General features: G+C 57.1%; 4 protein-coding genes across 13 annotated transcripts; 1 reads left to right on the forward strand and 3 right to left on the reverse strand.

Annotated features, from left to right (window-relative positions):
• The first annotated feature begins 887 nt into the window (after positions 1 to 887).
• Tcfl5 (transcription factor like 5) lies at positions 888 to 18,362 on the forward strand. Of its 5 annotated transcripts, none has more exons than XM_047539203.1 (7): positions 888 to 1,545; positions 2,410 to 2,593; positions 2,870 to 3,032; positions 3,570 to 3,761; positions 4,674 to 4,920; positions 7,229 to 7,370; positions 17,585 to 18,362. In XM_047539203.1, exons 1-7 carry the CDS (start codon positions 929 to 931, stop codon positions 17,705 to 17,707), a joined length of 1,668 nt encoding a protein of 555 aa, XP_047395159.1. In that variant the 5' UTR covers positions 888 to 928; the 3' UTR covers positions 17,708 to 18,362. The 5 variants fall into 5 exon arrangements, with proteins under 5 accessions (XP_047395159.1, XP_047395160.1, XP_047395161.1 ...); XM_047539204.1 differs by having other exon boundaries at positions 4,677 to 4,920; XM_047539205.1 differs by lacking the exon at positions 17,585 to 18,362 and adding an exon at positions 8,112 to 8,589 and having other exon boundaries at positions 889 to 1,545.
• Positions 17,810 to 39,199, reverse strand: Col9a3 (collagen type IX alpha 3 chain). Of its 2 annotated transcripts, none has more exons than XM_047539202.1 (32): positions 39,054 to 39,198; positions 38,495 to 38,563; positions 37,262 to 37,297; positions 36,623 to 36,694; positions 35,947 to 36,000; positions 34,789 to 34,824; positions 34,540 to 34,563; positions 34,256 to 34,309; positions 34,033 to 34,086; positions 33,787 to 33,828; positions 32,615 to 32,671; positions 32,156 to 32,209; positions 31,481 to 31,534; positions 31,169 to 31,222; positions 30,924 to 30,977; positions 30,435 to 30,488; positions 29,253 to 29,306; positions 28,581 to 28,634; positions 28,424 to 28,477; positions 28,070 to 28,114; positions 27,929 to 27,982; positions 27,777 to 27,830; positions 27,210 to 27,263; positions 27,013 to 27,084; positions 26,363 to 26,398; positions 25,658 to 25,702; positions 23,936 to 23,968; positions 23,594 to 23,740; positions 23,397 to 23,451; positions 22,833 to 23,015; positions 20,473 to 20,550; positions 17,810 to 19,125 (listed from the first exon to the last, which is right to left on the reverse strand). In XM_047539202.1, the coding sequence occupies exons 1-32, from the start codon at positions 39,117 to 39,119 to the stop codon at positions 18,935 to 18,937; spliced, it is 2,043 nt and encodes a 680-aa protein (XP_047395158.1). In that variant the 5' UTR covers positions 39,120 to 39,198; the 3' UTR covers positions 17,810 to 18,934. The 2 variants fall into 2 exon arrangements, 1 of the variants encoding a protein (XP_047395158.1); XR_007107028.1 differs by having other exon boundaries at positions 18,988 to 19,125; positions 22,833 to 23,043; positions 39,054 to 39,199.
• A 2,330-nt stretch (positions 39,200 to 41,529) lies between these two features.
• Positions 41,530 to 48,447, reverse strand: Ogfr (opioid growth factor receptor). The gene is made up of 7 exons (XM_047542159.1): positions 48,263 to 48,447; positions 46,158 to 46,226; positions 45,546 to 45,624; positions 44,568 to 44,646; positions 43,661 to 43,727; positions 43,152 to 43,300; positions 41,530 to 42,800 (listed from the first exon to the last, which is right to left on the reverse strand). Exons 1-7 carry the CDS (start codon positions 48,395 to 48,397, stop codon positions 41,861 to 41,863), a joined length of 1,518 nt encoding a protein of 505 aa, XP_047398115.1. The 5' UTR covers positions 48,398 to 48,447; the 3' UTR covers positions 41,530 to 41,860.
• Positions 48,448 to 49,735: 1,288 nt separating this feature from the next.
• On the reverse strand, positions 49,736 to 56,682 carry Mrgbp (MRG domain binding protein). 5 transcript variants are annotated; one of them, XR_007107346.1, is made up of 7 exons: positions 56,471 to 56,682; positions 55,274 to 55,395; positions 53,584 to 53,763; positions 53,361 to 53,442; positions 52,993 to 53,067; positions 52,707 to 52,828; positions 52,428 to 52,570 (listed from the first exon to the last, which is right to left on the reverse strand). XR_007107346.1 is itself a non-coding variant. In XM_047542429.1 (6 exons), the coding sequence occupies exons 1-6, from the start codon at positions 56,616 to 56,618 to the stop codon at positions 50,618 to 50,620; spliced, it is 702 nt and encodes a 233-aa protein (XP_047398385.1). In that variant the 5' UTR covers positions 56,619 to 56,682; the 3' UTR covers positions 49,736 to 50,617. The 5 variants fall into 5 exon arrangements, 3 of the variants coding, with proteins under 3 accessions (XP_047398385.1, XP_047398384.1, XP_047398386.1); XM_047542429.1 differs by lacking the exons at positions 52,428 to 52,570; positions 52,707 to 52,828 and adding an exon at positions 49,736 to 50,712; XM_047542428.1 differs by lacking the exon at positions 52,707 to 52,828 and having other exon boundaries at positions 51,560 to 52,570.
• Positions 56,683 to 66,873: the final 10,191 nt, after the last annotated feature.

The following is a 66,873-nucleotide window of genomic DNA, read 5'->3' on the forward strand; positions in this document are numbered from 1 at the left end:
TTGCCCGAGCATGAGTGAGGCACTGGGTTTAATTCTCAGCACCACATATAAATAAGTAAGTAAACAAAGGTCCATCAACAACAAATAAAAATATTTTATAAAAATCTAAAAACTTTCAAAATGAGTGACCAGCAGTCCTGAGAGCCTTTATTGGGAGTAGATCATTTCTTCACTGGGGATATGTTAGGTGGAAAAAAAGAAAAGAAAATTATAAAACTGCAAGTGTAGCATAATGTTACTTTTATTAAAAGAAAGGAGACTGTAGAATAAATAAACAAGCACTTCAAACTGTGATAGCATGAGTGCAAGATTCAGAGCCTGCGTGGTCCCAGGCCTTTAAGTGTCCTAATTCCTATACGACTGAGATGGGGATGTGATGCAGTCATTATTTTGAGCCTGCACCTGAGTCTGTCAAAAATGAGTACAAATTGGATGATGCCGTGTCCGTGAAGAACCCAGGCTCGGTGACCCTTTAAAGACGTGATAAGGCACCGGACTGGGAATAGCTGGGAAGGCGTAGGGCAGCCTGGGACTTCGGACCGCTGGTAGTGAGGCATAGTTGGCTTCATCGACCGTGGCCGGGACGTGGCCGCCGGAGAGCGGGGCGTGGCCGCCGGGAGCGGGGCGTGGCCGGACAGGGGGCGTGGCCGCGCCCCTGTGCGCACGCGGCGGTCGTCCCGCCGTGGGGGGCGGTTGGGCCGGGGCGGGGCGGGCGGCGGGTAACGGAGGGGCGTGGCCCGAAGGGGGTGGGGTTACCGTTGCGGGGCGGGGCGGCGCAGGCGCACTGCGCGGCGCCTAGCGGTTTCCCTCCCCCAACGGCGCGCCCGCGGTGGCCGGCGCGGCGTCCTGCTCGGGCCGCGTCCCCGCCTCGCCGCCCGCGTCGCCGCCCCCGCGCCCGCGCCCCGCCGTTGGGCCGCGCCGCGCCGGCATGTCGGGCCCCGGGCCGCGGGAGCCGCCGCCTGAGGCGGGCGCGGCGGGCGGCGAGGCGGGCCCCGAGGGCGCGGGCGGCGGGGACGCGGCGCTGGGCGAGTCGGGGCTGAGCTTCACGACCACGGACCTGAGCCTGGTGGAGATGACGGAGGTGGAGTACACGCAGCTGCAGCACATCCTCTACTCGCACATGGAGGCGGCCGACGGCGAGCTCGAGGCGCGCCTCGGCTCGGCGCTGCTGGCCGGCCCGGGCGCGGGCGCGGGCGCGGCGGGCGCGCTGGCCCCGGCGCCGCCCGTGTACCCGGTGCTCTGCCCGCCGCTGGCGGCCGACGCGCCCTGCCTGGGCCACGTCGACTTCCAGGAGCTGCGCATGATGCTGCTGGGCGAGGCGGGCGCGGCCGAGAAGACGCCGGGCGGTGCGGACGGGGCGCGGGCGCGGGCCGACGGCGCGGCCAAGGAGGGCGCGGGCGCCGCGGGGCCCGAGGGCGCGCCCGAGGCCCGGGCCAAGCCTGCGGTGCGCGTCCGCCTGGAGGACCGCTTCAACAGCATCCCGGCCGAGCCGCCGCCGGCGCCGCGCGGCCCCGAGCCCCCCGAGCCCGGCGTGGCGCTCAACAAGTGCGTGCGGGGCGTCGGGCCCCCTGTGGGGACTGGGTGGAGACGGGGAGGGCGTCGGCCGCGCCACCTGCGGGGGTCTGGGTGGAGCGGCGGGGGCCGCAGCCCAGCCACCTGCAGGGTGCGGGAAGGGACCGCCAGCCCGCCTTCTGCCTGGGTGAAAGAGAGGGCTCAACTCCACCACACACGCATCAGGGGTCAGCCTGGCCACTGCAGGGTTTGGGGAGTGTGTGTCAGCGGGGCTGCAGCTGGGCGTGGGTGAAGGGGAGCGGGTAGCTAGCCACACACCGCGTCTTGGTGTCCCCTACTCCGACCCTAAGTCTGGGGTGATCTGAAAGGCATGCTCTGTCACAGCCCCAGGTGGTACCTGTGGGAGGGAATGTGAACTTGAGAAAGAGTTGGAACTTGGGCATAGGTGGCCTTCCTAGAAAAGCCTTTCTGCCTTCCAGAGGGCTGACTCAGATAGGGCATGTGCAGGACCATTTAGGGATTTTGGAGTTCCAAGATAGTCCCAACAGCATGCTGCCCACTTGGTGACCAACCTCCAGGGGTGGCTGTGGAGGAGAATGAGGAGTCTGTTTTTCTTTGTTCCTGGGCGGTGGTTGGGCCCGTCTAGCCCATCTTTAGCAGAGTTTGGTGGATGACCATTGTTTGATGTCAGGCACAGTCACTCCTTCCAGGAGGAGCTGGAGGGGACCTTTCCCAGCAGCACTGCTTGGTGGTTGTGTGAGGGCCTGCAGAGCAGGGCCCCTGCTCCCATCCAGAATAAACGTGTGACCCATTAGTGGGGTAGTAGGTGAATTTCATATTTCCGGAGTTTGTCTGCCACTTATTCTCAGGTTTCTGGGTTTTCTTTTGTCTTGGCAGTTTGGTAACTCTTATTCGACATCCTTCTGAATTAATGAATGTTCCTCTTCATCAGCAACAAAACAAATGTACGACCTTAGTGAAAAATAAAACCGCTGCAGCGACCACTGCTTTGCAGTTCACCTATCCACTGTTCACAAGTGCCTGCTCCACTGGTGGAAATCCCAGCCTTTCACAGACACAGGTGGGAAAATGACCCACCCTTTTGTATTAAACTGGCAGGTTTTAACTTATTTTAGTTACATTCCAAGAATTGTTTTTCCTTTCATAGAATTTAATAACTTTTTATAATGAAGAATGTTTATATGATTGGGGGCTGTGTGAAAATCCTCAGTGAAACAAGTTCTTTGAGTTGCTTACCCATGGCTTGGAGGGTGCTCTGCTACATGCGTTTTGCTTGTGCATTGATGGCCAGGTTAAGCTACACGTTCCTAAGATTCCTCTTGCTTCATTTTTTCAGAGTTCTAGCAACTCGTGTTCTATATTGGAAGCTGCCAAGCACCAGGACATTGGACTGCCCCGAGCATTTTCCTTCTGTTATCAACAGGAAATTGAGTCCACAAAACAGACTTTAGGTAGCAGAAATAAAGCTTTGCCGGAGCAGGTTTGGATTAAAGTGGGAGGTAAGTGATAAAGCAGCAGGCTCTTTCAGCTGTGGGAGGGAGGTGATTTGCACCCCGCGGGGAACAATCCTGTGGGATTCCCCCCTCATCTTCTCACTTTGAATGTTGTTCTGAGTTTTGAACATTGTGTGGAGGACTCTTTGTTGAGGACTTTTTCTTAACAGTAAAATGATAGACTAAGTATTCATTATCTTCATTACTGAAAGTACTTTATAACTTATTTTTATTTCATATACTATGAAGTGGGAGTCTGGAAACTACTGAAATCTTTGAGATGCATAATAGGAGGACACTCTAGGGGGACAGGGATTGACTGGGAGCCAGAGGCCATAAGGATCAGAAAGATTAGGAAAGGAATACGCTGCAGAAAGCATACTTGGTATCCTTGAATGCTCTCAACTCCTTTCTCTGAGAAAAGAATCATTTCTTATGTGTCTCAGGAAGCTAACACTGCTCTGTTACCTTTTCATGACTAAGTAGGCAGGATGGAAAAGGAATGCTACTGCTTTCTCCCCTGTCCTTTCTTTTCCTTGTTAGGACGTTTTATGCAAAAGTACATGCTGACATTTGTAAGGAGTAAAGATGAGCTTTGGAACGGTCCTGTGCTGACACCTGGGTTAAGGAAGGAGATGCCACCAAAGCTTTGGAATGTCCTCCTTAAAATGTTCCACCCTCAGGAAATGTGTGACAGATCCCTCTCTTGGCTTTGTGTAGCGCATGGGACTGCAGGTCACCACCCCTGCTAACTGGATTCCTGCTCTTGGTTTGATGTGACCCTGACATCTTTGTGTAGCATGAAGGCTGTGTTGCCATTTACTGTGCCTTTTGTGGGGAGAGTCACTTCAGGGTGAGGATGTGTTTAATCTTAACCCACCTAAGTTTTGTCCTCTACTCTGAGTATTGCAGTTAAAATATCAGTTGTCATTTTAGAATAATTATATGTAGGGCTGGGGAGATAGCTCAGTCGGTAGAGTGCTTGCCTCGCAAACACAAAGCCCTGGGTTCGATCCCCAGCACCGCAAAAAAAAAAAGATAAGAAAATAGAATAATTATATGTTAAAAAAAAAAAAACCTTTGTTGTAGAAAATATTTCCAGCTTTCTTTTCCATTCTGATTTCAGAAAAAGGGAACAACTTCTTGATTTTGCTATTCATAGATAGCAACACTTGATTTAAAAAGGGAACTTGTGCTGTGCTTGGTGGTACATGCACGTCATCCTGTGACTCAGGAGGCTGAAGCAGGTGGATTGCAAGTTTGAGGCCAGCCTCAGCAACTTAGTGAGACTGTGCCTCAAAATAAAAAGGGCTGGGGATGTGACTCAGGAGTAGAGTGTCCCTGGGTTCAGTCCCCAGTTACTGCAGAAAAAGAAAAAGTGCGTGGGGGTGCTGACGAGGTTGCATTGGTTGCGTAACACTTGGCAGCAGTATTTCATTTCATGGTGGACTTGTGCTCAGTTTGCTTGGAGCTCAGTGCCAGTGCATGTGGAGTCTCTATGCCTCAGCTCCTTATGGTTTCATTTTCTGTGTATGCAATAATGTTTATATCTTGGTTTGAAAATGCCAAAAAATATATTCAGCATTAATAGGTGTAAGTTAAGAAGAATGAAAAATTAAAATACCACTTTTTCCTTCTTTTGCAAAGAAGAAGCGCTTTGTAAACAAGCCATAAATAAGAGGAATCGGAGTAGAATTCGTCAGTTGGACACCAGTGTAGAGCGACGAGCCCTTGGAGAGATTCAGAATGTGGGTGAAGGCTCCACTGCTGCACAGGGTGCCTGGCAGTCCTCAGAGTCCTCGCAGCCAACCCTGGGGGAGCAGACCCAGAGCGGGCCCCAGGGAGGAAGGTCTCAGCGTCGAGAGAGGCATAACCGAATGGAGCGCGACAGGAGGTATGCGCGTTCTCTAGGACTGTCCCGAGGGAGGGCAGGAGCAGCAGTTAGACTGATTTTGCTCTGATCAGGGTCCCCAAGACCAGCCCAGGGTCAGTGATTCACTGACAGACTCAGGGCTGTGACTCACTCTAAGGAAGGGATTCACATGCCTGGGAGAAGACTGGGGACACCAGGTGCAAGCTCCCCAAGTCTCCCAGTGCACACAGGGTGTGTCGTGGCCTCACATGGTGAGGTTGCCAAGCAGGAGAGCTCATCAGATGCAGTGGTTTTGTTGGGGACCCTGCCCGCCCTGCCCAGCACATGGAGGAATTCTGGTCTCCCTAGGCAGGCAGGTGCTCAGGGTAAACCATCTCATGGGTAGAGAGTAGGTGCTGCTGGCCACATCTTAACTTGTTTGCCTGTCTGTTTCTGGGCACCAGCCAAGGGCCAGCCTCATCAGCAGGCCTTGCTGAGTAGAGCAGCCAGGCAGGCCCACTCTTGGCACAGTAGGCAGCTTAGTTTTGCATTTTCTTTGGTTCTTTTAAGAATGTTGAGGAAGGAGGAGGTTTGAATTGCTATTTAAATGGTCTTACTGAGGGTTTTGTGTTCTATGTAGAATTGAGGTGGTTAATTTTTCTATTATAGTGGGTTTCTACAGTGTTTCTCTAATCATAATTAATTAGCTTAGTCTGTATACCAGTTCTGTTTTAGGCTCCGGAAATAGATAACATGGAGTGAGACAGATAATCATCTTTGAAGCTAAATTCTCAAATATCAAGCCAGGGTAGTGCATTGCTTCTTTTTTTTTGGGTGGGGGGTGGGTACCAGGGATTGAATTCAGGGGCACTTGGCCACAGAGCCACATCCCCAGCCCTATTTTGTATTTTAGAGACAGGGTCTCAAGGAGTTGCTTAGCACCTTGCTTTTGCTGAGACTGTCTTTGAACTCATGATCCTCCTGTCTCAGCCTCCTGAGCCACTGGGATTACGGGTGTGTGCCAGTGTGCCTGGTTCAGTCCGTTGCTGCTTTTTTTTTTTTAACATATATATATATATATATATGTGTGTGTGTATATATATATATATATGTATATATACACACACGTGTGTATGTGTACGTTATATATATGGATGTGTAGATGAACAGAATGCCTTTATTTTTAAATTTTTTTTATTTGTAGATGGATACAATATATTTATATTTCTATGTGGTGCTGAGGGTCGAACCCAGGGCCTCACGTGTGCTAGGCAAGTGTCTGTCACAGAGCTACAACCCGAGTCCCACCTTTGCTTCCTGAAGGGCTGTGCTGAAGCTGAGGACATCCCTCCCTTGCACATGTGCGAGCACATTGTGGGACTTCCCTGAACTCGATGTGGGTTCGAAGGGCCTTCTGCACTCTGCCTGCACTGATGTTTAAGAACATTTATCTAATGCCTGCTGATGGTTCGGAAGTGTGGATTCTCACTGTACCACTTAGGAGGGTACTTACAAGTTACCTGCTACAAGTTCTTTTTCTCTTCTCTGGAGTTTCTCACTTATAAAAGGGATGTTATCTACTGCACAGACTTGATCAGATATTAAATGAGCAGATAGCTGAAGGGTCTGGCCCTGTGCCTGGAGGAGCTGGTACATGCCAGCGCTTTTCCCCTTGTGAGGTCTTTAATAAGTTCTGGTGCACAGGTGTAATGATGCCTGATGAAAGCCAGTTGCTAAGTGCCCAGTGTCAACTTATTTAGGACTTCGCATATTGCTGGATGTCATAAATAAAGGTTAAAAACAGTGTAGCAGTAAGACTCAAGTTATGATTTAGATTCTCTCTAAAAAGACTGAGGTCTCAGGATATCAGCAGTGGAGGCCTGCTTCATTTTGTATCCGGGCTCTCGGGATATCTGGTGCTCCAAGTTTCCATTATGGCATTTGGCCCATAGAGAGCGGGCATCACAGCCCTGACAAAAGGAGAGGCTGCCCGGTGAAAGTGCATGCAGTTTTGCTTCCAGGGTCAGGAAGTTTGGTACCATCCCTGGTCTAGAGACTTGGACCTGGCCCATGAGAAGTAAAGGTGGAAAACTGCGCTGGGACTGGGCTCCACCAGGGTGCCATGGGTGCTCTGGCCCCCTGGGGCAGCAGTGGCCTTCAGATGGGAGTGTGGCAGCACAGTGCCGCTGGCTCACGGGTGGTGGGGTGGGGGGCTTCCGGGGGTGCAGGGCGCCTCTGCAGTGCTCAGAGGCTGCTTTGCGAGCTCCAGCTCCAACTCCTTTTAGTGAGATGATGAACTTCCCGTTGCTTGCTTGCTTTGCCAGCTGACTCCTCTGGGTTTTGACTACAGGCGCAGAATCCGCATTTGCTGTGATGAGCTGAATCTTTTAGTTCCCTTCTGCAACGCGGAGACGGATAAGGCAACAACCCTTCAGTGGACCACGGCATTCCTGAAGTACATTCAGGAAAGACATGGGGACTCTCTTAAAAAGGTGAGTGTTTAAATAGGCCAGGTAGATCTTTAGAATTTTGTAAGTCTTACTTATCATTGTTCCAATTTATCCTGTTTTTCCAAGGACAACTCAAACTGCCCTTTGTTTCCTGGAATCTAATGTCACATACCAAGCCCCGTATGAAAGAAGCTCTGCTCATTAGCAATGTAACTTGTCATTTACAAAGTAATGATCCAGCTCAGATTTGTCTGTGTGATGAATGTGTAAATGACGGCCGTGCCAGTTATCAGATAGGGTGAGCACCGCTGCACACAGCACCTCGTGCTGTGGTCTGAGGGGCTCACCGCTGCACACGGCACCTCATGCTGTGGTCTGAGGGGCTCGCAGGTTGTGGTTTTGCCCTTAGAAAACCTGGTGAAAGGCTGAAAGCCAGAGTAGCACACAGCAGAGCAGAAAGGCAGAAGAACATCCCGTGAGTGGCCTGGCCCCAGGTGCTTCCAGAAGGCAGGGCAGACCAGGGAGCCAGGGCTTGCCTGCACTCCTTGCTCTCAGCGGCTGCCGGCTGCCCTGGCCCCACCTGTGCAGCTGTAGGCTGTGATAGCTGGTGAGCCTGCTGGGTTCTGCTGGAACCCAGTGCCTGGTTGGAGTGAGTTCATTTGGTCCCTGGGGCTGCAGAGGAAGTAGGGTCACTCACAGGTGGGTTTGAGCTGTGCCTTGGGGGACCTCTGTGTGCAGTGGTGGCCTCAGAGTTCTGTTGGTCAGTGCTGGCTGTCTTCCCAGGATGAAGAGGCAGTGCAGCACATAAACCCTCTGCATTTTATCTTCCCAAGCTGTTGGCAGTTGCTGCTGTCGACCCAGCAGGAGTTTGCCTGGGGATGGGGCTAAGATGGGTGTGGCAAACCTGGAACCTTCTCAGAAAAGGCGCCTATAGGGGAGAGACCCTCCTATAGCCCTGTGCACTGAGTGGGCCACCTCTTCAGGGCCTTGCAGGGCCTGCTCTTGTCCTTTTCCTGGTCTGTGACCACATGGCATTTACATCTTCAAGTTAGCTAATTTTGTAAGTCCTTTACTTTGAACAATACATTTAATTGCATTTTAAAGCAATATTATGTCAAATTTATTCTAATTGGATCATTTATGGTTATTGATGATGTAGTTGCCTTTTTACATTACTTGTTAGTGGTAGACTGTTGGTTTGTTTCAATAAAATAAAGCTTTAATGTTTTTTAAAATGACTTAGTGTTTGCCTCTGTGTACCTATTTGTAGTCAATTAATATAATTCAAATACAATGAAGATGTTTGTAATTTTTGGAATAAAACAATTTTTAACTATATACTCAAAGACTAGATTACAAACTTACGGTTATTGTGTTTTGTATAATGTTTTCTGGATACTTCTGTAGTGGAGTCTTATTGAACGTGTAGATTGCTTCTGGGTCACATATCCCACCACCAGAACAGGTGGGAGGCGGCCAGTCTGGGTTGCTGGTCCCAGCCTAGCTCATGCACTGGCTTACTTCCATAGTAGCTTCCCCTCTTACCCACATGCATATTTTTTGTTCTTACAGATGCAGTAACGAGAGTGTTAAGTGGGTTTTCTAAGTTATCTTGGTACGCACTTCATTCAACAAGTCTTTCCCACTATAACCAGGTACCTGCTCCAGATTCTGGGGTACCTCGCATAAGACAGCTTCCTGCCGGCAAGGAAGGGGACATCGACACATTAACCCTTGGACAGTGTTGGGTCCTGCCATGGGGTGGGAACCCTGTTGTGGGCCACCCCTACTGTGGGCCAGCGTGGTGGCAGAGGGCTTCTTTGGATTGGGTCGTCACTGAAGGCATCTGGGATGAGCGCAGATGCAAAGAAGGAGCCAGAAGCCCTGAGCCGGGGAGCTGTGGATCTATGGGTCTTTGGGCAGGGGCACCACACACCGTGTTTAAGAGTGCTGCCTGCAGCCACACTGGGGGCCTGAGCACGTGGCAGACAGGCATGGTGGGCCTGGGTGTTCCGAGGTCTCAGGAGCCCCTGAGAGATCTGGGAGGGACATGACATTTTATAGCCATCACTTACTACTGCAGAAGGGGTGGGGTGGGGTGGGCGGGACGGAGAGTGTGGACTGCTAGGAAGCCACAGAGGTGCTGGGCGGGGGAGCTGGGCTCAGCCTGGGCTCATGCTGCACTGGAAGGGCTCAGGGATGCTTGGTCTGGCTTCATCCAGTGACTGGGGAACTGTGAGATGGGGTGGGTGGGCTCAGTGTTCTGGCCTGGGCGTGCTGAGTGTTCAGGGTCTGGAAAGCCTCAGGAGTGTCCAGGAGGTACTGCTAAATGAGTTTGGAGCACATAGGGGATTCCCTAGTGTGCGAGGAGCTTCAGTAGCACGGTGATTGATGCCTGTGTGCCCACCTCCTGGACGTAGCCATCGACACTGAGCATCTTTACCACACACACACTTTAGAGAGACTCAGACATGAACCTTCATCTTGAAATATTTCTACGTGCAACTCAAAGATAGCCACCCTGATGTGACCCAAGCCCTTGTCTGCGCATGGGGCTGATGGCAGCTCTCTCATTTGCTCTGATGTGCAATCCCTATTCATATTTTCCCAAAATGGTTTTCTTTTTTGGTACCAGGGATTGAACCCAGGTGTGCTCTACCACTGAGTAACATCCTTAGCCCTTTTTATTTTGAGACAGGGTCTCACTAAGTTACTGAGGCTGACCTGGAACTTGTGATCCTCCTCCCCAACCTCCCAAGTCACCGGGACCACAGGTGTGCGCCATAACGCCCAGCTCCAAACTATTCTTGAAACTGCTTCTGTAGCTGTTCTTTTTCCCGCAGTCCAGCATCCAGCCGTGGATCATGTGTTGCATTTGATTCTGTTTTTCAGTCCATAAGCTACAGCAGTTGCACTGCACCCTCAGCTGTCTATCACAGCATTGAGGTTTTGAAAACATCAGGCCAGTTCTCTGTAGCGCCCCACCTTCGGGATTTGTACCACTTATGGTAATCTTGAGCTATGGTGTAATTTCAACTGCACAGGAAAATCCCAAGAAGAGTGCACAGAGCCCCTAGTGTACCTGCCCAGGGTCACCGAGCCCCCAGTCGCCCTGTGCCCTCCATTGTCTCTCCAATCTTTGTGACTTTCTGAATGGTTTGAGGGCGAGTTGAGACACCACGCCTCCCATACCTCTCTCCACTGTGTGCCTTTCCAGAAGAAGGGTGTCATCTTAGGTAGCCTGAGCACAGTGGTCACAGGCAAAGCCTCTCACACCAGCACGCTGCTGGACCCTGTCCCACTATCCTCTGTGGCTTTTGCCCAGTCGGAATCCGAGGCAGGATTGCTGGTGATGGTTGTGAGAGGCGGTTCCAGGTTCCTGGCAGAGGGGCCCCTCTTTCTTCCTGTCCACAGCTCTGCTTCCTCTCTCCTACCTGCCTTTGTCACTGAGGCCCCACCCCATGCTGTCTGAAGTCGGCCTGGCTGCTTTCTCCCTCTGGCCACCTGGGACTGGCTCTTGCCTTCCTCTCACTTCCCCTACTGATGGCTGCTGTTTCTCCAATTGTCCTCCCACGGGGGCTCCATGTCCCCTGTCAGCACCTGCCTGTTTCTTTGCTTTCTTTTGTTGCCAGCTTAAAGGCGCAGTCTGTCCCCTTCTCCCCTGTCCTCAGATCTACTCCCAGCAGCCTTTGACGGCTGTTCCCTGTGCTGTTCAGCCAGAGATGGGCCCACGGCTGGCTCCACAGACACCCCTTTGCTTCAGCACCTGCTTCTAAGACATTGCCCTCCTGGTGTTAGCTTCCTCTCTGGGCCTGCGGTCTCTTCTCCCTGGCTTCTCAATGATGGGGTGCCTCGACTTGGCCGTGTCCTGGGACTGGAGCAGCCAAGGGAACTGGAAAGTCTCCCCATCTGTGCAGCACCCCCCCATCCCTGTAGTCAGGGGCGCCTCCCCTGCTACATGGCCCGTGTCTCTGCAGGCCCAGAGCCCCTGCTCCAGACTCCAGTCAGGACCCTGGCCTTCCACTCCCAGGCCACAGGATAGGTTGCTGTCTTGGGTGGGCAACCTGTGGAGACCTGTGCCTGGTCCTGCTGAACACCATCTCACCTTGCAGAGCCTCCTGTGGGTCTGTGTGCTGCTAACGCACCCACCTGCCAGCACTGCTTGTCGGGCCCTGGGAACAGCTGAGACTCCTGTCACTGCACCTTCTAAGGTGCCATCCTCATGGACAGACCTTTAATTATGTGACCAGTGGAGTGTGTGGATCATTTAAGTGCATCCTTTATGATCTTGCCCGCATAAAGCCCCTTCTGCAAGAGACCCAAACCAGATAAGTAATACTCAACCAGCACGTGCCACCCCACAGATGTTAGGGTTGCTGCAAACTGCCCCTATGTGTGCGGGCAGCTCTGGATGTCAGGGGAAGATGGCACCCACAACTGCTGCTGCCTTCAAGGGAGTCCAGGGGCCGATCCAGAGCCCACAGAAGTCCAGAGCCACAACTCCCCCAAATGGAGGAGCAGGCCAGCAGCACACATCTGTGCTCAGAAAGGTGGATGAAATGGTCGGCAGCTCGCACTTCAGCTGAGGCTGTCAGGCTGTTCCATGGCTGTTGGCTGCAGGCCACAGCCTGAGTTTAGTGACTTGGACACTGTGTGACTTAATTACTGCAAGTTTTGAACTGTCTTTGTAGGAGCAGGGTTGGCACATACAGCAACACGGAAGCTGGAAGATGGGGTCACACTTGGCTGGCTCCTCTGGGAGCTCGCTGCTTGAAGGCCTGTTTCATGTGGATTTGAACATGCCACAAGAAGCATCCTCAGCTGCCACACACAGCCCCAGCTTCTAGATGGCAGAGTGAGCCAAGACTGTGTTGTGACCTGTTGTGAAAGTAAAGCGCTTTGGAAAAGTGCCCCTGGCTCTGCGTGCTGCTGAGTGGGCCTGCTGTGCCTGTGGCCTCTCCAGCCCCGCTCTGCGCCTGTTCTGCACACTTGCTGCACAGCCAGTTCTGGTCTTGTTCCTTCACTCTGTTGACTTGTGTGTGGAGTCATTAGTGGTTTTTTTCTGTGATAATTTGCTTTTAATTATTTAAAAGCCTAATGTCTTTTTTCCTTTTTTTTTTTTTTGACGTCTCAAGTTGAAAGTTTGCTTCATTTGTTTTCAATCTTGCTTTCTAATTAATGCATTTAAAGCAAATTTCTGTCTCAGTTCTCTTTGAAAATATCCTATAGGTTGGAGTTGGAGTATTTTACACACACAACCACAAACACACACACACACACACAATTTCTCAGACTGTGCACGTATATACACACAGTCTCTTGAGTAATTTTTGTTTACCTCTTCAGTGTATGATTTCTCTGGAAGTAGATTTCTGATTTTCCATGTTTGTAGGATCTTTTTTTTTCTTCCCAGTACCAAGGATTGATCCCAGGTCTTACTACATGCTAGGCAGTTGCTCTCCCACTGAGCTACATCCCAAGCCGCCTTTTTTAAATTTTGAGGTGGGATCTCCCTAAGTTTTATGTGCTTCTAGACAGAGCCTTACCATGTTGCCCAGGCTGACCTCGAGCTCCTGGGCGCAAGCAGTCTTCCTGCCTCAGCCTCCTCCATAGCTGAAACTGCAGGGGCGCCACCATGCCAGCTCAGGCTGAGATGAGTGAGATTCACACCTCTCCTGTCATTCTCCTCCGTCTGTCTGTTTCAGAGACCAGTGTGGACATCTCCCCTGATTGGATTTGTCAAAGACCCTTAGTCCTCTGGTATTTACTGAATTTGTACTCAACTGTTGTTAGATATGCACAAATGCCCATCTGTCCTTCCTCTGAGTGGCTTCTTTGATCACCTTGGGATATCCTTTGTTTCTTTTAAACCTTCACCTTTAACTCTGTCTGGACACAGACTACACAGTTTTCTTTCTTTTAACAACTTCCTGATATATTTTCCAAGATATACTTAGACCCATCTTTTTTTTTTCCCTCTAACAAATAGTTTTTATCATCGGAATTATAGTTAAAAATCTAATGTGAATATTTCCTTTGGTCAGATGTCATTTCAAAATGTTTTGATAAATTGTAAAAAGCCTTTAAAACTCAGCTGTTTGTGTTTTATTGAGAATAGATGCTGATTAAGTGTGATGATATTCCACAGCTTACATACTGGAGCACGCTGCTCATTTCACTCTTTCACACCTGGCTCCCAGCATGCTGGTCCCAGGGGCCTGCCAGAGCCCAGCTGGAAGTATAGTATAACCACCCTGCCCCACTTCACAGTGGAACAGAGGCTGCACTCGCCTCGTCACTGGGAGAAAATGGCTAAGAAAATCTCTCAAAAGTACTTTCTTATGTGAGAAATCAGTTCTTCCTTCTTTTTTGACTGTCATGTAGTTATTCTAAAAGGTAAATTCTACCTTGCCAAATATAGGCAGACATCTTGTATTTATGCTTCAGATGCAGGCTAATAGGACAGTTCATCAGAGGCATCCCAATGCCTGGTTTCAAAACTAGCTGCAGAGGCACAGTGAGCAAAACATTGTACTGGCTTAAAAACAAGCACATGGATCAATGGAGCAGAGAACCAGAAGGAACCCACACATCTGCAGCCGCTGAATCTCAACAAAGGTGCCAAAATTATGCATTGGAGCAAGGACAGCCTCCTCAACAAATGGTGCTAGGAAACTGGACCCCACATGTAGGAGATCAAAACTTGGCCCCCATCTCTTGTCGTGTACAAAAACCAACTCAAAATGGATCAAACATCTAAAATAGTAAGACTCAAAACTCTGAAATTATTAGAAGAAAACAAAACACTTTAAGTCAACTGTATAGGCAGTGAAATTCTGGATAGGACCCCAAAAGCACAGGAACCAAAGCAAAAATTGACATCAAACTAAAAAACTTCTGCTCAGCCAAGGAAACAGTCAACAGGTGAAGAGACAGTCCACAGGATGGAATATGTCCAGCTATTCATCTGACAGAGTTAATAGCAAAATATGTGAGGAACTCAAGGAACTTAACAAAGTGATCCAGCTGAAAAATGGGCAAATTTCTTTTTTTCAAAAGAAGAAATACAAATGGCCAAAAAATATGTGAAAAAATATTCCATGTCATTAGCTCTCAGGGAAATGCAAATTAAAACTGCAATAAGATGTCATCCCACCCCAGAGTGGTTATTAAAAAATAACAAATACTATAAAGATATGGAGAAAAAGAATTTTTCTATCCTTTTGGTAGAAATGTCAATTAGTTACAACCACTATGGAGAACAGCATGGAGGGTCCTAAAAAAATCTAATAAGCTGGGCATGGTGGCACATACATGTGATCCTAGTGAGTTGGGAGGCTGAGGCAGGGGAGATCCCAAGTTCAAGGCCAGTCTCAGCAACTTAGGCCATCTCAAAAAAAAAAAAAAAAAAAAAAAAAAAAAAAAAAAAGGTGGGGGGCTGGATATGCAGTTCAGTGGTAGAATGTCCCTGGATTTAATCCCCAGTACACACATAGATGTACCATGTAATCCTGCTATCCCACTTCTGGGTATATATCCAAAAGAAATGAAATTAGCATACCAAAGAGATTCCTTCACACCCATGTTTATTGTGGCACTATTGACTAGTTGAGACAGAATCAGCCTAGGTGCCCATCAACATGGCATGGATAAAGAAAATGTGGTACATATACACTGAAATATTATTTAGCTGTAAAAAAGAATGAACTGTCATTTACAGCAAAATGGATGAAACTGGAGGATGTAAATACACAGACTCAGAAAAAAGTACTACAGGGTCTCTCTGTATAGAAGCTAAACAAAATTGACCTGAGAGTGGAATTACCAGAGTTTGGGAAGTGGGGTTGTGGACAGAGGGATGCTGGATTTGAGCAGTGCACGCTGCATGCATGTCTTCAAATATCACACTGAACCACATTAATATGTGCAACTAGTACATGTTCATAAAAATCAACTTTTAACATGTGATTCTTCTTAAATTGCATCTTAAAACCTCTTGAAGTTTTGGGAGAAAATTAGAGTATTTATATGCAAATATGGCTTCTGAATGTAGGTGATAGTTGCAAATGGCAGATTGTTTTGGTGAAATGTCACTTGAAGTGTGATTAGGTGGATTAGAACTACTGCAGATGATCCGGAAGCTAAATCAGTGGCAGCGGGGCACCTATGCTTCTCCTCCTAGCCTTGAGTTAAATATAAACTACAGCAATTCAGCAACAAGAGACATACATTTTAAAATGGGCAACAGGCTTGAATAGACCTTTCTCCAGAGATGCTTATGTGAATGCCAGTAAGTCTATGCAGCGTTACTGGTCATTAGGCAACTGCACATCAAAATCAAGGAGAAGCTACTTCATCTGGATGGCTATCACCAATAAGCAGAAAGTAACAAGTGGTGGCAAAGACAAGGAGAAATGGGAACCCTGTGCGTTGTTGGGGAACACGAAATGGTAGAGCCACTGTGGAAAAGAGTATGGTGGCCTCTCAAAGACTCGAACAGAATTGCCATGTGTTCCAGCAGCTCCACCTCCAAGTAGAAACCTGAAGGAACTGGAAATGGGACCCAAGCTGACAATGTCTGTGAGCCTCCACAGCAGCACTGCTCCCAGGCCCAGCGTGGAAGCAACCCAAGTGCCACCAGCTGGTGACGGCGAACAAAGTGTTCTATGTACACCCAAAACATGTTCCGCGTCAGGAGTGAAGTCTGACACGCTACAACCCCGCGACCCTTTACCAAAGACTGACGTGGTGTGATGGCGCTCCGTGGCTCCTCTCCCAGAGGAGCTCCAAGTGGAGATCCGGGAGGTGGAGCGTGGTCCGGGGCTGGGACTTGGTGTTTGATGAGGCCAGTTTCTGGGAAGCATGGGAAAAGCCACTGGTGATCGCTGCAAAATAAGGTGAATGTTCTTAACACCACAGAAAACTTACACATGGTCAAAATGGAAAACTTTGTTACATCTACTTTACCACAATAAAAAACATAACCAACCATCCTAATTGGAACAAGTTATACTCCATGTATAATATTTCAAAATATACTTTACTGTCATGTATATATAAAAAGAACAAATAAATCAACCTTTATTTACTTGAACAGAACACGCTATGCTTTAAAAAAACGCAAATTTCCAAATATGCCCCAAAATGGAGAGAATAATGGACTCCCAGTTCCCTGGAACTTGGCTCCCAGCATGACTTTGTTTACCCATTCTCCCCATCCTTCTCCCTCACCCAGACATTTTAAAGCGGTTCCCAACACCTCATCTCACTCACAGACTCCCCGAGAAGGAAAGGGCTGTTCAAAATGTAACCACCAATCAAAATCATAGTGGAATACAGGCGTTCCTTGACACCCGTCTTTGCCTGGATTCCTCCTGTCAGTTCACAAATGTCTTTACAGTTGGTTTATTTGAATTGGGATCCAAATATTGCATTTGCTTGACAGCACTTAAACACACTTTCATCTAAAATAGTTTCCAAGCCCTTCCTCTTTTCCTTGCCATTTGACTTATTGAAGAGTTGATAATTTGTCCTGTACCCTATAGATTTTTCCACATTCTGTATTTTGCAAATTCATGGTAGTGACTAACATCTTTTGTTTCCTATTTCTGTAAACTCTGGCCAGGCTGGGCTTGAGGGAGTCCAGGCAGGAGGCCTGTGGCACTTGTCCTCAGAGCTCTGGTTTGTGAGACTGAGACCCCCTAGCGCCCAGGGGGTTAACCTGACTTGACCATTAAAATTGGGGCCTTTTGAAAAGTGGAGAGCAGCAGGGTGTCCGGAGCGGGGACCCACTGCTGTCCTTGGGAGCAGCTCTTTATCTGACCACATATAGAGCCATCTTAGTGCCCACACCTAACGCCTGCCTGCAATGGGATGCTCACCAGCGCGTGGGAGGGGAGGGCCCGCTGCTGTTGAGCGGGTGTAGATGCTCCTGCCGTGCACTTCAAGATGCTTAAAGTAGTGTGCTTTCTGTTAATGTAACTTATACAATAAAAAATGATGGCTGCTTTTACAGTTTGGTCAGACATGTTGAGAACTGATTTGGAAAAGCTAAATGAGAATACATGTGCAGGGTGACTGCTCTTGGGGAAAGTGAACCCGTTCCTGTTACAGCCACCCCTTAAATGGCGACATCTGAAAGCCGTGTGTTTTGAAGTAGTTTACATAGCTCCTTCTATGGACCTTTTGTGCCTTTGAAGATAGCAGTGTTCACGTCCTATGAATCCAGTGCATTAACCATCACTTCTCGACTTTAGGAATTTGAGAGTGTGTTTTGCGGTAAAACTGGCAGAAGGCTAAAGCTGACCAGACCGGACTCCTTGGTGGCCTGTCCTGCACAGGGCAGTCTGCAGAGCAGCCCTGCGATGGAGATCAAGTGACCGGACTGAACAGGGACCCTGGGAGTAAACAGCCGTTCCTGCGACCCACGCACCAGTTCCACCACCTGGAGCTCCACCCTGATGGCCTGACGCAGAGGGACCTGGCTCGCGATGGGACTCCAGTAGGGACTTTGGGAGCACATTGTGTAAAAGTATTTATCTAGAACAGAGTACTTCTCCATTAATGTCCTCTTAGACCTTTTGGGGATGAAGACATCTTGATAATGAGTAAGTCATTTTTCAATTATCTGTCTGATTCCATCATGTTTTTTTAACATGATAACTTGAAAAATTAACATCCTTTCTAATTTCCTTAGTCTTAAAAGGTACATTTCTTTTTACTTATTTTATTTACATTTTAAATATGCCCCCTTAGCAATTGGAAGAAGGTAAATTGTTCTTAACTACTAGTTTGGAAATTTTATTTCATTTGTTATATCATTCCCCCTTGTAATTATTTCCAACCTCATGTACTCTGTATTGCAAAATACAGTACTATTTTAAAACTTTTGCCAAAAATTTTCCAGAGACTTTCTTTAAAGCTACTTTTTTTCCATAAAAAGTAAAACATTTTCTTGGTAGATTGCTTAAACGCCCACATTTCCATATTGCCAGTCATTACTTTGCTTGTAATAAAGTGCATGTTTGGAGCGGAGTTTCCCAGTGCGTGGCTTTATTACGACAGATGGTTCTACAGACCTTGGCACAGTGCACAGTCACCTTCAATAAATACTGTCAGTTGGAGACACAAATATGTACACAGGAAGCGGGTAAAGCGTGTGGACTTGTATGGAGGACACAGTGCATTGAATGACCTGGTTTTTGTTACAGTGTAGCCAGTCACTAATCTGAAGACAATATATCATTTTATTGGATTCAGGGTCTTTACACTGATGCCATGTAAACAGGTCACTGAGTGTCTTCTAGCTCGTGGGATTGGACAGGCTCTGCAGGTGGAACCTGCACCCCTCCCGATGTGGGCTTCGCTTCCTTCCAGAGGGCCTGTGTCTGAGGTATGCTATTGCAGATGGACGGCCGCTGTAAATACTGCAGAGACAGGCCGTGGCCATGCGCCGGCAGCCGCCATCGAGGGAGCAGTGGGCAGGCCTCGGAGGCCTCCTGGCTGACCAGCCGGTGGTGCTGGTTGCTCCTGACAGCTATGTCACTGCCCGTCAGAGCCTCTTGCTCAAATTGCCACCGCCGCTTCTCATTTCCTCGAGTTCTCCTTCACGAGCTCCGAGCGCCTGACTTTTCCCCACCTCCTCCGAGCATAGCTCCTTGACAGGCTGAGGTGTCACAGATCCCTGGAGTCCCCTGAGCCCCAACTGCACCAGGAAGGCCAGGATCACCAGGAAGTCCAGGCTCGCCATGAGCACCATCTCGGCCGTCTTTGCTGATGCCAGGGACACCCTGTGGCCCTGCAGAAAAGGAGGCTGGGATTAGAGGCTAGAGGGGCCTGAAAAGCAGCAGCAGTTCACCTTCCTGGCCATACTAACCCGCCTCTCTGCACTGGCTAATTTCCCAACTGGGGAACAGCCCAAGGGGAGGACAGCTGGGTCAAGAGGCTGGCCAGGGAAGAGGCAGGCGGGAGGGGCAGGTGCAGGGGGCGGTGGGGCACAGGCGGGTCAGGGGTGGAGTCTGGGTGGTCCTGAAGGTGTAGCCACTCCAGGGACATGTGAAGAGTGGGTTTGGGACATGCGGGAGGAAGCAGGCGTGGCAGGAACAGGGCTGTGGAGCTCAGGGCTGCGGAGCTCAGGGCAGCGACCGCCTCCCAGGGTGCCTGGCAGCTGTTCACCCGGGACCTGCGCCTGCACGTGGTGTCCACCAGGAATGGCCACTCGGTGACACCTAAGCCACACAGATGCAAGGAGGGCTGTGGAGCCGGGCTGCTCTGCCCCACTGGGGCACGCAGAAGCCTGGGGTCCTGCTCCAGTGACCCCGCGAGGTCGTCTTGCCCACGCCTGGAGGCCAGGACGTGGGGCCTGGCCCTGGCTGGGGATAGCAACACCAGCTCCTCATCAGAGCATCCACTTCGAACATTAAAATGGACACATTCAATGTACATGTGGGTCAGTTTTGAGAAAATTGTTAGAGTTTGACCAAAATAGATACTAAATAACTTTAGGCAGGATTTAATCAAACCTACTTAGCTGAAATAGATATAGGAAGGTATGTTGATTGACTGAACTTCTGCAGAGTGAAGTCTTATTTTCCCCCCAGTTCTGGGGTTGAATCCAGGGGCACTTTACCACTGAGCTACATCCCCAGCCCTTTTACTTTTTTATTTTGATCCAGGTTCTTGCTAAGTTGCCGAGGCTACCCTGCCTCGGGGACTGGCCATCCCCTGCCTCCCTCCCTTGTTGGGGGATCACAAGCCCCCAGCTGATGCTAACGTGGTTACTAAGAGAGTTCCTAATCTTGCCTCTAAGAATGCTTTGCCAAGCCAGGCATGGTGGCGAAGCCTGTAATTCCTGTGGCTTGGGAGGCTGAGGCTGGAGGATTGTGAGTTCAAAGCCAGCCTCAGGAAGTTAGTGAGGCCTATGCAACTTAGTGAGACCCAGCTTCTAAATAAAATATGAAAAAGGACTGGTTTGGTTCAGTGGTTAGGCACCCCTAGGTTCAATCCCAGGTGCCAAATTAGGAAAAAAAAAAAAAAAAAAAAGCTTAGCCAAATGACAACAAACCATTTCCTTTTAAGAAAATGAGCCATGTTCATGACCCCAGCATCCCCCATATAAACCCTGTGGATGACAGTGGCCTCCTACCTTGGAGCCCCTGGTCTCCAGCAGGCCCGTCCAGCCCTGCACCTGCTGCACCCTTGTCTCCTCTGTCACCCTGGCTTCCTGCGATGAGGGAGGACACAGGTGCATGGTTAGAACAGCTGCCACAGCCGGCACGGTGGCCGTGCTGGAGCCCACCTTATCACAAACAGGGTGCCACCTTTGGCACCCCTCAGGGAGTGCAGACGCCCACAGTTGGTCTCAGGGGAGTCTGAGAGGTGCCCACCTGGCCCACGGCTGGCATCAACCTCGCCCACCTCTGCAGCCTCTGGATGGCAGGCTGGTTCTGTTAGAGTCGTGTGTCCATTTGGCATTCAAGCTTTCTGTATGACTCTGAACCATGTGTCACCCAAGAGTAATCTAAAGTGTCCCGAGTTGGCATTCAAGCTTTCTGTACGACTCTGAAGCATGTGTCACCCAAGAGTAATCTAAAGTGTCCCTAGTTGCCTCCCTCAAGTCGTCTGCCTCTGTGCTGTGTGGATGAGTGGCAGGGGGTGTGTTAAAACCTTCATCTTGACAGCTGTCAACACTGGCCTGTGGGTTCTGGAGCTGGGTGTTGGAGGCACAGTTCTCCCAGGAGTCTGCCCTGCAGACTGAACCGGGTTGGTACTCAGCCATGAGGCAGAGGCATCCCTGGTGCCCATGGTGTCAGCCCTGCCTTTGTTCAGCTGTGACTTGTGTGCCTCCTGGAGTAGATGAGAAGCATGGGCAGGATTGGCAGTGGGTTCCCAGGCTGTCCCTGCTCATCTGGTAGGGATGGCACTGTGGCCCTGGGGTTGAGGGTTGGCCTCCCTGCAGGGCAGTGGCTCCAATGGCCTGGATGTCCCGTGAAGCTGGCTGCCCTGCTGTGTCCTGGTAGGGCACTCCCACCTAGCTCTGTGCTTGCTGGGAGGGGAGATGGAGACACAGCAGTGGCTTGTGCCTGAGGCCCCGGGAAGGCCCAATCCTGAGCGCATATTCTAACTTTCAGTGACCTCTGGGCATCCCCAGGTCTGCTCTGCCAGTGGAGCCAGAGATGTCCAGAGCATGGTGCAGAACCACACTCTGCACACTCTGTATGCCCTCCTTGAGACAGAAAAGAGGGTTGGGCCTAGTCCCAAGGACCTCCTGTGATGCATGTGTCTCTGCGATGACCTTTAACTAACATTGTCAAACTGCTTTTCTCAGAGACTCTGTGATTAATGTTGTGCTTGAATTTTATTTTCAAAAATCTAGAAGAACTTTAGGTCTCTGCTTGGAGAAAATCTTATTTGATCTGTTTTTAAAGCCTGCAGTTTCTTGTATGGCACTATACAGCACAGAAGACCTAAGAGTCATGACAAAGGTGTCCAAGGAAACAAGGAGCTATTTGATAGTTAGTCTGGGCCAGCAGTAGCATGGACAAGATGAATCTGATGCGTCTGCTCTCTAGTGTTGAGCTCCTTCAGTCTCTAGGGATTTTAAGAAGTAAAACATCACTGCTAACCGTAGGAATCATTCCATTTGCCAAAGAATTCACGTTGAATCTCAGTCATAAGGAAGGACCTCAAAAAACTGTCTCCCTTTGGAACGTCCTAAGCTATTTCTGAGAAGCACTGGCTACTGGTCAGATGCTTGAAATCTGAGCTCCAGACCTGTCTGTGCCGTGAGGCTAGCTGCTCCTGATGACGTTCTAAACTGGAAAGGGCTGGTGCTCTTGGTGCCTGGTTCACCATGGGGCGCCCAGCTGCTGCTGGACAGGCCTCCGCTGCCCACAGGACCCAGCATGGGCAGAAGGCAGCTAACATGCCACCGCCACTCCTGCCCAAATAAGGGCTTTCTGATTCATCATTCTTTTTTTTTTCCTAGTTGTAGGTGGACACAATACCTTTATTTTTATGTGGTGCTGAGGATGGAACCCAGGGCCTCGCGTGTGCTAGGCGAGCGCTCCCCTACCGAGCCGCGCCCCAGTGTTGCAGCCTATGTTAAGGCTTAGCTCCAGGTGCACTCCTCACACTGCTGGGCAGCCCACCCCCAGGTGTTGTTCAGATGGCATTTGAGAGAAATATGGTGAGGAGAAATGTTCTAGTCCTGCAGGATCGGTGAGGAATGAACCGTGCTGCCCTGAGAGCGAGGCTGGCCAGCCTTCCAGGAGCCACCCTGGAGGACCCATGGCAAGGACGGGTGTGGACAGTGTCCTCACCGTACTTCTAGATACACCCTGCTGCCGCAGCCTGGGCTGTGTGAGGTGGGCTCAGCTCGGGCAGGCCTGGCCCTGGCTGCCCTCGGGCCCCTGTGCTCCAGGGGCGCGTCAGCATGGCGGGCAGCTCTCACGCTGTGGGACGTGGGTGTTCTCATACAGGGGGGACAGCGAGTTGACTACTCACCTCTGGGTCCAGGGTCTCCCAGCTCCCCGGTGGGACCACGATATCCAGGGGGTCCTCGAGCACCAGGGTGGCCGATGGAGCCTGGGGGGCCTGGGGGCCCCGGGGGGCCAGCTGGACCAGGGCGCCCGATGGAGCCTGGCGCTAAGGGCTTCCTCAGGTGCGCAGCTAACTGTGCAATTTGCTCTTTTGGGAGATAGGGGGCAAGCATCGGCTTCAGAGAAGATGAAAACACTGTTATGCACAGTGTGTTAACAGCTTTGGGGGCACCTCACAGGGCTACATGGGAGACCCCTTCCCTGGAGTGCCCTCCATCCTAAGAATTCAGAGATGCCAAGAACACCCACGCGGGAGCATCTGGGGAAGTGGCCCTCCAGACAGAGTTCTGTCCACTGCATGGGCACCTCTGTGTGCACCAGGTTGAGCCTCATCTAGTACAGAGGCAGGAGCACAGGTGTGGACCCCAAGAACCCAGAAGTGGGGTGACGGGGTGACCAAGGAGTGGTAGGCTGAGCGGGCCCAGGCTCTGGGGCCTCGGGGCAGGGAAGGGGACAACAGAGGACGTACCACTTATAATTCCCCCACACAGCTCTCTGATGCGTTGCTCGCTGGCTTCTTTCCCCTGAAAGTCACCCCCAGATCATCAGCTGAGGGGTGGCATGCTGGCATGCCCAGGACCCCACTCTGACGTTTAGAAAAAACACCATCTAAGTCCAGTGAGTCCACTACCCGCAGCACCAACCGAGAAAGGAAGAGCCACGCACCGGAACACCAGGTTTCCCGGTGATGCCAGGGACGCCCTGCACGCCCTGGAGGCCTAGGGGCCCCGGGGGCCCAGGGACACCCTGGACTCCACTCGTGCCATTGGGTCCCTGGATGCCTTTGGGGCCCGGCTCCCCTCGATCACCAGCCTGTAGAGAAGCAGGACACAGAGGGCTGGACCACACCTGGCCCCAGCCAGGAGCTGCCGCCCCAGCGGCTCTTTCCCAGAGCAGAGCGAAGAGCCTTTTCATGATTGCATCTGGGCAGCGCCCTGCAGGTGGTGCCAGAGGTGAATGGCCTCGCGGGCTCCTAGGTCTGCCATGGGCATGCCTGTGGGCACTCACCTCTCCTTTTGGTCCAACGGGGCCACTGGGACCCTGCAGAGAGACCGTTGTTAGTTGGGTGGGAAGTGGCTCCCAGGGAACCCATCTAGCACAGTATTAGTTGAGAAAAAAAATCAAAAATCATCTACAACCCACATCGATATATTACTGACAGGTTTCTTCCCTTTTAATTTAATTTTTTTGGTACTGGGGATTGAATAGGGAAACCTTACCACCGAGGTACATCCCTGGGCCTTCTTACTTTTTGTTTGAGACAGGGTCTCACTAAGTTGTTGAGGCTGGCCTAGAACGTGTGATCTTCCTGCCTCAGCCTCCGAGCTGTTGAGATTATAGATGTGTCCACTACGCCCAGCTCCCTTTTTATTTTGTACGAACATTTCTGGTATTGTTGAGAGTGTATTCACAATTGATGCTTTTTAGTAGCCGTGTGGTATTCTCCTGTGGTTTGGATGTATGGGTCCCCCAAAAGCTCAGATGTGAGGCAGTGCAAGAAGGTTTAGAAGAGAAATGATTGGGGTGTGTGAGTCTTAACCCCACAGGGAATCAACCGCCTGATGGGTTAACTGAGTGGAAACGGAGGCAGGTGGGGTGTGACTGGAGGAGGTGGGCTTTGGGGTATATGTTTGTATCTGCCTCATTCCGCAGCCCGAGGAATGGAGCCGCCTTCTATGGAATAAGACCTCTGAAACCACAAGCCCTCAGATAAACTTTTCTTCCCTAGAATCGTTCTGGTTCAGATCTTTTGGTCACAGCAGCAAAAAAGCTGACTGAAACACTCTGGTGCCTGTTTACTTTGTTTTCATTCTTTTTACTACAATATTACAACTATATGTCTCTGTCCTAAAACTCTGGGCCCTTCTTCAGCTGGGACCCAGGAATGTGCACAGGACATGGTCCTAACCAGAGAGCAGGAGGACTGGGCCTGGTCACCCACTCCGCTCACACCCGGAGCTGAATGCCCACAGCCAAAGCCAGGCAGGACTGAGGGAGGGCCCTCTGTGCTCATTATGGCGGGGCTGAAGCCCCTCATGAGCTTCCAGCTGGCGGCTCTCCCTTTTGGTCACTGCCCACCACCACATCAATTTAAGAGCAGCTGGGTGGGGCTGTTTCTTGGATTTCTGGGCTCCTGCTTATCAAGGTTGTCTAACAATTTGCTGAAATAAGTAAAGTAACTACAAAAATACCACCTTGGCTAGAGGTGTAAGAGGTTCATGCTGGGCTAGCAGGTGTGACCAGAGGCCAGGGTCCCCGGAGCAGGCCGTTTCTTCCTCCCTGGACACCAGGGCAAGAAGACTCAATTACGGCCAAAACCTAGCCACCAGAAAGCCAGGAAGGACCTCATCATCATTCCATCTCCATCACCAGAAGGAGACCCCACACCTGAACTGATACACCAAGGGTTTACCCTATACTTGGCCTGAGTCTCTGCTCTGGGAAACTATTAGTGTCAGTGAGGCCCCAGCTGAGGCTGATTCCCTCCAGGGGCCAGAGAGGCACGAGAGGAGGCGCTTTCACATGCACAGCAGGGAGCGCCAGACCTGCACCTGTTTTCCAGTCAGGCCCCGCTCTCTCGCTCCAGGGATGGCCAGTGGCCAGGCCTTGGTGCCTAGGGGACCCTGCGTTTGTCCCCATGCTGCCCATGCTAGTTCTGCCAGGATCTGCAGAAAGTGACTTCGTCCATGGGAGAGCACGCCTCCCAAACCAACTAGCTGGCTCACTTACCAGCTCGCCTCTGTCCCCAGGAAGGCCATCGGAACCTGCAATGCCCTGCAATGATAAGCCCCAGCATTAAGAGTGGCTCCTTCCCACCTTAAGCTACCAGCTCTCAGACCTTGGTGTTCACATTCATCCCTGAGACAGGCCAGGCACCCTCTGTGGACCGTTTCCCAAGGCAGTGCAAGGACCCTGCCTCAGCTCCGCAGGCTGGGCAGGGACACACAGCGGAAGGCAGGAATTTGCATCCCAAGGCTTTCTGTGCCAGGCAGAACCCTGTGGGGTGTTGGGCAGAAAGGCCTGGGGCCACCTGGGGTCAGATTTCAGAAACAGGTTCTGAGGAGCAACCACAGCCCACCCTCCCCGAGCTTTTCCAGGGAGAAGCAGGTGCCTTTTAACGTCTCTGGCCATGGGGAGAGAGCCCACGCCCTCTCTCACAAGGCTGGTTTCCTCCTCCAGAGGCTTCTGCTGCTGCACCAGGGCCACACAGTATGTCTGGCCAGCTGTGTGTACCCAGGAAGGCGGCCTGCTCCGCTTTGTGGCTGGTGCTCAGAGCTGGGCCACTTGCTAAGAAGGAGTGAAGAGATGAGCGGAAACGAGACACAGGGAGCCACCGGGAGTTTTAAAAGACCCAGAGCCAGACAGCACAGAGCCTGCAGGAGCTGGAGCACTGGTCAGGACCCAGATCTGACCTGACCACCGGCGCTGGCTCACCTGGTCTCCCTTAGAGCCGGTGGCACCTCTTGGGCCCTGTCAGAGAGAAGGCTTTGTGTTAGAGGAGTCCCAGGAATTCCTGCAGGGCCCACGTGTGCAGGCAGCAAACGCCTCCTCACAACCCACAGGGCCAGAGGTCAGTTCCCAGGCCAGCTGCCTCTTGTGCACTCGGCTCTGCCCTGGTGACCTGAGGACTTGCCCCCCACCAGCTGGGCCCTGAGCAAGCCTCGCCCCCTGTGCCCCACTCCCAGAGGGCTGGCAAGGCTGGCATTTCAAGACTGGCAGGGAAGGTCCCGGGAAGCTGCGGCCGTTTGAAGTGCTGCTGTTCAGACTCCTTTTATAGCAATGGACCCTTGACCAGGTCAAGCCTCAGCCGACACCCTCGGGAGGTGTGGGGCATGGGATCTGGGACTCTGCTCACACCCTGTCCCAGTGATCAGGTCCCGATGCTGCCCCCCCGCCATACCTCCACCTGGGGCTGGAGGCCCGCTCACCCATGAAGGATGCCAGTGGAGAGAAGGCACTCCCTCTCCACCCACGTGAGCCCACCAGTGGCCGGGGGCTCTCCTCGCTGCCTGGGTCCACTGGGCGGTAGTAGTAGCAAGCTGGGGTGCAAGGGTAGGGCACTGCCTGCCAGGACAGCCACTTACCCGGTCCCCCACATCGCCACGGAGACCCTGGGGACCTGGAAGGCCGGGGTCTCCCATGTTGCCCTTCCGGCCCTGTGGACAAAGTTCCAGCTGGTCGGCACCATAGGAACTCAGCTAGGGTCCCTCCCCTGCCTGGTCCACCAGGGTGCACTGCCCTGGCCTGGGGCGCTGGTCACCCCCCTTCCAACATAACCCACCTGGAAGCCTCGGACACCAGGGGCTCCAGGAGGGCCTTGTGGGCCAAGGGCCCCCTAGAAGACAGAAGGGTGAGTAGATGCCTTGAGGCTCAGAAGTTCCTGAGGGGCCCCAGGAGGCTTTGTGGCCGGGGGAGCCCATTTCTGTCTCCCCATGTGGCTAGGCAGACATGGGGCTGGTCCCAAGTCACCTGAGGCCAAGCTGCTGGGAAAGAAGCAGGGTGCCCCCTGTGGGGGGACAGGTGTGGGGGTCTCAGAGTTCAGGCACACTCTGGCCCTATTTGTCAAGCCAGACTGGTGCCAGTCACCAATGTCCACTGCGGGCTGCAGGGTCCTGTGGAGGCAGGAAGCTGCACCTGCACTGCTGGGTTCTAAGTTGTATGGGGGCATGGAGATCTGAGGACAGGGCAGCTTAGGCAAGCGCTACTGCCCCTGTGGGTGAGGGGCCAGGAGTTGAAGGTCCCTGTCTTCTGACATCTCCCAACTTTTGTGAGCTTGGTTCATCAGTATGCCCAAAGTGCCACCCTGCCCTGCTCAGGGGACACTCCCCCAGGGTTGTGCCCCACTCACCGCTGAGCCCCTGTGACCAGCCTCACCGCGCTCCCCAGGAACGCCAACATCTCCCTGACCAGAGGGAAAGGGGTGTCAGGGTAGGTCCTGAGCCCACGTTGGGGAGGGGCAGGGTCCTGTGCACATGCGCGTGGAGGATCGTGGCTACTCACAGGGACTCCTGGCTCTCCCGAGGGGCCGGCCTCGCCCAGTTCCCCAGCTCTACCCTGGAGAATGGAGGAGGGCATGAGGGCCTGCAGCCCTCCCAGGACAGGACCCTGCCTGCAGCCCCACCAAAGGAGGCCGTCACGTACCAGTTCTCCCTTCTCGCCTTTGGATCCTGTGCGTCCAGGGAGGCCCTGCCAGGAGAGAGCTCAGCGTCAAAGCTGCCAAGCCCTTGTGCACACAGGCAGTTGGCAGGGCCAACCTCACTGGCCCTGCAGACCTGAGGGTGGGCTCTGACAGCTTGCCTGGCCTCTGATGGACAGCCCCTGCAAGGGCCCCAGGCAAGGCCCACGGGAGCAGCACCAAGGACGGGCAGAGGTACACTTGCACAAGTCCTCACGCACAAGAGCACTCAGGCATGAGCACAGCAGGCCCCTGTCCACAGGTCCCCGGGTGCCAGGGCTGAGCCAGACCCAAGCACGGTCCCACAGTTTAGCACTCACCGGCAGCCCGTTGGGACCCTTCTCTCCTGGGGCACCACTGCGACCAGCCTCCCCCTGCCAGAACAGCAATTGGGACAGGAGGGAAACAGATGCTGAGGCCTCAGGAGGCCCAGCTCTCCCCAGTCACCCTCCCGCAGGCTGCCTGCCAAGCACCCACCTTCTCGCCGTCCAGTCCTGGCACGCCATTCCGGCCGTCCTTGCCTGGCATGCCCTGGGGACAAGGGACACTGTCAGGCACCCCTTCTTCTACAGCCCTGTTCCCCTTGAGGCAGCCTCATCTAGCCCCCCAGAATGGGGCCTATCCCTGGAGCCTGCGAGGTTCTGTCTGAAGACTGAGGAGGCCACGTGGCAGCCGGTGCCACCCTCAGAGGCCACACCAGCGAGAAATTCAGGCTGGCAGTGCCCAGGACCCTGTGCTCTGCAGTCCTGCCCCTCACCCTCCTTCTTGCGAACTCTGCCATGCAGACATGCCCTGTCTCGGTCCCTTGTCTGCAGGGCTGTGGTGACCGCAGTTGCAGTCTGGGGCAAGAGGGAAATGCAGGGGCTACTGGGGCCATCCAGCCTTTGTTCCACTGTTGAGAAGGCAGTAGCTAAGGGCTGGACTGCCCACGGGCCTCTCTGGGCGGGCCCCTGTCTGACCATGGGTCACAGGCCCACAGCTGCTCCTGTGCAAGGCCAGCACACGAAAGAGTCCTCCTTGGAGGACACACAGTCAGAGGTGGCAGAGCTCTGCTGAGAGGAGCAGCGACGTGGGCACCCTGCCGGCTCTAGGGCTGCCAGGCTGCGCTTCAGGCTTGCCCGGGCACCCTGGGCAGCCACAGGTACTCACCGGCTCGCCACCTGGCCCAGCCACTCCGGGGATCCCTTTGGGACCAGGTCTGCCCTAAAGGACACAGAGGGATGGAAGAGCGGCAGTTGGGATCCTGGGGGTCTCTGGTCATGGCTCTCCAGGCCCTGGGACCCTGGGGGTCTCTCTCATGGCTCTCCAAGCCCTGGGGTCCTGGGGGGTCTCTCTCCATGGCTCTCCAGGCACTGGGGTCCTGGGGGTCTCTGGTCATGACTCTCCAGGCCCGGGGGTCCCGGGGGTCTCTGGCCATGACTCTTCAGGCCCTGGGGTCCCGGGGGTCTCTGGTCATGGCGCTCCTAGGCCCTGGGACCCTGGGGGGGGTCTCTCTCCATGGTTCTCCAGGTCCTGGGGCCCTGGGGGTCTCTGGTCATGGTTCTCCAGGCCCTGGGGCCCTGGGGGTCTCTGGTCATGGCTCTCCAGGCCCTGGGGTCCCGGGGGTCTCTGGTCATGGTTCTCCAGGCCCTGGGGCCCTGGGGGTCTCTGGTCATGGCTTTCCAGGCCCCGGGACCCTGGGGGTCTCTGGTCATGGCTCTCCAGGCCCCGGGGCCCTGGGGGTCTCTGGTCATGGCTCTCCAGGCACTGGGGTCTTGGGGGTGTCATCCTGGTTATCCAGGCAGGAGGCACTGTGCTCCAGGCAGAGGGCAGCGGCCGCGGTCCGCTGCACCACGAGGACAGGGTTTGGGGAAAACTACCTATGGTGCCATGGACGATGCAGCTCTGCACGCCACCTCCTGGCACTCCTGGCCACTGGGCTCTAGTTGGAGGCAAGACAGGAGGGGTGGTGGTTGCTGTGGGCAGGGCCAGTTCAGGCACCCTCAGTGCGTTTCAGGACATGTCACCTGGCCCCCGACTCCTCTGCATACCCAGACCAGGAGTGGTTTTCTCCCTTGCTCCCATTTCACGGCTGAGAACCTTAGTACTGGTGGCCGCTCTGCTCGGGCCCAGCACCATGCACCGGCAGCCAGGACCTGAACCTGTGTCCCCACTCCCTGCAGGAGCAGTGTTGGTGCCTCGGGGTGGGCAGAGAGCTTCATGTGGGCTTTGGGAGGGGCTACGGGCAGGGTAGGGCCCCCTCTCCTACACCCTGGAGAGGCCTGGAATGGGGAGGTCCCCACTGCCGATCAGTTAAGCATGAGATAAGGTTTGTCCAGTCTCTGTACTTACAAAGTCACCCTTGGGGCCACGGAAACCTTCTGGGCCCCTCTCACCTCTGTCACCCTGAAAATGAGAAGGAGGAGAGGGAAGATGCTCATGTCACAGAGAAGGCAGGAGAGCCAGGCTGACATGTGATCAAGGCCCTCCAGGGCCTGATGGAGCCCTCCAGATGAGGCCATGGGTGGCCAGACGGATGCTACTGAGGGTCCTGGGGGGTCGGAGGGATGGCCCTCTTCACCTCCTGGATGACCGGGGCAGATCTCCCACGGAGGGGGGGACTCCTCCCACAGACAAGTTCCTCGAGTGTCCCCAGGTCAATATGGCTTTCAGGTGTGCCACAGGAGCCCTGTACCTTCCCCCCAGGTACTGTGGGCCACCCCCCAGGTATGCCACCAGCCAACCACGATGTGCCCCTGGGATAGCTCAGCCTGCGGCTCAGCCAGCCACAGCCCAGTGGGGTATGGGGCGGTCTCTGAGGGAACCCAGACACACACGTACCACTTTCCCAGGAGCTCCCGGAACCCCGGGGGGGCCTCGGAACCCAATGGGACCCTGCAGAGAAGAGAGGGCATTTGGGGTTCTTCTGCAGGAACAGGGACCCACAGGGACACCACAGCCAGCCACAGCCAGGACCAAGGGAAGAGCCCAGAGCATGTGAAGCTGGAGGCAGGGACAAGCCCAGGCCCACAACCAGCAGGGCCAACCTTGGCTGGTCCTGGCACCCACAGCCCAGCAGAACGTACCCGGTCCCCAGGGGGTCCGAGTGGCCCTGGAAGTCCTGGCGATCCTCGGGGACCCTGTTGGAGAGAGCTGAAGCTGCACGGCGGAATGCGTCTCACTCAGGCCACCGTGGCCTGGCTCTGGGGTGCCCTGGCTCTGGGGTGCCCGGCATGCCCGGTGTCCTTAGAAACCCTCGACCTGGTTGGTGCCCCCTGGCCTCCCCTGGTGAGTCCCGGGCCCACCCCCTGCCCAGCCTAGGTGTGCCCTTATTCCTTGCTGGCTGTCCCCGAGCCTGAGGGTGGCTGTCCATGGGGCTCCCATTCTGCTGGTCTCACCTGGAGCCCCACGGGGCCTGGGATGCCAGCAGGCCCAGGGGGGCCAGGGTCGCCCTGTAATGGAGAAAGCAGTGGTTCATCCCGGCCCTTCTAGCACCTTCCGCTGTCCCCCAGGAACCCTCCCCAGGGCCTGCAGGAGGGGCACAGCCCCACTTCACAGCTGAGCCACAGAGGCTGAGTGAGGTCACCTGTCCACAGCTCGAGAGGTTCGTGTGGCCGTGGCTTTGCCCCGGCAGGGGCGTCTGGACTCTCTTCTGGCACAACCCCCTGGCCCTTCCAGACCCGCCCTCCCAAGCATGTGGGGGTGGCCTCTGCCGTCAGGCCCCCGTCCTTATCTGGCCACTCCTGCCACACTAGAGGGCATCTCGGCCTCGCCCCAAACTGCAGTGAGTGCAGACAGAGGCCCCCTGTGGGCAGCGGCAGGAACTGCGCAAAGGTGCCCAGGCACCCCCATCCCAAGGGTGCTTTCATGTGAGGTCGGGCGGGACTGTCCAGGGACCCTGCCCAAACCACCCAGTTCTGACCAGCTAGACCCACCTGGGGGACAGCCAGGGCAGGTGCCAACTGGGGCGAGCCCGTGAGGCTGTGCCACCCTCCCCTGGTGAGTCCCAGGCCCACCCCCTGCCTAGGCCATGGCCCTCCGGGGTCAGTGGCCCTGGGCAGTCAGCTTTGTACCTTCTCACCATCCTTGCCGACTTCTCCCTGTTCTCCTTTGTAGCCTGTGGGCCCCTGAAAGCGAACAGAAATCACAGCCCCCATACCTTAGGACACGCTCCTCAAGCAGCACGGAACCGAGGCCGGTACCACCAGTCAGCCCAGGACTAGCCACAGGAACACCACAGCCTTCAGGTCCAAAGGCCTGGGGAAGCTGGGCCCGAGAGGCACTGTGACCCACTGGGGGACCCTTGGCCAGCCCCGTTTCCCTCTCTGGGCTTCCTCTGGCCCTCAAAGTCCAGGCCTGGTCCAGACACACCAGATTTCAGCATGTCACTGGGGTGGAGAGGGAGCACAGGTGACAAGGCCACTTTTCCCATGACACCGTGGACCTCCATATCCCCGAAACCCCACAACCATGAGGGGCACCTCACCAGTGCAGAGCTGAGCTTGGCCCAGTCACCCTGAATCGCCACTCACCTTGAACCCTGGCATTCCTGGGGGACCCGGGGGGCCTGGCGGGCAGATGGCAGGGCACTGTTGGAAGACAGAATGGTCAGACCCCCCAGTAAACGGGGCAGGATCCCCAAGACAAGTCAGCACCCTGAGGGGGCTGGGAAGGCTGTGCAGTGGAAGGGGACTGTGGATGAGCCCAGAGGGCCTCACTCGGGGCTGGCCCTGGCTGTGGTGAGCAGCGGGAGGAGGCCCGGCGCGGCTGGATGCCCTCCCTCCAGACGCTCTCATTTCTGAGCAGATGCCGGGTTTCTGAGCAGCCGTTCACATGATGGCTGCTGGCTCCATAAAAGGACATCATCCTCTCACCAAGTGCCTGGTGGCCACAGGAGGGATGCTGCTATGAGCCAGGGTCATAGGTGTGACCCTCTGGCTTGAAGGCACACTGAGCGGGAACCCAGGTAAGACGTGGAGATTTCTAGATCATTCCATGCTGGGCCAGAGGTGCAGAGCTGGTGCCGTCAACCCCTCCAGGGCCCATCCTCAGGGCCAGCATTCTCACTGGGAAGAGCCCTAAGCCCTCCCTTCCAGGACATGACCTGGTCAAGCACTCCGCAAACAGGCAGGGAAGGACCACTGGCCAACAGCCCTCGGCATCAGCCCCAACGGCATTAGCGCTTTCCCTTCAAAAGCAAACTCCCCCTGGAAACGGGGTGCCCATACCGCGAACAGCTGCGCAAAGCAGAGAAACAGAGCCGGTGCCCCCAGGCGCCCCCGGCTCAGGAGCAACGAGGCTCAAAGACCAAGATGAAAGTGGTCTCAGACTCTAGTGCAGACCTCCTGTGAGGTGGGAGAGGCCCACCTGCCGTGCTGGAGCAGAGCGGCTGGGCAGAGCCGAGCCCTCACCTGGCGTGGCTCCAGTAGTCGAGGTCTGCATCCCCCACGTGGCTGGTGGTCTAGCTGAGGGCAGGGCAGGGTTGGAGGGCAAGGGCGGCCCCCAGGCATTCCTGCTCTGCCCGCACTGAGCACCCGTCACCAGGGAGCTCCCACTGGGCCTGGCCTTCCTGCCGCGTAGAGCAGGGCCCTTTCCCAGAGGCAGTGGTGTGTTGGAAGGTCTCTGAGGTGGTGACCCCAAGCCAGACGCACCCCCCCAAAGCAGATGTCCCCTGCCCACTTCACAAATGGCCATAAGTGCCCACCTGCAGGTCAGCAGCACCTTCAGGGAGGACTCCAGGGTGTCCCTGGAACATAGATGGAGACAGCTGAGTCTATCTGCCATCCCCCACTTTCAGGGCAGGTGACAATGACAGAAGCCACCTGTCCTGGAGCAGGGGGTCACAGATTCTGCCCTGGACTTTGCCTCAGCTCAGGGAGGCCGAGCATGCAGCCTGGGGGGTCTAACACAGCACCTTGTGTGCCTCTGTGGAAGTCCACTCAGTACTTACGGGAGGTCCGGGAGGTCCTGGGGGGCCGGGCAGGCCTGGGAGTCCAGAGGGTCCCTGGGGAGTGATCATGACTCAAACAGGGCCAGCCCCACTTCTCCCCGCAGAGGGAGGGAACCAGCTTGACCCAAAGGCAAGGACGCTCCCAGCTCCTCCTCCTCCCTGGACAGCACCTGTCAGGGACCCTGCAGTTGAGTCTGGGTTTGTAGGCAGGGGAGCCACTCACCGGGGCACCACGGAGGCCAATGCCACCTGGGAGGCCGCTCACTCCAGCCTCTCCCTGGGGAGTAAAGAAGTGAGAGGGAGAGGTCCGCACCCAAGCAGCCACGAGGTCCTGGGGGAAGGATCCCCAGGGCAGCGCGCTAGCCCTGAAGCGACAAGGGCTCTGGGAGAGGGTTGTCCGCCCCTGCCAAGGTTTGGGACACCCCAATCCAAGCTGGTCCTGGGTGTGGGGACAGCTCTGGGAACTCAGAGGCTCGGGTAGAGACCATAAAGGCATTCAGTACTCACAGGGGGTCCAGGGAGACCTTTGCCCTGCAAAGTCAAACGCAGGGTCAGAGCACGGGAGGGGCTTGCCCTGCCGCCCCCAAGACGACTCAGTGGGTACCTCAGAGGATTGGTGGCTGACCCCGAAAAGAGCACAGACAGGTAGGATCCTGGGACCCCACTCTAGGGCCCAGCCTCCAGGAGAGGCCATAAGGCGGTTCTGGTACATCCACACACTGGCTCAAACTTCCATGGAGAGAAGAAAATACTCACCCCCAGCCCAGGCGGTCCTGGAGGTCCTAGACTTCCCTGAGGGAGAAAACAGGCATCAGGGGTGGGCTCGCCCAAGTTCACAAACTTGTTCCCACCCTACATCCCAAAGTCTGATCCTACAGGTCTTCCAAGAAGGGGGAACAGGGACAGAAATCCCATTCTACAGAAGACCAAAATGGAGAGGGGCCTCTGCTGCCCCAGCCCTCCACTTGCTGTTCTGGTGGCTGGAAAGCACCCTTCCTACAAAGGTTGTTGGGTGCCTGGCCACCATGACGGTGCAATGCCAGGACTGGCACCAGCCATGCAGAGGCATCCAGGGCCTGCCCTCCAGGAAGCACACCTAACACCAGCCCCAAGAGGCTGCTGAGACCTCAGGCCTCTGCCCCACGCAGTCACAAGTTCTGCAGCTAGGCCACGTCTGCCCTTGAAGCTAGCCAGCCTGCAGGCCCAGGAGGGCACAAGCCAATGCCTGCACAGGAACCAGAGTTTCCCTGAGAGCCTGGGACTAGCCCACCCACAGCTGGGCAGCAGGGGCCTTGCTGGTCATCAGCCACTTCCTACGTATTGCTCTCAGCTCAGATGTTGCACACAGCTGGTGAGTTCCTGGGGCAGGCTGAGGCCGCATGTTCCCACCAGTTATCCTGTTCTTGGTGATGCTCCGTGCGTAGGCCAGCAGTGCCTGCTGGCTGACAGCTACCTCTCACGAGGGTAGGAGAGGGCTGGTAGGGCTGTTTACTCTCAGAAGCCACAAGAGGGAAAAGCCAGCTGAAGACCGTACCAGGTGACCAGGGGCAGATTTGACAGATGACGGTCGTGACAGTCAGATGTGGGATACAGAAGGCAGGAAATCGTGCTTTCACTAGGACGGGGCCTGGGGCTGGTCGCTACCCTTAACCACACCAGCTCTCCACAGCCTGAACACCAGGGCAACTCTGAGCAGACGCAGGTGTGGCGCAGGGAGGGTGGCCATGGTGGCTGTCCACTCAGCACCCTATGCCCACCTGCCCCTCTGCCCCACTGTGGGGGCAGGGGTCCAGCCAATGCAGTCATGGTCACCCCCTCAGAACTTCCAGTCCCATGGCGTTTGGGCAGAGGACACTCCACCTAGCAACCACCTGGCCAGGGGACATAGCCACCAGTCATGGGGCAGGCACTTACCCGTTCTCCAGGGGCACCTTTGGGTCCAGAGGGTCCGTCCCGCCCAGTCAGACCCTTGGCAGAGAATCAGAAGAAGGGATAAAGGGACCATACAGAAAGCACTAGCCCCCTTCCCCCAAGACCAAAATGAACCACAGATCTTTCCCTCACTGAAACCGCCCAGGGAGGTGAGAACCCTCGAATCTGGCTCTGCCATCTGAGGACCGAGAATGTGGATCTAGGACTGTGGACCTAGCTCCCTGAGCGCTGGGAGGTGGTGGGAGTAAGTGGGAAGACAGCTATAGGGCTCTGTGGGCACAAGCCCCTCAGGACAGCAGCTGGTTTCTCAGACTCTGGCCTGCTGAACCTGGAGCCCAGCCTGGAGCCCACCAGGCTGGGGCTGGGGGCGGGGCCCACAACCAGCGCAGGCAGAGGAGCTTGACAATGGGCACTTGTTCCTGCATCAGCAAGAGCTGGCAGGACTTCCAGCTTGGCTGTGGGCTGGCTCTGTCCCCCACAGGGCCTGGCAGGGTCTGGGCCAGGGCCAGGGACCCTGTTGGGGACTTCTGGAGACTTCTGTCAGGACAGGGTTTCCAGCCTGAGCAGGCCCAGCTGGAGCACACCAATTAGAATGTGACCCTTAGCTGGTCTGGGATGTGCCCTCCGGGGGGCAAGGAGGAGGGGCTGGGACACTCACGTCCACACCAGGCAGTCCCGGCAGACCTGCCTCTCCTGGTTTCCCTGGCTTGCCTGGGTTGCCTTTAGGTCCCTGAGCAAGAAAGAGCAGAATTGTGAGGGAGGGTCCAGCCTTAAGCCTTGGCCTTCAGCAAGGAAGAAATGTGCTCTCCATGCGGGGTACCCCCTAGCCATCCGAGAAGGGCCCCAGCACGGCCCTTGCTGGCCCCAGGAAGAATACCCCTCCCATCCTCCAGTCACATCAGTAGGAATTCACCTGGCAGATTCAGGCTCTCAGCCATGGCCAGCAGCCTGTGTGGGACTGCCAGTGTTCCCAGTGCCCTCCATCCCTAGAGCTAGACAAGGTGAGGGGCCTGAGGCAGCTCCGGGCTGTGGAGACCTGCAGAGCTGTATTTGTCCCCCTCCTATGGCCTGCCTGGGCACCGGCCCAAAGAAAGCTTCCAGCCAGACCCTGCCCCCAGAGACAGCAAATCCCGCACATTCCCTCCCACCCTCTTCCTGGCGCCAACCCCACTCCAGTCCTAGGCGACACAGGCCCAGCTTGGTGGGACTCGGGGTCAGTGACCTTCTGTTCTCTGTGACTAGCCCTCCCCTCCAGACTGGGAAGAGGCTGTCCCTCTCTCCAGCTAGGGACACTCACCGGAGACCCAGGCAGACCCGGAGGACCAGCTTCTCCCTGCAGAGGGAGAGAGGCCCACATGTGACTCCTGAAAAGTGGGGAGTAGAGCAGGCCGGCCTCCAACCCGGCACCTGAGGCCTGGCCCATGGCGCCAAGCTGGGTTCCCTAGGACCCTTGTCCACTTCAGGGGCTATTCACTCTGTGGCCAGCACCAGGAAAGGGGTGTGCTAGAAAGGTGGAGCTCATATCCCTCCGAGGGCACAGGAACATGACCCCCCAGGGAGCATGCCACATGGCCCCACTCATTCATTGGCCTGAGAGCTTTAGGAAGCAGGCTGCAGGAAGCCCAGAGGCCTCCCAGCTCCATCTGCTTGGGAGGTGGCAGGCTCTTCCACACCCCAGGAAGGGACCCAGTAGCTACCTCCCAGAAACTCACTAGGTGGTTAAATCCTTTAACTCAATCTTTAAGGCCAGGGTTTAAGTGTGAGCCTAGGATCCTGGTGCCCAACCTCAGCAAGAGAGGTACAGGGTGGTCAAGGCCCTGGGCCACCTGGGATGTGGATCCAACATGGCCCCAGAGCAACAGCCCTGTGGTGGGGGAGGGAGGCTCATGGACATCAAGGCAAAGCCTGCCTGGGACTTTCAGGGAGGCTGAGGAGAGGCTGGGGGACTGTCCACGTGGCTCTCCATGACCTTCCAAAGACCCTGACAGGGAACAACAGGTGAGGACAGACCCTGCAGGATCCCTGTCCTTCCTGGAGGTGGCTGGCTGGACCGGGGAGGTCTTCGCCCCAGACCATTCCTCTGTAGGCAGTACCTCTGGCAGGATGCCCATGGAGGACACCATCTCTGGGGCTCAGTGGGCCCCAGGGCACCTCCAAGACTGGCTTCAGCCCCTAGGATCCCCCAAGACCCACAGCCCACTTCCACCCTGGGGGACAAGCCCCCACCTGCACGGAGCCCCAGGGCCCATATCCTGCAGAAACACAGGCCCCTCAGGAGACTCAGATACAGACCTGTGTCCACATTTCTGGCCCCAAGACCACCAAGCTACCCCCACCCCAGGGTCCGCCCAGAGCAAGACCAAGGAGTATCTTTGTCCCTTTCAGTCCAACAGGGGCGCTGGCTCATCGCCCTGTCTGGCCCCCGCTCTGAAAGTGGGACTCGTGTCTCCATCAGACCCAGGGGTTCAGGGCAGCTAGGGCCAGAGCCCGAATGCAGGGAACCCACCCAGAGCAGCCCACCCTAACTCACATCAATGCCATCCTTGCCCGGCTTTCCAGGTGGCCCTTGAGGGCCAGGAGGGCCTCGAGGTCCCGCTTTCTGAAATGGAGAAAAGTCATTAGGGAGTTGTCCCCACCTCGCCGGGCCCCCACATGTCAGCCTCCAGCCTGCCCAAGGTCCAGGGTCCCATCTTCCCCTCCAAGAAGCTCAGGCCGTCCGGACCCAGACCCCTCCCAACCCCGCACCAGCGGGCAGTTTAACCACTGCGTCTCTCTGGCCAGGAGTGGCCAGGAACAAAGGCGACATTGTGCTTCCAGCCCGGTGGCAGCGGCCAGCCGGGGGAGGCATAAGCGGCCGCGGGACTCATCGCCTACGCGCCCCGGCGTCGGTGGGGGCTCGGCCGGACGTTCGGACTCCGCAAGCCCGCCGCGGGGTGGTGGCGGCGGCCGGGGTCGGCGACTGGTCCGGGGTGGCGGGGTGGGGACGGGGGTCGTCCCGCGTCCTGCGCCCCGCGCCTGGACCTCCAGTCTTAGCCCCAACCGCTCGGCCGCCCTTGATCTGCGGAGCCCGAGCAGCCGCGGCCGCTCACCTGCGCCGCGGTGGCTACCAGGAGCTGCCCCAGCAGGAGCAGGGCCACGGCGGGCGCTCGGGCCATGGCTGGCTGGGCTCTGAGCCGCTCGGCGGCGGCGGCGCCCGAGCCGGGGCGGAGGGCGGTGCCAGGCCGGCCGCCCCGCCCCGCGGCACAAGCCCCCTTTCACTCGGCCCACCTGGGCGGGCGGGGCGCCGCCGCCGGAGAGCCTCCAACACTTTCTGGCCCGCCCGAGTTAAAATTATCCCAGGCCTGGCGCCGCGCACACACACGCCTTTCAGCGGACAAGAAAGACTCCTTTCTCCCTGCTCGTCGTCCAGAGTGTGACCGGGAAGAACACCGCGGCGAAGGGGCCTTTTAGGAGGGGGCCAGCAGCTGCCCGGAGCGCCAGCAGACCTCCGTGGGTGAATCCCCCAAACCTGGGTCAGTGCAGGGCTGCAGCGGGCACCCCACACACTAAACCTGGACGTCTCCGGGGTTCTGTCCATGAGAGTCACCACTGACATCCTGTCTCCTCAAGAGAGAGCAAAATGGTAACCCTGGAAGAGGTGGAAGTAGCTTCTTATCCTGGGCCTGAGGGCATTTGTCATGAACAGGCCCCTCCCGACACTGCAGCAGGGTGAGGGCTAGCCTGGGCACTCCAAGTTGCCCACAGGGCCAGGCACGCCTGCAGGATTGCAGCCCATCTCTGGGGGAGCCTCAGAATTCTGGGAGTGCTGCCACGAGGTTTGCAGGATGTGTTGGGGCTTCACTTCTGCAGGTGGAGTGGGGGGAGGCGCTGGAGATGGAACCCAGGTCCTCACCACTCAGCCTAGGTCAGCATCACCTCTGCCCAGGTGAGGTGGCAGGAGAGCCTCACCACCCTCAAATCCCACAGGAGACCTCCAGTGGGGGAGGGTGTGAATTACGTCAGGAGGGGTGAGGGGCAGCTCGAACCAGCAGAGCCTAAGACATCCTCGGACACATCTTCAGAGATGGGGCTTGTGGAAAGAGGAGGGGGCTGCACAGACAGCAGGGGCTGGGGGCAGGAGCCCCACTCCAACCCCCGCATCTAGGAGCAAGACGGTTCCTCCCCACCAGTTCAACCTAGAATGACGGGGCATGGCAGCCCCTCCTCGGCTCTCCAACCCCATTCCAGGTGCCCACCTGGCCCCAGAGCCCAGCTCTACCCCTTACCCTAGTTCCCAGCATGTGGCCAGACTCAGAGGAAGCACAGCTGACCTTCGCCTTGGGCCAGGAAACAGCCTAGTGTCCTTACCCAAGTCCCTCTGCTCAGAACCCCTCATGAACCCAACAGACCTTTAGGGCCCAGCCAGCTGAGGGCAGGGGGCTGGCCTCACACCTACCAGCCAGAGTCCGGCCTCCCCAGCACCCAAGCTGGGTAGAGCCAAAGCCCTAGTCACTTGTTTGGGACACCACTCTTCTTGAAGCTCAAGGTTCAGTGGACCAGAATGGCCATCCCTAGGTGCCTAAAGCTGGACACAGTCCCTCTCCTCAGTGTTGCTCCAATGGGGCCTCTTATCACAACAGGTGTTGTGATCTGACTGTGGCCCCAGCAGTCAGTACTGATGTCCCTGAGCTCTGGAGCTCAGAGGGACGCTGGGGAAGAGACTGATGTCCCACCTCCATACCAGGGCCTCATTTTCCCTCCAGGTGGAAACCCCACTATTGAGCCAACGGCATGGCAGGACCAGGGGTCCCACAGTATCCAGTGGAGGAGGTGAGCCAGATACAGTCCTCTGCCCAGAGGAGAATTAGCCATGGCCCTCTTGTGGAAATGAAATCTGGATCCACAGCTTTGACCTCCAGGATGAATTTCCTGCCTTCCCTTGGGGGAGAGCCCAGACCTGCATTCATAGCTCCACCATTTCCCTGGCGCAGAGGCAAGCCTATGGACAAGAGCCACAGCTGGGGGGGCTCCGAGGGGGGGCTCTTCTCTCAGAGGCCCCACAAAAGCTCCTCATGGGGTACTGTAGAAGTGCTGGGCTCCTGGCTCAGGACGAAGCCAGGCTGCGGCGAAGGGCTGCCAGGGGAGGTTCACGGGCTCCACCAGGTGGGACGTGACCAAGGGGTCCCAGGGAGGAAGAGAGTGGCATGGAGGGCAGGGGTGGGCAAGGGCACTGCTGAGCTTGGCCCTGAGGCGCCAGTGCACCCCAAACCAGGGCAGATACAAAGACCTGCTCTAGACTGTAGCACCCAACTGCTGTCCCCCCACCCAAGGGGACTAGGAAGGTGACACAGAGCAAACGAGGGGCCAGACGTTTAGCTGTCAGGGGCTGGAGAGGCTGCGTGCTCAGACCCACTCAGGGGACTGTGCTCTGGGGAGAGCTGGGTCACCGCTGACCTGACAGGCGCTGGCCTGGGCAGTGACATGGCACCATGCAGGGCCACTCTGAAGCTGGGGGTAGAAGGAAGTCTGGAGGACTATCAGGAACCAGCCCCCAGGCCACCGAACAGGACTGAGGTTCACACCAAGGAGACTCAAAGTCAAACGAGTTTATTCAGAAAAGGCCTTGCTTGGCACCACACTAAGAAAATGACCCCTCTCCCCAGACCCTTAAGAGTCTATTTATAAACATGGGGGCTCTGGGGGGAGCAGGGAGAATGCAGTGAGGTAAGGAGGGTTCTGAAGGCTTGGGCCTTCCCTGAGGGCGGGGCCTCAGTCCACCTAGTGGCTACTGCAGTGACCACTAGGGAGAGGCCAGCACTGCTGGGCACTGAGAAGCGCCAGCAACAGGGCTCCTGGGCCCAGACTCCCCCTGCAGCAGGGCTGGGTAGGGCCAAGACGCCCACAGGCTCCCTGTTCCTTAAGGCGTTCCAGGTTTGGCAGAAGGGTCTGTCCCTGCTGCCTCCCCGCTCACATCCACGGAGGTCCCCGTGGTGGCAGACCCTGGGCCCTCCGGTGGGCTCCCACAGGCACCCTGTGGGGGCGCCCCCTGGTTTTGTGGGTCCTCCTCCACCTCGCCTCCACCCCTTTGGGCCCTGCAGCACTGGGATGGGGTGGAGGCCGGCACTGGGGTGCTGTCGACCACTGTTTCATCCCCAGCACCCTCCTCCACCTTCCTCCGTTTCCTCACCTCATCGGCCACTCTGGCCGCGGGAGGCTGGGGGCAGGGCTGCTCCATCTCCCCGGGGTCCTGGCTGCCCTGGCTGAGGGCGCAGCCCTCCAGGTTCAGAGCTATCTTCTCCACCTCGGAGGGGCTCTGGGGGCCTGGCTCCCCCGGGGCCTGCTCCCGCCTGTTTGCCTCCAACTTCCTCTTCTTGCTCTCTTTGGGACTTGGGGGCTCAGCCTCATCCCCCTGGTCCCCCTCCAGGGCTCCTGCATCCTGGTGCTTCACGCTCAGTGGCTGGGGAGCCTGAGTGGACACCCCGTCCCCGCCAGGGTCCCTCCCCTGATCACAGGTCTGGTCCTGGAGGCCCTCATCCCCCCCTGCCTGCCTGGGGGCCACCAGCGGCTGAAGTGAGGCCTGGGGCCTAAACCGCTGCAGCTTGTCGTGTGGCCCCCAGACGAACTTGCAGCGAGGCCGGAAGTGCTCCCAGGCGAAGTGCACCAGCTCCCGGCGCTGGCGCCGCGAGCGCACGGCGAACAGGAAGTAGTCCAGGGCGCTCTGGCGCACGCCAGGCAGCTCTCGCCGCACCAGTGTCTCCTCCAGGAAGAAGCGTGCCAGCGGGGCCTGGTAGTGCTCCAGGCCCAGCTCGCCCAGCGACTTGAGGATGCGCGTGATGCGCAGGTTGTTGTGGCTGTGCCTGTGGAGGGGAGGCGAGCCCTGCTGCGGCCGGAGGTGGGCAGCCCGGTGCTGGCGCCTCCCGGAGGACCCATCTGGGCTGAGGAAGTGGCCCATGGGCCGCAAGTGCGAGTGGGAGCACCCCGAGGGCAGCTGCCTGTCAGCGGACTCACATGGGGAGGTGCTGACTCCCCCAGCAAGGGGGACGGTGCCACCTGCAGGCTGTCCCTGACCTGTTTCCCCACAGGGGTGACACCACCCAGGCAAGGGGACCCCTTCCTTTATGTTCTCACCACCCTGACCGAGTGGGCCTCAGGCCCTCACACCTGCCTGAAACCCAGCACCCTCCATCTGAGGTACTGCTGCTCCTCACCAGTTCAGGTTCTGGAAGCGACTGTGGTAGTTCTGTGCTCTGCACACAGCACCAGTGTTCCGGTCCTGAAGCTGGATCCCGTAGAAACCCAGCATGAGCTCATAGGCCTGGACAAACCGCTCTTTGACCTCCTCGGAGCTTTTGAATGCCTGGAAAACATCCCCAGAAGAGCTCAGGAAGCCATTCCTTGGCCACTGTCTTGGAGCTGAGTAGGGTGACCACACGGATGCCAGGCCAGCAGACGCCTCCTGGGTCATGACAGCCTCCAGGAGCCACGGGAAGGCTGACCCTCTCTGAACCTGCTCTGCAAGTCATTCCTCATGTCCAGGCCCTTCCCCCAACTCCCCAGCAGGCAGCAAACAGCCTGGGACAGTGACATTTCTAGATGCTGGCCAGAGCCCATGCAGGGAGAGGACCACTGTGGGGGGCAGAGGACGCAGGTTCCTGGGTTCCCAGGTGGCTTCCAGCACTGTATCAGATGTGACCCCTGCAGCAGGGGCAACACTCACCTGGACCTCCTTGAGTGTGAGGGGCTTGGCGTGCCAGTTCACTCCCGGTTCCCTCAGAGGAAACAGCCTGCAAGGACAGGGAGGGCACAGCCCTTTAGTGACCAGGGACCGACTTCAAGGCCTCAGGCTCAGGCTTACTGGGTGGTCTGGGGCAGTTTGCTACCCTCTCTGGGCCTGCTGCTCAACTTCAGAAGGGTGGCTGGCCTCTTGCAGTTCACAAAGCGAAGGCCCAAGGGAAAGGAGGACCCAGTACAGGTGAGTACGACTGGTCAGCGCCCGGCCTGCAGGTCTGGTGGGCTGCAGGTGCTCTACAGAGGGCCACCTTGTCCCCCTGCTCAGGGAGGGCCAGGGTTCTCCCTCCTGCCTGCTCATCTTCCTGCTTCCCTTCACTGATGCCAGCTCATCCCACAGGAGACTCCCTGGAGCTACCCAGAAGGCCAACCTCAAGCAGAGGCACATGGCTCTTCCAGGACAGTCGTGGCTTCCGAGATTGCCATACATTTCTGCCCAAGCCTGACCCAGGGCCCCACCAGGGCCTGAGTCAGGCAGAGCCCAGCCCCAGCTACCCCAGGGCTCAGAGACCTGGTGCCAAGGCTGAGCCCCTGGCGATAGGGCAGCTAGGCCATTTCCCACCCCTCGGCTGGTGTGCAGTGCCTCCTGTCTCCTGGGGCTGCTGTGCTCCCCACCACAGAGGTGCTGAGACCTAAAGAGCCGACAGGCTGGGGGACAGGCCCCTGGCCCCTGCAGTACCCCATGATGCCCACCAGAGGGCGTGCAGGCTGTGTGGACGCAGGCTTCTGAGAAGGACAGTACTAAGTGCACACCAGGAGGTAGCAAGTGGCCCAGGGCCCAGGCTCCTCCCTGCCCCACACACCCCACACTCCTCCTTTCCCCCACACCGGCTCACCACTGGATGTAGGAGTGGTTGTCCTCAAGGAGATCATAGTTGTCCCTCCAGTTCTGAAGAATGTCCTCAATGAAACATCCTGGGGGCCCCATGGGGACAAGTCAGCAGTGGAGATGGAACTACTGACAGGGCCAGGGACAGAGCCTGCCAAAAGCACCCTCAGCCACCCACTTCTTTAGGACCTTCAGGGTTTGGGGCTCAGAGGGTTGTCCACACCTCATCTGATGTAAAGCCCACCAACTGTGGGCATTCAGGTGCTCAGTCCCTCTGCAATGTGGAAGCTGACTGTGGGCAAACCTGGGTGGGAGCCTGGGCAGACCCTCTGGATAACCTGAGTCCCAGACTCAGACCCATCTCCCCCAAAGCATAGCCTGTGAACCATGGTACTCACTCTGTCCTCACACAAAACCCCAGCAGAACCCAACCCTGGAACACAGTCCAGAGCAGCTGGGCCTGTGTCTGTGAGGGCCAGACAGTGAACACCCCAGGCTAGGGGGCCACATGGTCTGCACCTCAGCAGGCTGTTTCCTGCTCTGTGGAGGAAGCAGCTACGTCAGTGAATGGGCGTGGGTGGTGCCAGACGCACTGCAACAGTACAGCCTGCATTTCAGATACCTGTGCACCTTAGGCGCCCACCGAGAACACCCAGGCCCGTCCTACTCCTCACGCACCCACCGAGAACACCCAGGCCCGTCCTACTCCTTACGCACCCACTGAGAACACCCAGGCCCCATCCTACTCCTTACGCGCCCACCGAGAACACCCAGGCCCGTCCTACTCCTTACACGCCCACTGAGAACGGCGAGGCCTCCTGGTTTGCTCGTTTACCCGCTGCTCTCACAAGGCAGCGGCAGAGACCAAAGGGCGGGAAAAGACTGGACCCTCTACATTCCCCCAGCAAACCCAAGCCCTGACCCCCTTGGCCGTCCCTGGGCTCTGTGCAGCTTTCTGGAAGCCAGGCAGCCGAGGGGTGAGTACCGTTGGGCAGGAAGCAGATCTCGTTTTTGTAGAAACTCAGGTTGGGCATGTCACCGTTGCAGTCTTGTTCCACCAGATCCTGAAGGGCCAGAGAGAGGGCACGGCTGGGGCCTCGTGGGGAACGTGCTGCCTCTGGGGGCCCTCAGGCCTGCATCTGCAAACCTCTGGGCCTCCTGAGGCTGGCCTGAGCCCTGAGCCCAGCCTGGGCTCCTCTGCCGGTGAGGACGAACTGGGAGGACAGCGCCCTTCACCCCCATTCCTGTGGGCAGGGACTGAGGACAACGCTCCCCCAACCCCTGAGGCGGTTAAGCCCGTGGAGCCCACCACCAGACCCACACGCCTGCATCAGGAGGCTGGGGCTGCCACTCTGCTCTGAAGGCTGGGGAGCTGAGGCTCAAGAGGCAGCATGCCCCCATGGTACCATGACAGAAGGACAGGGATGTGAGCTCACACCAGGCCTGGGCTCTGGACAAAGAGGGGCACAACCCAGAACCCCGGGCCAGGTTTCTAGCAGGACATGGGACATCCTATCTACAGGGTGCTAATGGGCTGTGTCTCCAGGTAGGCTGGGGCAGGGCCCTACAGGGAACGTAGGGGGCTGCGGGTCCCTACCGGGTAGTGGTGCCGATATCTGCGCATATCCTGCATGGCTCGCCAGTTGCGGGACCCTGTCATCCTGGACTGGGAAGAGAAGGCGTGGGATGAGTCTCCCACAGGAAAAGCCCTCAGGGACCCCCCCCCCCCCCCCTGCAAGGGCTAGGCAGTCTGAGCCAGCTCCAGCGAGTTGTCCTGAAGGACAGTGGGCATTTGCCACAGCTCTTCCCTCCAGTTCCCCAACCCTGGATTTTCTGGGGTTCCCAGTGGCACATCTGGGCCCTAGTGAAGTACCCCCACCTGCACAGAGTCAGAAGAGCTGGAGTGGAGGCCTGTTCCCATTCCTGCTCCCCTGGGACTCCAGGCTTCCACCTCGGGGTGGCCTGGCTCATGCCGGAAGTGCACACTCTCATGGAACGTGGCCATGATGTCTTCCTGTCCCCAAGCCCCAGCTCCAACTCTTCCTTCCAGGTTGCTGGCTATCCTCACTTTTTCCTCAGCCCATCATGTCCCCAAGTCCCATGGTACTTCCCCTTACAGTGTGCCTTAAGTTGACATCAGGCTGTGTCCCCCAAGGCAGTCATCTTGCCACCTGAAGCCCCAGGAGGGGATTCAGGCACTCTGGGTGTGATGAATAAGCCAGGCCCTCCCCTGCCCACCCCACTCCTCCTTGGCCAGAGGCCCTGTGGAGGACAGGCCCTGTCAGAGGTGCTTTCAGCAAGATGAGGGCCCTGGCAGCGTCGCGCCCTTCAGCAGCTCTTCTGCACGCCACGCACACAGGGGGCCAGGATGGGAGGCAACCGGTCACAAGGATGCTGGGAAACAGCCTGGACCCCACTGTCATGAGGGTGGGGAGCAGAGTGCAGGTTGTGTCCAGCTAGGAAGAATGCAGGATGAGGGGACTGTGCAGCCCATAGACACAGGCCGTCCTGACCTGGGAAACAACGGGCTGAAGGGACTGGGGGAGCACTGAAAGGGGCAGGCCAGGCCCCGTGTGAGCCCGGAGCTCATCCCCCATGTCCCGACCTGACAGAACTCCAGCTGAGGCATGGAGCCCTGTCTGCCTCATTTCAAACCAGGGACAGCTGGTTCTCTTGCAGGGCCAGGGCCAGCAGTCAGAAATCAAAACTGGGCAGAAGTTGCCTCCCCTCCCCCGCCCCCGTTTCCACTTTCCCCTGGTCAACGGGATGCACACAGCTCAGAGCACCGCCAGAGTCCCATGCAGGGCAGCCGGGAGGGTTGAAGGGGGTCTGCAGGGGAAGGAGGGAAATGGTCCAGGCAGGAGGCCCAAGGGAAAAAATGGGAGGTCGTGGGCACCCCACAGGTCAACGCGCCTGAACACTGCTTCAGGACGGAGGCCTGAGAACCGCAGTGGTTCGTGCCCTCTCACGTCAGAGCCCGCCTGCTGGCACACCGCCCTGTGACCCTGACCCCACATCCTGAAGCACTGTGGCCCTCTGCTGGTGTGCTGAAGGCCAGAGGGCAGCGGTAGGCTTCCAGATAGGCCTGGGAGCCCGCCAGGTTCCTGGGCCGCTGTCCCTGACCACTCCAGGACACTGAGATGAACTGGAAACCAGGGCTCACTATCATGGGGAGAACTGGAAGCCCATTTTCTGGGCCCCCACATCTGGAACCATAGCTGGAGCAATGACGGGGCTCTGTACGCAGCGACTCCCGTTGCGTGCTAGTGACTAACCGCTGGCAACAAAAGTAGCCCGGGAAAGACAGGCACGGTGGCAACAAAAGTAACCAGCGGCTGACAGCCGGCCTGCGCCGCGCCAGGTCGCGGTGCGGCAGTTCAGCCCCGGGCGGCTGGAGCCCACCGCCCGGCCAGCGTCTGGCAAGGCAGAGAGGCCAGAGGCTGGCGGGTCGGGATCTCGGCCTGCGCCCCAGGCGCCCCAAGGGACCCCAGGAATCCGCCCACGCCGCCCTCAGGCCGCTGCTCTGACGTCACCCACGCACGGCCCCCGCTCGGGCCGCAGCTCTGACATCACCACGCACGGCTCTGACGCCACCCACGCACCGGCCCGACTCCGGGGGGCGGCCCGGCGGGGCAGCGGGGCCTCGGGTCCCCGGCAGCGGCGCGGCGGAGCGCGCGGGCCCGGCCTCCCCGCCCCCCGCACCTGGAGCGCGCCGGCCCGCGGCCCCTCCGCGTCCTCGTCCTCGTCCCCCGCGTCCGCGTCGCCCGCCAGGCCGTCCTCGCCGCCCTCCGCGTCCTCGTCTTCCTCCCAGGTGGAGTCGCAGTCCGGGTCGTCCATAGTGGGGCCGCGGGACCCGCTCGCGGCGGAAGCGAAAGTGAAAGCGGAGGAAGCGCGGGGGCGGGGCGGGGGCGGCCGCAGGCCCCGCCCGTGCGGCCCCGCCCGCGCCCGCGCGCCGCCGAGCGTCCCTGCGGGGACAGCGACCCCCCGAGGATGCTGCCGCTCTCGGGAACCCCTGCCTCCGCGGGGGAAGAAGCCACCCGTGGAGGTGTCCCCCAGATGCCTGTACCCGCAGGATGCCCTTCCGAGCAGCCCCCATTCCATCGTGCCCACCCTGAAGGATAACATCTACCCCCAGAAGAGCCTTCGCGATGTCCCCCTTTAGGTCTCACCTCCCTGGGGGACTCCTGATCCCAGAGAATCCCTTTCCTGAGAATATCCCTTCTTCCCAAAGAAGCCCCTCCAGAGGCTGTCCCCTGAAGGATACCCTCTGGTCGATGCTGGCGGAAATCTCCGTGTTCCCAGCTCCGAGGCCGCTGGCAGGTGCCTGCCCCCTCCACCGCAGCACGCAGTAGCCTCGCAGTTATCCTCAGAGCCCTCAAGGGACGCTGCAGGGTGCTGCCTCAGGGAATGCCACACGATCTTGTCGCCTTTGCCACAGGGTCAGTTGTAGGAAGTCGAAGGTGCCACACTTAGGTGGAGGGACCACACAGTCTTGAAGGCCCGGAGGCAGAGGTTACTGGGGTCATCCTAGGGATGGTCCAACACAGGCTGACAGGAGTGAAGTGCCTCCTTACGGGTCTCTAGGGGACTGGAGGTGGCTGGAGGTAGGTGCCTTCTTTACACATTGGCGGATTGGTGCACTGGGACTGGGGACCAACTGACAGGACTCTGGCACCTGTGGGGGACAGGTGAGAGTGATGAAGTGATCACAGCCTTCCAGTCTCAGTCACAAGCACACTGCTAAGGACCTTCTGGGTGCTGGCCCCTAGTCCCTGTTGATAGGCTCACTGGGAATGTGTGAGCAAGCAGCCCCAGGGTTCTGGTGGGGCTGGCCCACTGCAGACTACCACCACGGACCTGCTTGTTACTGGATCTGGTTGTAACTCCAGGGTAGGCAGGGGAGTCTGGTGGGGCACCGACAGGTGCTGGGACAGCTTTCAGGGTTTGCTCTGGGACACTTCGGTGAGCAGGCTGCCCTTTTACTGCTCCAGAGAGCAGAAAAGCAGGCATGCAGGCCAGGGACAGTGTCCCACTGCTGCCTGCTACCAGTGCAAGCACCTGGCTACAGAGCCATATTCCCAGAGTCGTATTTCTTTTTTTTTTTTTGTTTAAAAAAATTTTTTTTACTTGTAGATGGACACAATACCTTTATTTTATTTATTTATTTTTATGTGGTGCTGAGGACAAACCCAGTGCCTCACACATGCCAGGCGAGTGCTCTGCTACTGAGCCCAGCCCAGCACAAGAGTTGTTCTTAAGATATTGCACAGCTTTTTTACACATACGGCCACCAGAAATGCCCTCTGGTTTTGTGTAGTTTTTGCAGAGTTCACCTTCAGAGAGCCATGAAGCATCGTGTCTCCCTGAGCATCCTCCACAGTCTGATGTCACGCAGTGGCTCAGCTTTCGAGGGCTCTGCTGCCTTGGCTGGAGTGAGCAGGGCCACACACGTTGCTCCCAGTCCTGCAGGAGGGGTCATCTTGCACAGCCTGCAGGTGGTGTTGCTTATGGCTCAGCCTTGCAGGAGCCTGGGGAGCAGTGGGACCAGCTGGCTCTCATTGTCCCTGCACCAGTCTGGGAGAGGGGAGGCCACGCCCAGCTCGACAGTCCCTTCGGACTCCCTGCACAGGACACCTGAGGGGACATCGTCCTCTGCAGGGAAAGTGCCTGGAGGTCGGGTGTGCTGGGCATCTCAGCATGGATGGCTTTGCAAATAGGTGTGAACCACAGTGCAATGCATTTCCGTGTCCTACAGTGGTCATTTCTGACTTTGTGCTGGGCACTCTTGAGCTGTGAATTCTACCTGGTCATCTCTACGTGCCAGCAGGAGCTCATGTGAGCTATCAGGGCTGACAAACCAGGTCAGGTCACTGGGGCTGTGGGGTGATGGCTGCTCCTGAGGGGCAGCAGGATGTTGGAGGGACAGAAGAGGCCAGTGCCGACCTGTTGACCAGGCATTCTAGCATGCACTGAAGTCCTGGAGACGCAGCTTCAGGTGGGGTTTCCAACAGTGCGCCTTGCTGAAGAGCAGGCCTCCTTCCTGGTCATCCCTCAGGGTTACCATCTGCTTCCCTTTCCCCTGCTAGTTCTGGGCTCAAGGGCCAGGCTCCAGTGGCAGGACCAGCACAAATGGGCATTCAGTGAAGGTTGACCTGGAAGGAGAGAGCACATGGAGGTGGCGCCTGGGTGAAAGGAGACCCTGCCCTTCCCTCTGCCAGGGGAGGGGAGTGCTCCCTAGGCTGGTTCTGCAATCCTGACCGTCCTCTTTGTCTCAGACACAGCACAGGCCACAGGTCTACTCTGCTGGGACTTGATCTCAAATGGGCAAAACTTGATCCTTGGCTCCCACCCATGTGGCAGGATGGTATGGACAAGGGTGTGGACCAGTCCAGGCTCTGCAGAAAGGGGACACATGGACCCATGCAGCTGGCCTAACTTGGGCATGTGGAAGGGAAGGCTGAGACCAGCTCATTTGTTCACACAAGATATTCTCTCTGTGCTGGAAAACTGGATTCAGTCATATTCAAGGGCACCCAACTGCCCGACCCAGAAGTGACTGGGTTTGGTGTGGACCAGCTGGGGTCCTATGCTGGCACTTCTTGTCACTTAGAACACTGCAGATGGCAGGAGAGGAATTCAGCCCCACGTAGGTGTTGAGATGCTGAGAGGCATGTGTGTGTAGGCTGGCCAGGATGGCACATCTCATCATGCCCAAAGGTTGGACTCTGTAAAGAACAGTCCGCAGTCTAACCGTCAAATGCCAGAGAGCAGTTCGGCAGGTGCCCAGAGCAGTAAGTCTCTCTGGATGTGACACATGTTCAACAAAGTAACCACTCTGGACCTGTTACTGTTTGTACATTGTATCAAGTGATGTTAACAAGTTGTCTGAGTGTGCTCTTCAGTTAGAAATCTTGGAAAAATAAAACTTCCTACTGCAAAAAAAAAAAAAAAAAAAAAAAAGCTAACTCATTTTGGTTATCAAAACCACACAACTCCAGGTTGACGTTTTGTGCTTTAATGTTCTGTAGTCAAATGAAAGCATACTTCAACCAACACTGAGGCCACCGCCTCACCAGCCCAAAGGTGTGTCTTCCCCTCCAGTCCCTCATTTGGTCTTTTTGCAAGTTGCTAGAATTACAAAAATAACCACTATAAATTCTCTGTATCTGGTATATAAAAACTGAGCAAAAAGTATCTCAGTAGTTGTTACCTAAAAACAAAACATCTCAGAAAAAATACAACACAGGTTTAACTTCTGCAGTATTTTTTCTCATATAAAACACTAGTAAAATAGGCTTCTTAAAAATTAAATAGTGAAATATCAACCAAATTATATACATCGTTACAGTACAAGTGAATGAGAAAAACATCCAGTTCTTAGTCTCCCAGGTAGGGAGTGGGGCATGTGGTGACTTGGGCCACACGCTCCTGATGCCTCTGTGGGGCCAAAGAGAGGTTCTGAGGGACAAGTAAACGCAGAGCAGGTCCCGGGGAAGGCTAGCACTATGGCCTTTCTGATGACAGAGTGGAGACCGTGTTATTGCTTGCTAATTCGCAGCCTTCTCCTGGCCCCTCGCCCTTGCTCTCCTCCACGCAATGCGGCACAGGTGGAGCTAACCCCGGAGAAGACAGACGTGGACTTGGTGGCCTCAACGTCCAAGAGGGTTGGTCCTGGTCTTTGGGGCCCCCCAGGGACCCTGGTGGTCTGACAACATGGTGGGAGCCTCCACAGCTTCCCTGCAGATGGCCACGTTTACCCAGGGGCCTGAGGGCAGGCAGTAGGGCTTGCAGCTCAGATGACTCTGCTGCTTGGCCGCGGTGTCTATGTTCGGCGCCGCTTGGCAGCGCTGGGGCTGGAGGGGTTACTGTTTGCGGTCAGAACTTTGTCAGTGACCCGGCTGCGCTTCCGCTTGTCCGCCCCGTCTTTACACCCCAAGTCTGAGGAGCTCTTCTCTTTGTCTTTGCTGGGTTTTTCTGTTGATTTCCCCAAGCTCCCTGAAGATGAAAAAACTGAGAAACAAAATCATTTGGCTGAAGACAGAATACCCAGAATCTCATTTTGTCTTCTTCTTCAGTTAGGAAAACTGGAATCTACACAAGACCCTCTGACCCCAGCAGGCGTCCCCCTGGGTGGGGAGCCCCTTACACGAGGCCTGAAGAGGGGCCTCCCGACCGAGAGCCTCGGGGCGTCCTGTGCTCAGGCGTCCAGGCTCCGCCACGCCGTCAGGAGAGGAGCAGCCGAGCCCACGGCTCCTGCACTTTCCTTTGCTGCGGGGAACGCTGTCAGGACTCCTCCTGCACTGAGATGACCCTCCGTCCTGCAGACTTTACGGCCACCTGACTGCGCCCTGCGTGAGGGAGGCCTTTCGGGGAGGGAGACGGGGTGCTGTGCTCCAGAGGGCACGGGGCAGGGCGGGGGGCTCCACACTTACCGTCGTCAGCCCCACCGTGGGGGTCCACGTCTTCCTTCATCTCCTCTTTCATTTCCTCTTCAATGACCACTTTTCCTGTGGAGGAGACAGCTGACCTTCACTGGAAACCCACGGTGGCGGCCAGCGCTGGGGATGGTTGGGCCAGGACTGCCCCGACTCTGGCTGCCCACACAGGCGGCAGCATCCGTCACACAGGTGCTCTTGAACACCCACCCCCACTTCGCCCCCCCCCCCCAGGCCCCCAGACCACCCACATGCGGGTGGAGGCAGGATACCCCCTGAAGGTCCCTGGTCTTCACTGTGACCTCCCATCCCTGGCTCAGGCCCCACCTTTTCTACTCCCAGACCAAACCTCCGTGGAACCTCACCTTCTCGGACTTCCTGAATGATCTCTTCTGGAAGGACGAAATTCCTCTCTGGATTTGGGAATGGAAGAATCTCAGACTCGTGCTGGCAGCAAATACAGCATTTTGTAAAATAAAAAAGCAAAATACAATGTTAGCAGGTTGTAAAGACATGCGAGAGCTGCTCGGGAGCAGCCAGCAAGTGCTGTGGTTGCTGAGCTGAGTAGGAAGGGCCCAGGGTACTGACCCTTCTTTCTTTTTGCCGGCAGAATCCAGCACAATCTGGGTTGGCAAACAGACCAGGGAAGGACAGGTGGGCACAGGCTCCACAGGCAGCCAAGGGAAAGAAGGGGCCCATGCCACTGCAGCGCCCTGAGAAAGCTGTAGTCCTGCCGACACACACTGGCCAGCTTACCCCTGTGGCTTCCTTGAAAGAGAATGATTGCCCCATGAGTGTCCCAAGGGCAGTGACATCCCAAGGAAGGACACAGGCACTTCCAGTCCCTGCCCACCTGGTGCCAGTAGGAAGGCCACGTGCACAGAAGCGCAGCGGGGATGGCAAGTGGGGAGGTCGCCAAGCAGAGTGGGCTTCCACCTGTCTTGCACGTCCCACATACCAGAGGGGACAGGGACCTGAGAACACGAGGCCTTTGGACCAAGGGAATGAGATGCCACGAAGTTCCCTGAATGGGACAGGATCAGGAGAGGGACTCCACTGGCAGCTCAGGTGCTGCGTGGAAGTTGGGTGGTTAGCCCAAGTTTATCCATCAATGTGGGTGTGCCAGACAAGGGGACAGGTCCCTTCTTCTAGTCTTTTCTGCTCTCAGAAGCTGCTGTAGAAATAAGATGGGGGGCAGCTGTCCCGGATGGTGAATGGAAGTTCCCTGAGGACCCAGAAGGTCACTGTGCCCTCTGAGCAAGCCCCTGTGCTGATCTCAGCCCAGAGCTTTGTCTTCCCTAGACAGACACAGTGTGGCACTCAACTCTGCACCTGGGCAGGAAGCATCTCGGGAGCAGGTGCCCCAAGGAACCCCACAACACAACTGGGCAAACTGCTGGTCCTGGGGAGTCTGGAGAGAGAGAAGGGCCTCTGATCCTGCAGGTGGTGACCAGGAACATGCTCATTGTGCAGGCAGGAATGAGGCTACTGCAGAGAGGACCTCACAGATGGCTGCACCTGGACTACAGGTGCTGGTCACCTGCTGCAAGCTCCCTACCAGGCTCAGAATGCCTTCAGTGTGAGCTGCAACTGGCAACCACCACCCGGGTTTTAAGGGCATTCTTACCAGCTCCCTACAGCTACAGAAAGGGGGGCACCTGGGGCTTGCCCAAGGCCAACAGGCAGTGTGTACACAAGTCTTGCAAGGACTAGTGTGGCTATGAGTCCAGCCAGGAAGCATGGATCTCCTTTTACCAACACAGCTCTCCTGGTCCCTTGACCCCAACCCACCTGACACTGCAGGTATCCTCACCTGGTACTTGCCTTTCCTCTGCCAAGAACACCCACTTGTCTATTGGCCACTCTGGTTATTCAACTAATCTACTTGCCCGTCAGACACTGCCAGCTCTGAGTTCTGTGAGGATGGGGGCTCGATGTGCCTCATTTCCACAGAAGCCACCATATTCACCTTAGTGCGACTCAGATAAGTTCACCTCCCACCTAAAACACTTTTGGGACTCCCAGAAGACTGACAACAGCAAGGGGCCCATGCACCCTGAGTTCCTGTGACTAAAGCCCCTGCTTGGGGTCTCAGGTCCCCACTTACTCCCTGGAATTTGTGCTCATCGGTTGGACCACCCCTGCTGTTCTGCTCAGCAGACACCTAGGAAGTGAGGAGGGTGCACCCCCTGCTCATTGGGCCTGGCCTCCAGGGAACAAGGTGTGGGCTTCTTGTCTCCCCACCCTTCACCCGGCAATGGAGAGGGGTTCAGCTCACCAGTGCCTGCATGTCGTACATGGTGCTCAGATGGTCCCAGATGACCTTGGATGGGACCTGCCGCCCAATATTCTGGCTGAATTTGTCCCGGATACAAATCATGTGGAAGTGTCGGTTTACCCCTATGGAAGGAGAAGCAGGACAGTAGGTAAAGGGGAAGAGGGAGACAGTGCCCTGTCCTGGGGAATGAAGGGGCAATGGGGGGCTGGGAGGGGAGAGGGGTGTCAGTGGGGAGGGTAGTGAGTGGCAGGAAAGGGCAGAGGTTGGTGGAGGTGATGTAGGAAGGGCAGCTGTGCACAAGGGGAAGGGCAGGGTTATGGCCGGCAAAGGGACATCAAGGGGGCCGGGAACTGTGGGCACAGGAGCAGATGTCAGAGGTGTCCCTGGCAGCAGGTGTGTGTGTGTGTGTGTGTATGAGAATGCTCAGGGAGTGGGGGCTGGGTGTCCGAGAACAGCCGGTATCTGGGGTAAGGAGGGCAAGTGTGTGTGTGTGTGTGTGTGGGGGGGGGGGGGGGTCCCTGCGAATAGGGGTGACCAGGGGCTGAGTGCCAGGGACAAGGGTGTCCCTGGGAAAGCCGGGTCCTGGGGGTGTCCAGGGTCAGCGGAGTCCAGAGGCAGGGTGTCCCTGGGCGGCGGGGTCCTGGGGGTGTCCAGGGTTAGCGGGGTCCGGGGCAGGGGTGTCCCCGGGCGGCGGGGGCAGGGGGTGTCCAGGGTCAGCGGGGTCCCGGTGCAGGGGTGTCCCCGGGCGGCGGGATCCAGGAGGTGTCCAGGGTCAGCAGGGTCCCGGGGCAGGGGTGTCCCCGGGCGGCGGGGTTCAGGGGCAGGGGTATCCGCGGGCGGCGGGGTCCAGGAGCAGGGTGTCCCCAGGCGGCGGGGTCCAGGGACAGGGTGTCCCCGGGCGGCGGGGTCCAGGGGGTGTCCACGATCAGCAGAGTCCCGGGACAGGGGTGTCCCGGGCGGCGGGGTCCAGGGGCAGGGGGTGTCCAGGGTCAGCGGGGTCCCGGGGCAGGGGTGTCCCGGGCGGCGGGGTCCAGGGGCAGGGGGTGTCCAGGGTCAGCGGGGTCCCGGGGCAGGGGTGTCCCGGGCGGCGGGGTCCAGCAGGGGTGTCCTGGCAGCGTCCGGCGCGCGGTCGCAGGCCCCGCCCCGCCCGACGGTTGCGGCCGCCCCGCCCCCACGCGGGTCCGCGCCCGGCCTCACCGACGGGCTTGTGGCCCAGCATGGCGTGGAAGAGGCACACCTCCACCTCGGGGCTCCACACCACCGTCTCCTCCGCCGGGCTGGTGGCCGCCTCCCCCGGGCCCTTGTCGCCCGGGGCGCCCCCGCCGCCCACCTCGGCCTCCCCCATGGCCGCCGGGAGCGACCAGCGCCCGGCGCGAGCAGGCGCGGCCACGGGCTCCGCGCAGGCGCACTCGCGGGCGGGCGGGCGCGCGCCGGGCGGGCGCGCGCGCGGGCTCACGCGCCGCTTCGGCGCAGGCGCAGACGGGGCCTGCCTTCCTGCGCACGCCCGCGGCGCCCCCTGGCGGTGCCTTCCCTGCCGCACACTGTCCGGCTCTGCGGGTTGCACGGGGCTGGTTCAGGGGCACTTAAAAAGCGTTATTTTTTTTTAAAGCGCGATAAGATAAAGAACACGGCATCAAAATAGTAAAAGGAAGGAAAACTTGCGCGTCTAAAACACTGCCAAAAAAGCGAAAAGATTAATAATTAATCCGATTAAAAAACTCAAAAGATGTGACTGAACATTTCTCTAAAGAAGATAGATGGCCCATGAGCACATGGAAAGATGCTCGCCATCCCTGGTCCTTAGGGAAATACGAATCAAAACGACTTACTCGGGCATGTGCAAATACGTAACAATGAACCCCACCATTATACGATTGTAATGCACTAGTGGAAAAGGGACATGCTCTTTCACATCCTCCTGGGAGACTATAATAAGAAAACCTGATGAAACCAGTGTTGGGGAGGAGGTGGAGAAAGCGGGACCAGCGGGCATCCTGGGTGAGAATGTACGACTGGTGGCTGTCTTTGAAAGCTGTCAGTTCCTTAAAGGACTATGCATTGTTACCATAAGACCCAGCGGCTCTGTAGGTACCTACCAGAGATAAATGAAGACATTTATCTACACAAAGGCTGCTACAGGAATGTTCCAGAGCTCTCCATAATGGCAGGAAGACAGAAGCAACGTAAGCTCTGATGACAACCGATGAATGGATAAAGGGTGATAAATCTAAACAGTGGAATATTACTCAACTCTGAAAAGGAGTGGAACACTGATACACTGCAACAGGGGTGAGTCTTGAAAGCATTGTGCTGAATCAAAGAATCCAGACATAGCTGGGCGTGGTGGCATGGGCCTCAGCAACTCAGCCAGGCCCTAGGCAGCTTAGTGAGACTGTATCTCAAAATAAAAAAACAAAAGTTGGGGGAGTTGGCTGGGGACGTGGTTCAGTGGTTAAGCACCCCTGGGTTCAATCCCTGTTACAAGAAAAGAAAAGAAAAGAAATCACACATAATAACATAGGGCCCTTGGGGGAGGTGGGCTTGGGCAGTAATTGCTCGTGGGTACTGGGCTTCTTTTTAAGGGGTTGAAAATGCTCTAAAATTAGGTTGTGTCCAAGGCTGCACAGTGTGAGTAAAACCTGCCTTAAATGTACACCTTAAATGATGAATTGTAGGTATGTAAATTACGGCTCAGTAAAGCTGTTAAAATACCCGCCCCCTCCAATACAGTCACCAGTTCCTGCAGGAGCGGGGTTCGGATTGACTGAGATTGTGCTGGGCAGAGGGGCTCCCTCGGGCCAGCCCTCCGGGGCTCTGCTGGCCTTCACTGCCTGCACACACCCCCACCCGCAGCTTGGGGATGGAGCAGTGGTGACTCCAACCCTAGTCCGGAGTTTCTTGGGTGTCAATTGCTGGCCTGGGTGGAGTCGGTGGGGCAGACTGTGAGGCGAAGTCTGGGTACAGTCTGGGTGGGGCCGAGGCTAGGCGGGGTCTGCGTGGAGTCTGAGGCGGGGCAAGGACTGGCAGAGTCCCGGTGGCGCTGAGATTGGGTGGAGCCTGGGCGGGGCATACAGGAACCGGCTCCAGGCCGTGACTGCATCAGTCCCCGCCGAGCGAGCTCAAAGACTTGGCCTGCCCTGCCCCATCTGGCCCCGTGTGAGCTTCGCCCTCTGCTTTCCAAGGCCACTCTACCAAGGTCCTGCGGCAAACACCCACTGGCCATCTCGGGAGGGTGTAGACTTTGGGGTCAGGCTTCTGGGTCTCTCTCCGCTCTGCTGCCTCCCAGCTGTGTGACCAGGGTAAGCCTCTGAGCCTTCGCAGGGCTCAGCGTGCTCCTCTGTGCAGTGAGCCAACAGCAACCCAGTGCGGTGCGGGGGTATCAATGAGCTTGTTCGCTTGCCCTGGGCCTGGGCCTGTGCTGGTCACTCTTGGGTCTGGTTTCCTCCCCTAACCAGGCTCAATCAACTTCAGTGAATGCTGCCCAGTGGCTCAGAGCTGGCCAACTATCTGGGCCCTGGGCCTCAGTTTCCCGGCTGAAGGGGACACTGTTGTGGCTGGTCCTCACCATCTGGAGGCAGAGGTGCTGGTGAGGCTGGTCCTCACAATCTGGAGGCTTTGTGAGAGACAGCTGTCCTGGGGAGTGGCCATGTGACTGGCATTCTGCCCCCAGCTGGGCCCATGCTGACGTCTGCCTGGTGGGCCTGTGGGACTTGTCCCAGCTGGGCCTACAGGGTGAGGGTGACTCAGCCCACGGCCACTCAGGTCTTCGCTCCTTGCTGTTCCCTGGGCACCTGGGCCCCTCCTCGACCAGGCTGAGCTCCGTGTGCACCTGGACTCTGACGTCAGGTGGGACTCTCCTTCAGTCTGGAGTGCCGCGCTGGATGCGTCCTCCTTTGCACCTGACTGGCAGAGCCTGGGCTGGGCCGGTGCTCTCCACGCTCTCCTACCTGCCGTGTGAACGCGGCACTGAGCCTGCAGGCACTCGGCTCCTTCCATGACAGACAGGTCCTGGACCGTGTCTGGCGACCAGACTTGATGCGATCAGATGGCCTGGACCAGAGGAAACGTCCTTCAGCTTTACTTGAAGCCACACCAGGTCCACGCGGAACATACTGCATGCCAGGTCACAGGGAGGGGCACAACGCTGTGGTCAGCTGCTTGGACTCTGCCCCCTGACGAGTCGTCTGACTCCCTGTCTGGACACATATGTGAGCACAGCTGGGGCCAGAGGCAGGCACAACTGAGAAGCCCGAGCCCAAGAGGAGCCGTGCCCGTGGCGTTCTGGATCCCTGGTGACTGCTTTCGGACAACGGACTTGGAGCCACGTCCTGGGAGCCTCGGCTTCCAGGGACTCTTTCAGGATCAGTAGTTCCAAATAAGGTTGGGGAGAAAGGTTATGAGGTCAAGTATAGCAGGCTGGAGCGGGCAGTGCATGGGCCCTGAGCCTGTGTGTGTCTGAGGGGACCCTGCTGGAGGAGAGCCCTCTGGGCCACAGAGTGGGGAGCAGGGGGACAGACCCCTCCTTGCCAACAGTTGCTTCCACCCTGATTGTTCAGGCAAGCAGAGGCCATTATCCAGGGATGAAAGTGTGGGTGGCTAGACAGGAGTCGTTTGGGTTGTTTATTGAGCACCTACTGTGTGCCCAGGCCAGGGCTGCAGCAGGACTTCAGAGAGACCATGGGTTGCAGGGGAAGCTCACCCTGAGCACGTGTGGATCTCAGTACACAAAGGCCTCTGGATCTTGGCACAGTCTGGCACCACCAGGTGTCCTTGGGTACCTCGAAGGCCTGGATGCTGGTAGGGGTCAGCTAAGACCAGAGAGCTTTCCCTGGAAGTTCTGGGCCAATTAGACCTCCAGGGCTCTTGGGGGACCCTGCAAGGGTTGGGGGTGATGGGTAGAGGCATCCTCCAATCAAAAATAAATTGAAAGTCTCTTTGTTGTGATGGCAGGCATGGAGGGCCAGACGCAACCTGCACAGGACGACTGGGGTGCCTCAGCCTTAGGGCCAAACACCCACGGCGCACAGAGCAGGAGCGCCATGCAGGCAGCAGCGCCTGGTGGCTGGGGGCGTCAGATGGGTCCGCCCTGGCATGCCAGGAGAGGTCTTTGAAGGGGTTGGGCCTCAGGTGCATGACAGCGGGGTGGCGAGTTGGCACACGTGTGAGGCTAGCAGCAGAGAAGCCATCCTGGGAGCAAGGAGCGGAAGGAGTCCAAAGACATGGGCGAGCGAGACAGAGCCCTTTGAGAAGAAGCCAGCCGTCTAGCCGAACCCAACTCTTTCCTCTCTGTGTGCTATGCACGTCGAGCGAGGCCATCAGTGTGTCCACACCTGCAGTCCCATGAGGACAACCATGTGTCACACCTGCAGTCCCAGCAGCTTGAGAGGCTGAGAGGGGAGGATGGCAAACTCGAGACCAGCTTCAGCAATTTAGGGAGACCTTCTCAAAATAAAAAATAGAAGGGCTGGGGAGGTGGCTCAGTGGTAAGGTGCTCCTGGTTCAATCCCCAGTAACCCCCACCTTCCAAAAAAGAGAGAAAACAGCAGGTCTGCAGGCTGCAGTGATAGGTGGGGCCATGCACAGCCCCCTCCGTGCATCCCTGGTGTGAGGTGGTTTTTGAACCACACGAGTGCGGTGTCTATTCAGAAAACCACACAAGAAGTTCTAATGGGTGACCTCTTCCTACTCTGAGCCCCTCATCTTTCCCAGCACATGAGAGGGGCTGTCACCTAATTATATCTTCATTTCCACCTCTTTTCTTTTCCTTTTTTTTTGTTACCGGGGATCAGATCCGGGGCACTTAACCACTGAGCTACATCCACTGCCCCCTTTTTACATTTCACGGAGAGACAGGGTCTTACTAAGTCGCTTAGGGCTTCATTCACTTGTTGAGGCTGGCTTTTAAATCACAGTCCTGCCTCAGCCTCCTGAGCAGCTGGGATTATGGGCCTGGTCACCATGCCAGCTCCACTTTCTTCTTGCTTGGGAAAATTAACGTGATTAAGATTCAAATATAATTATTCGTTTTCTCCAAAGAAGCCTGTGGTCTTAGAGAAATTAAAATGTAGGCTTCAGAGGACCCACTGGCCCTAGGACCCCACCTTGCAGTGTCCCCAGACTCAGCCCGGCTTGCAGCTACACATCAGGCCTGCAGGGGGCGCTTCCCACCCACTGCTTGGACCCAGCCACTATTCTGTCTCTGAGAGTGGCAGGCAGGAGTCCCGTGAGGGCACAGCCATCCCGGGCATTTGGAGGTCCTGTTCCGTGGCGCCTGGCCTCCCCAGGGCCATTCTCGTCATTTAAAAAAGAAAATCTGTGGCTGGTCATGGTGGTGCATGTCTGTGATCCCAGCTTCCCAGGAGGCTGAGGCTGGGGGCTTGGCAGGTTGAGGCTAGCCTGGGCAAGTTAGTGAGACCCTTCTTAGAATAAAAAAGACTAGGGATGTGGCTCAGTGGGAGAGAGCTTGCCCAGCATGGTGAGGCCCTGGGCTCCATCTCCAGGACTGGAAGCAGAACGAGACAAAACCCAACACCCAAGGAGGAAAGGCCGCTCTTGGACCCAGGCCTGCGAGCACATGCCGTGACTGTGCCCGGGGAGGCCCAGCGGCGGCCCAGGGTCGCTGATTTGAGGAGTGACGCCAGCCACTCCCGGCGCCTCCTTCGTTACCCGGGCAGGGTGGGTGTGCTGGGCCCAGCTGCTTTTGTGATCTCTTGCTCTTTGGGGGAGAGTGAGGCTTGTGTTTCCTGACTGCTGCGCCAGGTGTGTCCCCGAGTCCTTTGTCGTAGCCCTCTGTTATGAAGGGCCAGGCTCTGCTGGGAGAGTCTCACCTGTGTCCTGAGTGTCCAGCTGCAGACCTGATGGCAGGGCCCACACGCCGGGGAGTGAGAAGGCTCTGCTGGCTCTGGGCCAGTGGCTTCCTGATGCGTGTCCTTTACGACTCGCAGAAAGCCTTGTCGCACACTTCCTTCCCCGGCCGGGGGAATCTGTGCTCAGGAGTGTGGGGTCACTGGTTGCTGTACCGGGTGGAGAGCCAGGTTTGCCCTCTGCCCCATGACCCCAGAGCACCACTCCCTCTCCCCTCTGGAAGTGGTGAGTCCAGGGACAGCCCTCCATCATCCCAGCCCAGGATGATTGGGTCTCTTTCCCATGACCGCTGGGAAGCCCTGGCTGCTTTCCTTGGACCCAGGGGCATGGGGTAACCAAGGGCAGTAGAAAGAAAGCCGAGGTCTGGGACCATCTGGAGGCTGCTGCAGTTGATGGCGGCTCCAGTCCTGAGGGGTGGGTGCAGCCTCGGCCTCCGCGGGCTCTCGGCCCCTGACCACAGAGCCAGCAGTTACTGTGCTGACTTCGGAGGCTCCTTCCCTGCCCTGGCTCGGCCCCAGCCCAGCAGTGCTCTGCTGACAGGGCGAAGATGACTGTGGGAGGCAGGGTCCCTGTTAGGTGTTCAATCTAACTCTCTGCTCCCTGGGTCCCTTAGCACCTGGGGAGAGTCGCACCTCTGAAATATGGCCACAGAGCACCCTGGCCCTGCCCGGGCGGCTCGCCATCCCAGGCTCAGCTCAGCTCCAAGGGACTAAGGATGGCTCAATGTGTTTTCAACAGACAGAGACTTTCCCATTGATTCTGCTTCCAGAGGCCAGCTCTGCTTTCTTTGTGCACACACGGTGGACGAAAGTGATTCTTTAGGTTGAAGTTCTTCTAAAAAGTCACTCTGAAATAAAAGTTCCTTCTGCCCCAATCCTGCCCTTGTGGCAGCTCTGCAGCAGCGTGGCTTTGGCTCTGGTCTCTGTCCACTGCAGGGGAAGATGGGGGTGGAGGGCTGACTTGGTGTGTGCCAATTGCAGCCCAAGTCGGGGGCTGAAAGGAGGAGAAGGGAGCCACCAGCAGCACCTGGCCACCCTGTAGCAGAGGGTGGCATCTCAGAACCCTGAGATCAGGAGGACATCAGAACTTTCCAAGGGAGCAGGGTGATCGCCAGTGCCTGAGGGACTTGGAGCCAGAGCGGCGTGTGCCCTGGCCAGCAGCACTGGTACGTGAAGACCACTTCACCGAGAAGCGACAGGAACCAGGAGTCCAGGCCTGCCCACGACTTGGGAGATCACTGTGCACGTGGCACCGGGGCCAGTCAACTGACCAGAGAGAGGCCAGGTGGGATGCAGGGACTTGGGGTGTGCAAAGCCACAGGTCTCTCAGAACAGGGGTGCAGAGAGCCAGTCCTTGGAGTCATGGACAGGGGCGGCTTGTTGATGGACTTGTATTTCCTGCGTGGTTTCGCAGACAGTGATGTAATATTTAAGTGCTGTCCATCAGCCTGCCTGGTCACAATCACCTGATAGGACAAAAAGGAAGCTTTGGATGTGTGGCCAAGAGAAGGCAGACGTTGTGGATCCCAGCAGCAGGAAGGCCACGCTGCAGCAGGCTCAGGAGGCGGGGGGTCTCAGAGGATGCCTGCCTCTCAGCCAGATGGGAGGGAGGGGCCCACACACACGTCGTGGTGTGGGCCAGTACCTGGCTGCAGCAGATGCCATAGCCTCCTGGGTCCCTGACCCTCGGAGCCCCTGTGGTGCTGATGTTCGATGATGTCTGACGTGGGGCAGAGCTCTGCCACACCTGTGCTGCGGCTGCTGTGTTCTCACCCATATCTTCCCAGGGCAGCCTTTGCCTAGGGTTTGTTTAGGGCGTGAGGTTTTGACCTGCCTGTGAGTGGGTGGGCTGCTGTCCGTGGCTGGCTGGAGGGATCCCACCCCCTGCCACCTTCCGGACTTGTCTTCCCCAGTCTCTGGTCAGGTGGGGCTTGCCCGAAAGCAGAACAGACCCTGCTGGCTTCAGGGGGTGGGGAGCAACGGGAGGGTTCCCAGGTTGGTGGGGCTGATGGGAATTGGGGCGTGGCTGGGGTGGACCCCGTCCCCCATTCTGGACCCTGCTCCTTTGGCCCAGACACACAACTGTCCCTTGTGAGGGAGTCACACCATCACCACACCAGCTGGAGGTCTCTCGCTGGGGAAGCAACTGCTCCTGGAGGGAAGGAGAGGGGCCAGGGCCGAGGTCCACTGAACTCCCAAGCACCACTGCAGGACATGGACGACTTGTTGGTCGCCTCCACACTGGCTCATGGGCAGAGGAGCTGCCCAGAGAAGGTGGGCACTAGATGGCATGGGCAGGGGCAAGCTTCGGAGGGCTGCCGGTTGGCAGGCCTTCCTGTGGCCTGGCTCCTAGGCGGGCCTGACAATCCCACCTGCTGAAGCAGGTGTCCCTGCTGGTCTCTCCAGGGTGCCTACCTGAGACCCTGTCAGTTCTGTGCAGGAAACTGGCTCCAGCCCTGGTGACCACGGTGCCTTGGTTCCTCTGGCCCTCTCTTGCCCCACCTGGGGGAAATTGCATGGCCCTGGGCTGATACCCCACTACCTGCCAGGCCACCTGCTCCTTGTTAGCGCACCCCTCTGAGGTCTGGTATCAGGGTGGCTGCAGTGGCCTCGGTACAGCAGGCTAACTCGGGACAGTCGGACAGTGTGGGGCCCTCTCTGGGCAAATCCAGCCTTGGGACAGAGACAAGTACCAGTTCAGAGCCCAGCAGCCTCTTTGTCCCATCCTGTCCAGCCTCCTCGCTTCCTGGACAGAGCAGCCCTGGGCATGGGTCCCCTTCTCAGAGCCTCAGGTAGCCCAGGTCTGACAGGGTGCAGGGCCCCACCTGCTAACAACAGGGCGTTCTATCGGGGGAACTGGAGCACGTGTGCCCCACAAAACCCAGAGGTGCCGACGGGCACCCTCCTGCCTGGGCTGTGGCCAGGCTGATGCAGGAGCTCCAGGGCACCCTGCCGAGATCGGAGCTGCTGTGCAGGTGGACAAGCCCTGCTGTGGTTGGGCCCGCCTGGCACAGGCTGGGGACTTCAGGACGTGTTGCCTTGGACTGGGCAACCACAGCAAATCTCTACGGCTGGATTTTTCCTTCCTTGGTTTCTGGTTCCCGAGCTCTGGAGAAGCAAGACTGGTGTTGCTCAGTTCCCTAGGCCTGGGTGGTGTTCTGGAGGCCCCGTGGGACACTCGAGGTTGGTTGCTGAGGAGCCCAGGAAGCTATTTCATTCCCAAAGGGTGAGCTGGGTGGTCGGCAGCTCTCTGCCCAGCTGGACCGGTTGGGTCCTCTCTGGCCACTTTCACAAGATGTGGCCTCCTGCTACCTCGGGCTCTGTGGCGAGAGGCTGCTCTCCGCTCCCTCATTCCCAGGGCTTGGAGTGCGTTCGAGGAGGGAGTGCCTCCCTGCTCTGTGTCAGGCACGCTGAGGGAGATGCTGTCTCCCTGCTGTGATCTCTACAGAGTGAGACTCACAAGTCGTTATCATATTTTCTCCCACACCTTGACACATGGCAGGCGGCGCATGCAGTCATGACGGACAGCGGCACTTCCTCACCCCCAGAGCCGTGTGTGGGCCGGGGAGGCTGGGACCACTGCCTGTCTTCATCACCTCCCGCAGGAGCTTCCTCAGGGAGAGCCCGCAGCCGCCTGCAGCGCCCGTGCCCGCCCAGCCCCACTCCACCCACCCCTGGATGCCAGAGGCTTTCCAGGCTGTGGCCCACAGGTCCAGGGACCCTTGCTGCCCGGGGCCCTGGCCAGGATGCTGAGCTGTGAGTGCAGGCTCACACAGGTGCGTGTGGACTCTGGCACTGGGCAGAACCCAGGGCACGGCTTCCCAGGCTCTGGAGGTGGGGAGAGCGTGCTGCACAGCCTCAGGGCGGCACAGCAAGAGGCGCCCGCACCCTGTTCCCAGGCACAGGCTCTGCGCTAGGAGTGCAGGCTCCCGTCTGAGGCAGCTGCCCTTGCCCCTCCCGCAGGGACTGGCTGGTGGGGTCCTGGAGGAGCCATCCAGGAGCAGGCCTCCAGCGCCATCCATCTGGGTGCCCTGGTGGGCACGACCTCCAGTCACCAAGGTTCAGGGAAAGGCCTGATCCTAGAGGGCTGTCGGCCTGGGGCTCAGCTTGCAGCTGATTTTCCTGATCTTTGGCTGAAGTCACTGTTCCACCTCCACCTGAAGCTCTTCTGAAAGCTTGATGTGATGCATCTCAAGCAGCAGGTCCCCCCTGTGCCCTCTGGGGGCACGGCCACGAAGCCTGTTCCTACACTGCAGCTGCCAAATCCATCAGAGTCTTCATTTCCAAATGGAAATTTCAAGTTCAGCAGGCACTGACTTTGTTATTAGCTGCTTTTGTGGCTCTATAAACAAAGAAATTTCTCAGGTCATTGCTCTGCAGACAGGGACCAAACAATCGATGAGGAAAACACAGGGGACTTCCTGCACTATACCCCATATTTCCTTCTCTTACTATCCATCCGACCATCCATCATCCATACGCCCATCCATCCACCCACTGATCTACCCACCCCTCCTCCTACCCATCCATCTACCTGTCCATCCATCTACCCATCTATCCTTCATCCATCCATCCGCCCAGTACCCACCCATCTGTCCATCCATTTGACAATCATCCGCTGGCACTAGGCACCAGCACACCCCTCATGTTCGAGAGCGGGGAGACACTGGCACAGCTCAGGGTAACCAGGTGGGCTCCCGCCTGCTGTGGGGAGAGCCCCACCCTGAATGCTGAAGG

This window comes from Sciurus carolinensis, chromosome 2 (assembly GCF_902686445.1).
Source record: "Sciurus carolinensis chromosome 2, mSciCar1.2, whole genome shotgun sequence".
Lineage (NCBI taxonomy): Eukaryota > Metazoa > Chordata > Mammalia > Rodentia > Sciuridae > Sciurus > Sciurus carolinensis.

Coding starts and splice junctions, on each gene's coding strand:
- Tcfl5 (XM_047539203.1), top strand. CDS start 929: ATGTCGGGCCCCGGGCCGCGGGAGCCGCCGCCTGAGGCGGGCGCGGCG. Junction 3,762..4,673: donor TGTAGCGCATGGGACTGCAG/GTCACCACCCCT, acceptor TCTTTTGCAAAG/AAGAAGCGCTTTGTAAACAA. Junction 4,921..7,228: donor CGAATGGAGCGCGACAGGAG/GTATGCGCGTTC, acceptor TTTTGACTACAG/GCGCAGAATCCGCATTTGCT.
- Col9a3 (XM_047539202.1), bottom strand. CDS start 39,119: ATGGCCCGAGCGCCCGCCGTGGCCCTGCTCCTGCTGGGGCAGCTCCTG. Junction 30,978..31,168: donor TCGGACCCCCTGGGGACCGG/GTACGTTCTGCT, acceptor TCTTCTCTGCAG/GGTCCCATTGGGTTCCGAGG. Junction 27,983..28,069: donor AAGGCGAGAAGGGAGAACTG/GTACGTGACGGC, acceptor TCCATTCTCCAG/GGTAGAGCTGGGGAACTGGG.
- Ogfr (XM_047542159.1), bottom strand. CDS start 48,397: ATGGACGACCCGGACTGCGACTCCACCTGGGAGGAAGACGAGGACGCG. Junction 45,625..46,157: donor GATATCGGCACCACTACCCG/GTAGGGACCCGC, acceptor CTGGCCCTTCAG/GATCTGGTGGAACAAGACTG. Junction 43,728..44,567: donor AACCACTCCTACATCCAGTG/GTGAGCCGGTGT, acceptor CTGTCCTTGCAG/GCTGTTTCCTCTGAGGGAAC.
- Mrgbp (XM_047542428.1), bottom strand. CDS start 56,618: ATGGGGGAGGCCGAGGTGGGCGGCGGGGGCGCCCCGGGCGACAAGGGC. Junction 55,396..56,470: donor GCTGGGCCACAAGCCCGTCG/GTGAGGCCGGGC, acceptor CTCCTTCCATAG/GGGTAAACCGACACTTCCAC. Junction 53,068..53,360: donor CATTCAGGAAGTCCGAGAAG/GTGAGGTTCCAC, acceptor TCTCCTCCACAG/GAAAAGTGGTCATTGAAGAG.